Raw genomic sequence first — 72,089 nt, 5'->3', positions numbered from 1 at the left:
CATGGTGGATTAGAACAGCTTCAGCCATTCACATATTTCCAAGTTGTGTTCGTGAATGTGGAAACTGATTGCATATCACAAACAAAATATACTGTGTTACTGAAATTAAATATTTAGGGTACTTAGAAACAGAAATAATAATAATAATAATAATACACAGTGTAATATAAAATGCGAGGTTTCTTGTAATTGTTTTTGAGTGCCTTCTAACTTTTTCTCCTGCATCTACATTGGAAGAGTACACTCTCCTTTGTTACATTTATTCCGCAGTCAAAATAAGTCTTCCTTTTATGGTATTATTTATTTAGAAAATATCACTAATCCTGAAAGCAAAAATTAAATGTGTATTGTGAGCTTGCTTGATTTTTTTTTTTTTGTTTTGGTGACTAATTGTAAAGTGCTTTATAAATATCAGTGAGTGAATTGTGGGCATCTGTGCCTGCCAATTGGCATGCTTTGCAGAGTTTTTTCAACTTCTTAAAAGAATTAGAAATTTATTTTTTAAATTAATAAAATCTGCATAAAGCTGTGTCCTACAATTGAAAAGAAAACATAGAATTTTATTAAAGAAGTAGCATTAAGTTGCTTTAAACTATATGCTTTAAGCTGTATTCCTAAATATCCCATCTTGTTCTGAGGGATTGTCTGAACAAACAAAACAGATTTCAAAAGATATTTCCTGATTTGTTGGAGAGAGAATAGAACAGTACAGTTCAAAGAACTCAAGTAAGGGTTTTGCTGTATTTCTAAGTGTCATGACCAAGAGTCTAAAAAAATTGCTACTAATAAAAATTTATAGCATTCTAAACTGATTTGTAGTGTAGAACTCTTACAGTCTGGTTCCTGAAAATTTGGTGTGTGTTATTTCAGCTTGAAACACCAAAATCAATAATCAGTTTTAGAAACCATGACCATGCCTAAAATTAAGACAAAACCCAACAGACTTCAAGGTTCACAATACAGTTGGCGTTTAGGCAGAATTTTTTAGTGACTTGTATTGTGCTCAATTTAGTAATGCTTCTGAAATTTGGGATTAAATGTATATTCTAAATCAAAATGAGAACACTGTCTTAAAGTGTAAATAAATCCTTAATTTATTACAGCATTTTGGGTGCAGTTGAGTTTAAACATAGCTGAAGTTATTTACTAGCAATACTACTATTTTGAAGTATTTTAAAAGATGAATTTTTTAATTATTTTAAGAACCTAAAGAAACTGCAGACTGATACGGGGAATGTGATCACTTATATTTTGTTGTGTCATGTTTTTTTAACTTCTGCCATTAGAGCATGCTAATATGCAATAAATTGAGAAGACTGCATTTGGTATTTGGTGACCGTTTCTTCAGATTTAGGAGTAATGGGAGTCTTTAAGACCCTTAGCTAAGACACTGAGACTTTTTCTGCAATATTTCTCCATGTTTTTTTGATCTAAAGTAGAGAAAATACTAAAAAATAGGAAGCATTAGAAATACTGTACCACTTGGGTAATAAAAACACTTTTCTTCTGAAAAGTAAAGTTAAAAATGTACTGATGCGTCAGTATTGTGCTATCTAGGTTAAGATTCATCTCAGCTGCCTTTAGTCATTTAAAGCTTACAGATCTAACCTATGTTCTTCAATGGAAAGAGGCAGACACTTTTGAAAAGGCTATTTCTCTCCCCTTGAGAATCACACAAAAGAATTCCAAAGCCACTTATCATTTGATGTTGGAGCTGTTGTCAGGACCCCAAGTTCTCCCCCAGGGTCTAGGTGCTCCTGCCCACGTGCCCTGAGGTCCAGTAGCCAGACTCTGGCCAGCTCCGACATGGGTACAACTGCCCATGAGCTGGCACAGCTGGCTTGGGTTAGACAGTGTGAAAACGGCTGTGTTGTGAGACAGAGCTGTGAGCTCAGACCCTTGCCCTTGGTCTTTTCCTAAGGTATGTATGTTGTAGGAAGGACTGTGCGTAAGCATTTACTTTGCTGATCCTGACCTCACCTTGCTGACTTGAGGTTAGATGTGCCTCATCACTATGGACTTGTCTAGTGATCATAGGGCTGTGATTTTTACCCTGAATCCTTGCAATTTAGGATCACAATATACAAATGTCTATTTGATGAATATCTTCTTATCTACAGTTCTGTACCCGATTAATGGATAAGAAAATAGTTGGGTTTTATTCAAATTTAATTTGCCCTTCTGTCTTTATTACAAAGCTTTATGATTGTGCACTCTAACACTTTTTTTTTTAACACTAAAAGACTCATGTTAGTGTCAAGGTTAGTGTCAAAAAACTCCCTGGGATTTGCAACATACAGATCTTTAGTTCAAGTTCATCAGTATTTTTCAGGTTCTTAAAGGAACGAATGAATTGTAAAGTGCTTTCTGGAACCTAAGCACTGCCATACAACTTCTCTATGTAGCCATGGAAAGCTAGCAACCACAGATCCTTAATATCTTTTTTCCTTCAATGCAATTGTTCTCTCTTACACTGCAGGATAAAGGATGGATGTCTAGTATGGCTGTCTTCCCTTATGAGGGCGCTGTGTAGCAGGGTGCTTTCTTTTCTTTCTATTGTATATTTATCCAAGGGAGGAGGAGGCCCGTTCCTGTTAATTAGCAAGAACAGACAATACTTTATATATACTGTAACTTGAGAACAGAAAGAGTCCATTTCATGTGAATGCTTTCTTTTTTTTTTTTTTTTTTTTTAAAAAGTGTTTCAGCTACTGTCAGCTATGTCAGAGTCTCTGCCAAAGTTGCTATAGAGGAACAAGGCTTTGAAATGCTCTAAGAATTCTGGTACTGCTTTTAATAAATGAAAATAGCTATCAGTAATGCATTAGTGCATTATAGGACTTTCAAATCACTGCACCCAGACTGTGATGAATCACAGTATGAAGTGAGGATAAATGTGCTGAAAAACACAGTGAGAGTCTGTTTGCTCCTGCCACGTTTTAGAAACATAGAAGTTCTTACCTTAATTTTCCAGATATACTATTGAAAGGGGGTTGTAAGTCACCTAATCTAAAGCTTCATTGTAATGAGCAACCGTGTCCTCTGATACTGTTCATAAATTGATCAAATTCCCTTTATAGCTTTAATCCTGAAACCTTTGTACTATGTATACATGTTTAAAGTATCTTTCCAGCTGTAGATTAACTGTCTGTACTACATATCTTTGTGGTCACAATATAGCAACAAGTGCTAGGAATTAATTTCTGTAGGTTACAATAGCAATCAGCAAAGAGAGAAACTACGGAAGAGAGTGCTTCCCTCTTTGTGCTGGAATCCTATTACCTTTAAGTTAGTGGCAAACTCCATAGAAACAGAATTGTGATGTATTTTCTCCTTCATTCATCAGAAGAGATTTGACTGATGCTGATTTGCAGATATTGAAACAAGTTCTCATATGGACAGCACACTTTTATTTGGACACTTGCGAAAAAAACTTGCCTGCAGAACGCATTGCACACAAACCTTTACATGGAGCTGATTTTTCTGATATCCAAAGCCTGGTTAAATACTTCAAGTAGTAATTAAGTGTCATGATTGATAAATGACCAGTAGTTTTGCATCATCTATTGATATTGCATACTACAGTACAGAAAAATTCGTATTGATTTCACTGTGTCGTGTTAGTGACCAGACCCTAAAAAAATAATTGTTCTATCCACAATAAGTAATAAAAATTACAAATTCACAGTGGAATGTATTTCCTACATCGTTGAGTATAACCAATTGTCTTCCTATATCCCTGATTATTTAATAGAGGAAAGCCATTTACTGAATTTGCCGAAGTAATTTATTAAAAGCAGCCAAACTGCATTTTTGTTGGAATGCTGTCTCAATAATAATGTGGAGAGATCTGTATGAGCACTAGGACTATGTCGATGAAACAAAATATTCCACACTGAGCATATCAAACTGACTTGATCTTGTAGCTTAACTTGGACAAATTTTTTTATTTGGGGAACAATTCTTTCTAAACACAGAAAGTTAATATAATGAATTGTTTCCTGGGTGACATTAAAAGCAGCTCCATTGTTCTTGGCTTAATCATTACTGGTTATAAAAAAAGCAATGACAAGAAAGAAAAATAAAATCACTTTAGAAATCGTTGGACTTTAGATTATCAAAATTAATGATAACACAAACACATCCTTCTCAAATCAAAGAAAAAAAAAAAAAGAAGCTGGAGAGGAATTAAGAATATCAGACCATTGTAAGGAATATGAATGTTGTAGATTGACCTGGGTTTTACCACTCTATAAAACTGATTTTCATCTCCCTATCTGTAAGGATTTCAGAAAAAAAAAAAAATCCTGAAAAGACTCCTGAGTTGTTTCTTTACTCTGAAGAATATGAGAATCTCTTAGAATGGGGTAGTACCTTTTTTCCCAAAACCATACGTTACACTTCCATCAGAAAAGTTAGATATCTGGTGTGCAAAATGTTCTTTCCTACTTAACCTGCCAATGGTGGCCCATACTTGTAGAAACTACTTGATTATGATGTCAAAGCAAAAGCGCTTTGATATAAAGAGCATCCAATTTATGGTCTCCTTTTTCATTTTGCAAGATCTCCTGCCAGCTCTAAAAAAAATTTCCCTCTTTCAAAAAGATTTGCTAATACTAGAAATATGACATCTTGTAGCAACTCATTTTCTCTGTTAATGCAAATCAGATCTCTTCCCAGGATATTTACGGTGCCATTCTTAGCTAAACATCGGTCTGACCAAAAGTACGTGGGCTATTTTAGGTGCTGAAAGAGGGACTGAGGGCAGAGAGATTTATTGCAGGTTCAAAGGTAGAAGCCCAGGAAATGACTTCGGAATAGATGAAATATGTATTAAGTACAGCCAGTTCTCTTGTTTCAAACATCAATTAGAGATTTAATGTTTTCCCTAGAGATTGAAGTAGTTTCATTTCGGGTGCATTGATCTACTGCAACTGTATGCAATTAACTAATAGTTGATGAGTAAACAGTTAAATGTAGGTATCTTTTATAATTTGTTCTATCTTCAGCAAGTAAATAGGAAATGCAGGTAAACATGACCTGTTAATTTAATGTTTAGATTAATAAACATAACAGAAAAACTAACACAAAGTAATATTTAGGTTTGAATGTTTAATATTTAGATTTCTATTTTTTATCATTTATTCAAGGAGAAATAAATATGCTGGAACAAAAATAAATATACTGTAAATGTGGATTAAGAAGTCATTAAACTGCTTTTGAAAAATTACAGTAAATTTTCCTAATACTATAATTTTGAAGGTTATGATTGCCACAGAAAGTTAAGCTTCGTTACACAAAATCGTAATTTTTAACTAAGAATTTTTTATGGTTTGGAATTTCAGGTGAAAGCTTTGTAGTAGACATGTTGGATTTTTTCTTTAAAAATATTTTGTCACGATGTTAATACAATATTCATGGTTTACATTTGTTTTATATTTAACGTAAGTGAAGTTCTCTAATGAAATACACATATGAATGTTTGTACTCTCTGAGAACTAATATTTTTTTAAAAATATGAAGCAAATTACTGGCTTATTAGTCTGGCCTCTTAGATGCACATTGCTAAGAAGAAGGCGGCCATTAGCTCGTATCTAAGTTTCTTATCTATATGTTCATGCAGTTATAGTAAGCTCATCTGTGTAGCTGATGATTTAAATGATCCTAAATAGGAAATTATTGTATATAGATGAAAAAGTAAGATACAAGAAACATGCCTCCTCTTCTTATTAAATGTCTTCAAATGTTTCTTAAATAAATGTTAAGTAAGAATTTATTATTATGAACAACTGATTTTGGAAATAAAATGAAGTAAGAATATAATTTCATGTAGCTTAATTTTGTTTTAAATCAACACAATAATTTCAGTCTGAAATTTTCATCGTGCTATGACTATACCATTTTCTTTACATGGATTGATTTACTGTACAGCTTTTAATGCTCAAGCTGTACATTGACAAGAAAACTTAGACTTATCTTTTCATATGAAAGAGATGGTCTACAAAGCTTTTTTCCATAGCTCCTCCCAACAGTCTATTGTATTTTCACTTAGAAGTAGGGTGTTGAAGTAGTGGTTTTCTTCGACCAGTGTTTTGAAGATTTCTCTCCTGCAGAAACTAATTTGAACACTTGGTTGCTATAATGAGGAAGAGGGGAACTCAGGGCACTATACTGTTCAAGAAAATAGTTTATAGTAATGCTGTTTGCCTTGGTACAAAAAATGCCTAAAGGACATTAAAGTAATTTTTAAACAAATCTATTTTATATTTCCTTCAGTGCTCATCTTTGTAGTATTAAGGACTGAAAAAGTAAATTATCTCACTCTGTGGGATTTCATAGAACTTTGTTCTTCATTCAGCTTCTTGGAATCTTTATTTCTGTCCCACTGCTTTCTTTTTAATTGGAGAAGATACAGGGGGGGAAATATTTTTAAAAGGTAGTTAGGCAATCAGTGTTTGCATTGCTTAAAGTAAGATTCAGTTGTAATTATTTGTCTATAGCTCTTGCAGATCAGCTTTTCTTATTTTTGCATGGGTACTGTTAATGCCACTGTCACAGAGGACTGTGACTATGGTTACTAGTTATGGACAGAGGTTTGTGTTGTATGCCCTGCTGTACTGATAGCTCTAAAGGCTAAGGGATTAAAATCTAGAATAAGTGACAAGAAAAGATGTTATATTTTTCACACGAAAATATTCTATATGGCCTCAGTATCTATCTTGCTTATGTTTGTTCATTTCGAAATCTCATTTCATGTAAAGCATTTTACCCCTCCACCCCCACCAGAGGGGGTTTAGATTGGATATTAGGAAAAATTTTTCCACTGAAAGGGTTATCAAGCACTGGAACAGGCTGCCCAGGGAAGGGGTTGAGTCCCCATACCTGGGGGTATTTAAAAGACGTGTAGACGTGGCAGTTGGAGACATGCTTTAGTGGTGGACCTGGTAGTGTTAGCTTAACAGTTGGGATTGGATGATCTTAAGGGTCTTTTCTAACCTAAATAATTCTATGATTCTATGATTTAACTCCTGATTAAAATACAAGATCCCTCACTGGGAAGAAATTACTGTTGAAATCATAAAGCAATTAGACCAAAACCAGTCTGCAACAAATATCGCTGCCAGTATTTTACGAAATATACTGCACAAAAATTTATTCACAAACACAATGAGCCTTGGTTCTTTGAGAAGTATGTTCTGTGAGATAAGAGACTACAAGATACGTGCATGCTACTCATCTGTTGTAGTTGCACATTTCAGAAAACCAAAGAAGGCTGTAATGTGATTTGACAGAGAAACTTGCATAGTAAGAGGATTTTTTGGGGAAACAAATATTTTGCCTTTGGAAGACTATTCAGCAGACAGAAGTTGTAATTTGACAGCATGAAGTATCAATGAGCTTGAATACTTTGTGAGAAGTATTAGAAGTAGCATTGTGAGGTGGTATTCTGAACCACCTGAAATCTCGTTTTCTGGGGCATTCATTTCATGACTATTAACAGATGCAGGTAGGAAATGAGCATTTATTAAGGAGGACTTCTTTTTGGTATAAAGTCCTCATCTTTTTCAACTATAAATATGAATTTTCAATATGTGTGTGCATACCTGTATGTATAAAATATGTATATATGTTGGCAATGAGTCTTTTTGGTAACCAAATCACAACAAAGATATCAGAGATGCTTGAGAGAATGAATGCAGAGAGCAGATAATGCCAGCATCAGAGGCTGTTCCCTTCTCTCCCCAACTCTGTTTCGAGTGATTAAGTGCCAGCTTCTTAAGTACTCTTACATGGCTGAATAGTGACAGACAAAAAACAACCTTACTTCTTGCATTTGAAAACCTCATTGTGGTGAGAGGAAACTCCAGTATATTTACTCAAGAAACCACATGAGTAGAGTCAAAGCTATTTCAGGTCCACAAGCAGAAGAATCCATTTTAGTAGATGGTATATACATCCTGGCAAAACATGGATCTGTCCCTGCCTACCTTTTCTATTAATGTAGATTAATAGGATAGTTAGATATTACCTTTTTTTTTTTAAATAAATTATTTACTTAATCTGCAATTTACAGATTTATGGCTTTTTCCCATCAGTTGTTTTATACTATCAAAGAGTAAGACAAGGAAGGACTGATTCTGGTTTTGACACTTAATAACCTGACTGGAGTGATGATTGCTTATGTTTTGTGTTGAGAGTTACACCAGGTATGCATTATTTGGATGTCTTCTGGGTATCTTTGCTATAAAGTGTAAGGTTTCCATAAATGCAGTTTTGATGCCAAAACCAGTTATCAGAACTTCATGGTTGTCTCTTTTAAACTTTTAAGACTGGGTATTGTTATTATCCACACTAATGTCAAATTCTGTTGAATATTCTTTGCCTCTAAACTACCTGTGAGTTCTACAGATTAAATAAATAAACTTCTAATTCCTCCTTTCTGGACTCTTTCTAATGCTGGGGTATTTCAGTGGAGGTGATAAATATTGTGTAGCAGATTCCACAGAAGGTTGTATCCATGATGACTTTTTCTGTGCAATTTTTCATGTCATTCTTCATGCATTTTAATATGCTGGTTGCTTTCTTAATCATATTCAAATACAGGAAAATTAACAGAACAATCCATATTATTTCTCGGTTTCTAGTCAGTTATTTTAGATGCCTTTGAAGTATGTTAGCAGTCTAAACTTTTCCTCCATTAATTTTCAATAGACTTTGCATCAGTTTCTATGATTTTATCACAAAATATACCAAACTGACCCGATCAATTTGGAGGAAATTCCAAAATCGGCATGTTGGCTTCTCTGACCTGTGCATGCTGTGAAGCCGTATGTCATACTACAAGCATTTTAAATAATTTAAAAGGAAAGCAATATCCCAATAAAATAGAATAAGGTGAAGAAGTTATTTTTAAAAAAAGTACTCTGTTGGGTGCTGCCAAGTACATGCTTGTCTTTCATATCCTATGATAAAATCCACTTAGGTTTTTAAATTTTATAATTAATAACATCCCTATTTAAAAAGTATTGATATTCTTTCTCTGAATAATGAACCCATCTTGAGATCACTGTTGATAAAATAATATGGTACTAAATGTTCAGTGTTGCTTTTCATGTAGATTACCTACCTAAAACACACATAGCTGTTTCATCATTTGGAAATAATCACAACTATCTGACTTCTGTGGACCAATATATGACATGCTTTAAGATATTAATGCTAGGACACTTGGCATCCATGTTAATAAATACAGGTTTTTACATTTAGGTCTATTGGACTATTTCTTTTTCCGCCAGCAATGAAGGTTCAGTTTTCTGGTACTAAGTCTTTCTCTTTTTTTCCCCCCAAAGTATTCAAAGTTAACTGGCCTTCAAAAAGGGAATACTCTGAAAACAGTTTCTGCTGAAGTATTTCCACAATCAGTGTTCTTGTGGACTTCCTGTATACAAGCTAATTGATTCTCTAATGTAGAATTAATTGCACTTGGATACATCTCCTTCTTAGACAGTGAAAACATAAAAAGAAAAAAAACATACGAATAGAACTCTTAGTTATTTCATAGTGTTACTTGCAGATGAATTCAGTCTTATTGTGATTTCTATTTTCTTTCCAGTGCTTATGTACATGGTTTCCTCCTCAGATTAATGTAAAGTCAAGATTTTAATACAAAAAGTGTGAGCTTATGACTCAACAAACTATAACATTTTAGGCAAGAATGTAATACCATGAGTAAAGATAGGGATTTCCTTATAGTCTAAACACTAATTGCCAAAATATATTTATTTTTAATTTTAGATTGATTATGCTTACTCAAACTTTCCTTGTGGCTATACATAGCCCAGTGTACATATGTTCCCTGCAGAATCCTGATTAGGCAAGTATATTTTAACGGCAAAATTTACCTGTCCTTAAAGAAAACTCTACCTGTCATTGAGACAACCAATTTTGCAGCTAATGTAAAAACTTCATAGGGATAGATTATAAAAAGAACAAAGATTCTTGTGATGACAGAGCATTGCACTGATATATCACACCTGAAACTAATGATTAACTCCATACTTTGTTGGATAATTTTAATGAATTTTAGTATAGCTTCAAGACATAACACATACAGTCATTTTCAGATTTCTCATTTTTATAGCCATCAGCAGACTATATCCTAATGGCGTTTTGAAAAAGAATGATAAAGGAGTTATTAGAGTGGCTAAAATGGATTATAAGAGTGGCTAAAATGGATTTCCTCACCCACATACTGTGGTATATGTGACTCTGGAGTCTGAAGAATGTATAAAGTACAAAACAGCATAAGAGTCAAATGTCCATGCGTTAGTAATGCCCTACATGATATAAGAACTCCTATGATAAGACGGAGTGTTGCACAGATATATCAGTTTGGCTATATAATACAATTTAGCCTCAACAGGTTTTATTAGCTTAAACAGATTACTTTGAGTATTAAAACATGAGTAAAATTAAACAGGAGTATTTTTCTTTCACCTGTGGAGCTAACATGGGTGTTCAAAGCATGTGCACGTGACACCCACATTCCATTAACCAGCCTTTCTTGAGTTTTCGTCTTCTCACCATAGTATCTCCTAATCACAATCTTTTACATTTTCATCATCTGGTCTTTTCCTCTTATCACAGCACAATTCCAACTCTGAGCACAATGAATCGGGGTGGGGCGGTGTGGTGTGGTGGGTTTTTTTGTTTGTTTTTCCCAGCAATTGAATTAATTCTAGATGGGGGAAAATAATAGCTGTCACGTTCCTATTCTCACTGATAAAATATTATCCTTCTTATTTGTCACAATGACAAATTTTAGTTTGGTGCGTTTCAATTGTGTTTTGCCAAAGCTTTATATGGGTACACTGAGCTATTAACATTAAGATAAGTATCTAGAACAAATCGTCTAAAAACCACCAAAACACTGGTCTCATTCCCCAAAAGTATCTATGTTGATTTTTTTTAAGATAGATAAAACTTGGTAGGATGCGCATTTGAAGTAATGTTATTTATCACTCAGTAACATCAGATATATTCTCTCTCTGCTTCATTCTCTAGATTCAGTTTATGCAAGGGAGCTCAAGGAGGTTATGTCAATACAAACACAGCAGTGTATCTCTTTCGGCACTTGGCCAAAACTGTGTCTTTTGGTTTTAATAAAAACTTTCTTTCATACATCAGTAAAAAGAAGTGATATCAATGGAGAAGTATAACAATAATTAGAAGAAAATCTGTTAGATTATTATTGATGGATTCTTTGAAGCAGAATAGTCAAATCAGTGGGAAACAGTTCATGTAAAGTTCATGTTGTGAATGATAAAGTGTGATTGAATGAATCAATGCTGCATTTTAAATAGGATTGGGACAAAGGATTTTATATTCAGGTGGCTATAGACCCACCTATTTATATGTTATTCAAATGGTGGAAGGCTGCTAACTCATTTACTTCCTATCTTCCCCTCTAGTCTTACTAACCCCTTTTATAAAGAAAATGTGCCTGGGTTTCACTCGCCAACAGCTGCAGTAGTATTGAACCATTCTACCTTGTTTTAATGTACTGGTCCATAAAATCTCACATTTTTTAATTAAGCGCTGTGAAATGTCAGCTGGCATTGACAGCAACCTTGACTTGATTACATTCTAAGTTGGACAATGTTTAGGAAAATCCCCTTTAGTAGCGTGACTTATTTGTCCATCAAGGGAGTAGCCATCATCAGCTTCCTTAGAGCTGCTCTCAAAGATGGAAGGGTGAGAAGCAGAACTGTCCTCCTACCCCTATTAAAAATGTATGAATATAAAATTGGTAGGAACTGGTAACTGAACAGGGAATCTCTGTTCTCTTCCCAGACTGAGATCACCCTAACAGGCACAGGGACATGTTAAGACTTCTACAGTCTTTCCACAGCATGAGGAGGAGGTTATTCTTTTCTCCTGTTCTCATTAAAAAGAATAGAATGTCTTCACGAGTTGGATTCAGAAACTAACCATTGCTGCCAAAAAGAAGTTGAGAATAGGTATTTTGCCAGCCTTCATGAGACTACTTTTCTCAAAGAAATCAATTTTTCTTCTTAGTTCACAACTTTGACATTAGTGTAGAAATGAAATTGCACCAAAGTTTAGGAAAACTTAGGAAAACAATTGTTATTCTGAATTAGCATATGATTCATATGTTGCACATTACATTTATTAAAATTAGAAATTAGTTTAGTAATTGTCATTTACTTGGTATTAAGCTTGTGTTGATACAGAAAAAATGAAAAATGAATTTCAGAAGGATCTGATGATTCCAAGTGAATGTGTGATAAAATGGCTGTTGAAATAAAAAAAAAAATAATCAAAGACAATAATTCAATTGGGGGAAAAACAAGTATAATTTCTGATACATAATAAGGGGCTTTAAAGGTATCTTATAGTCTTCTTAGGAAGGTATCTTATAGTCTTTGTGAACAGAGTTCTGACAATAGTAATTTAATATTTAAGGTAGTTGTAGTTACGCAAATAAAAAGTTCTGACTCATGGATAAATGGAAAATATCATCAACTATGTATTCCAAGTATGGAAAAACATGTGCATTCCTGGTCACTCAATTCTAAAATGATATAAAAGAACTAAGGAAACTGCAGAGACTGTTCAATTGATTAAGGCTTAAGTAGCAAAAGAGCTAATGTAATGTCTTTCTATTTACCTAAACACAGTGATATCTGGTTATCTTTTACAAATGTAGAAAAGCTTCATTTGAGTTTGAACATCAGCTAAAAATTAAATATCAGTAAGGTGATGCTGGAGATAGAAGAGGCAAGTGGACAAGTCTTGTGTGGGGTAAAATAGTCTGGGAAAATGGGAATAAAGACAGAAACTCTGTGGAAACTTTATGTTATTTATGAAAGGTCATTTCCTTACAGTTTTGCAAAATTGACTTAAGCTTTTTCCTGTATGTACACTAACTCTGCTATGTGATCTTTGCTCTTCCATTTGTTTTTTTTTTTTTTTTTTTCAAATGCATGGATCCCAAAAGTTTGCTCAGTATGCTTATTTTGGTTATTTTTTTCTGAACAGTGACCTCCAATTTATTCTTGTTTGTCTCTGTTTCTGCTTCCTTAACTAACACAGACCTAGTACCTATTAAAACAAAATAAATAAATCAAACCTTTTTTACCTCTGATTTTCTGAATCTCATTCTAATTCTTTCTAGTTACTTTTTTAACTACTTAAGTATTTTTGTTAACTCATTAGTGATTCAGCTGTAAAATTGTATTTGCTCTGATGCAAGACTCCCCACTGTTCAAACAGTTTGATCAGAATATGCTAGTAAATGAACAGCAGATAGAAAGGTACAATGAGGTCTAGCCACACTATCCAAACTTGAGGCACCTATTTTAAGTGTCCTAAACTTAAATGTCTTTTAAAGGTGCCATCTCTCCCTTTCATGATATAGGGAATTTAGATTCTCAAGTTACACTCATTCATAGATTACTAATGGTGTTAATACATACATTAGAATACATGCACATTCCCTGCCCCATCTGTGTTTAACCACTTATTTAGGAGTTTTAGGCCTAACTTCAATTTTTGATCCACTCCCTTTTTGTTCTGTATGGGAATATTTTTTTGTTGCTGTTGTTTTTGTGAAGGCAGTTATTTCCATTCTGTATGGATACACTTCATCAGTGAAATAATTAACCCCATTTATTTTGCTGGGAGTTTATTTTTGTACTTGCTGGATTTCATTTATTGTGGCAGCAGTTATCATTGTCAGACTGAAAACCCTGTGTTTGGTGTGTACATGTGTATGCATGTGTGTGTATATATATCCCATTGCAAAGGTCACACTCCTGCCATATTTGACAAATTGTTCATAAAGAACTACATGACTTTAGCACATTATCCTTAAAAAGGCCTTTTTAAATTACCAGTTGTCTGTGCATGCCATAACTGCACCTTTACTAAAATGCTGTTGCGTAGCTTACAGTAGCTCTTTTTATAAAAACGTATTTTTTATGTAGGTTGAACTGTGGCTAACCAGACCTCTTGTAATCAATTACAACTAAATTGATGTTGTACTTTTATAAAGCCAACATCTGTCCAAATCTTATTATTAAGTTTTAACCAGGGATATGCAGTCAACCAGGATGAGCTATCTGTGAAGTATAGCTGAGCTATGAGTTCAGAGGGCCAGGAGAAAATCCTGCTGTATGTCTTCTCTGATGGACCACTGAAAGCAAACAGGTGTAGAACTTAAGTTACAATTCTGCTTTCTTCCTGTGGTCTTAGCACACTTGATGATCCAGATACCAACGAACCTGCCTCCCAGTTTGCACTCGATTCTGGGGTCCTGTTTCTGAGCAGCCTGAAGAATGAATACTCTCAGTGAGTCCACTGCTTGGCTAATTCTCAGTTTAGCCTGGAGAGAAAAAGCCGCCTTTAAACAAGGTTCTAAGAGAATATCCTTGCCATATCTTCAAATGACATTTGCCTACCTTTGAACTGCTCCTACCTAACTTGTGGTGCTGTTGGCTCAGACTTTATACCCATCTCTACACTCAGCAGTGCCTGAAATTTTGTAACCAATGTCCCACCGTATTTCCAACGGTGGCAATCTCTGCTGCCCTTTGATGCGTCTGCTGCTCTGTACGATTGCTAGACATGGCCACTGCTGTCCTGTCTGTCCTATGTATGCACGTCTGGATGTGCGCATGTGAGAGAGAAGGATGGTTATGGAAAGCAACTCTTGATTCAGCCTTAGCAATCTTGATCCTCAAGATACCAAAACTGTGTAAAAGGAGGATGTGGCTAATTTGCTGCAGCTACGCAGTAGGGAGTGCCTTGTCAAAGGCAACCCCAAAGGAAATATATGAGAAAGATCTGTGAAGATAAGTTAGTGACCCAAATGACCCTTCACGGTTACTTTCAATGCTCTACTCCTAATCTCTTACTTTGCCTATTCTGCCTACACGCTTCCATGCATCCTCCAAGAGTGTTCTTTGCTGCCAGTAGAAGCCAGTAATTTTTTAAATTTTGAGGTGTATTCAGATTAATGAAAGGGTAAAAGATATGAGTGTGAAAATCAGTTGCTTACCCTGTTTATTCATAAACCCTATAATGAAGGAATTAGTTGTTTTGAACTGTTTTGACCACTATATCTCTATCACTTACAGTATCAATTCTGTCGGCTGAAGGGCGAGAAGCATATGTTTTGTCCTTACGTCAAGCTTCATGCTTCTTACGTTCATGACAGAAACCTTTTCACAGCCTTCTATAATTTTATTGCATGGTACTTTTAATTTTTTTAAAATATATATATATATGCATTTAGGCCAAAAAATATAGTTCTGATCATCTCGATAACATAGGCTATAGAATCTTTCTGAGTTCTGTTTGAACTAAGGTGTTGATATTAACATTTAAACATGAACATTTAGGAAAACATTAAATCATAGACTCATAGAATATCTCAAGTTGGAAGGGACCCATAAGGATCATCAAGTCCAACTCCCCATCTTCATCTAAATCTTGATCTAAAAATTGCCAATACTGGATATACTGCCAGGTAGCTTTGTATGCACCTGTCACTGTCTCTATCACTGTTCTCATTTTTTCCTTACCCTATCTTGGATGCCATCCTCCCCCTTTTAAATGATCCAGTCCCTTTTTTCCTTGTTTGGAGTCATGTAATTATTTTGGTAATCCCTATTTTAGAATACTTATTTATTCTCCAGTCTAAGCTGCCACAATCTCTTCAACACACTTGAAAATGGTCTTTTAAAATTGTCAGTGTGCTTGTTTTATAAAGACGTTACACACATTTATTTTCCTTGCAAATAGTGTATAATAACAAAATTGAATAATATTTATTTTTCTTAGAAGTCCAAGCTGGTTCTATCTGGGAAAAAAACAAGCAGCAAGCAAGCAACCCCACCCCATGACATTCCTGTTGTTTCTGTTGTCTAAAGGGAGACTTTTTCTGTGTATCTCATTTTGTAACTTCAAAATGGGTACATTCAACTGATGGAAAAATATAATTACTGTCCTTAAGATAATTTATCACCAAACTACATTTGTGACATCAGTCATTATGAGGTCTAATGCATGTAATTGGCAAATGTGTTTGCATCTCATACTTTATTCTAATTGACATCTACCATATTGCTGCTGACAGCTTTTCAGCCCAGATGAATGCTGTTTGCCAAGAGCTATTACTACTTTGCTGAGGTAGTCATACATGGATACATTATAGTGAAGGTACAGAGTAAAAATTCACGGGTTTTTTTACTGCTCAGGTGTCTGGGTTCACTAGTTCTGAATAGCGAGGCTTTGACATGCATCAAGGAGATTCTTGACAGTTTGACGATACGTCACTTCTGAGGGTTTGTACAGTACACCAAAAGAGGACCATTGAAATACTGAAAGGTTACTATGTGCTTTGAAGCACTGGATATAATTCATGCAAGATGAAACTTCATAAATTAAATCTCTGAAGAAAAATGTTTTACTAAAGAAACTACCATTAGACATTTTCTCTCTTGTAATAAGACTACATTTTGTCATCAGTGCTCATGCAAAAGGACAATGAAAGTTAATTTTATGAGTTAGTGAAGGCCATGAGACTTTCTAGAGACATTAAATAGTCAGCATACCTACTGCAGTGACATCCTGTCAAATCATAAATAGTGGCCTGTCACTCTCAGTGGACTAAATCATGAGGTGCCGTTGCTTGTATGTAAAGGTCTTGGGTAATAAAGATAAAATAATTGTAGCTCTGGTGAGATCAGGATGTTTATATTTGGTATCTTGGCTATAATTAATTCACCCAAAAATCTTTAGAGGAAAAGAAAAGTTAGTGAAACACAGTATTACTGTATTAAAGTGGTTGCACAGTTCAGATATAATAAGTATATTGAAAGTGTAAATCACATTCAGTTGACACAATATAACACAATATAATGAACATTAAAACAGGAAAGCTACATGTTTAGCCAGTTTTTATAGACATTTGTACCTAAAAAAATAAATCTTTTCTTATCATCATTTGCAGTACTTCTTTTTTCCTATATATTAAGGCATATTTTCTCCTTCTGCCAGAGCCCCTTGAAATTTCTTGAATATTAAAGACTATACATGGTAAAAATCAGACCAAACTTGAAAGTTAGATTAAAGCAAAGTCTTATTTCATAATTTGAAGGTGCTATTAGATTCAAGTGTATTTTAAGTTGCTGTTTTCTGTGTTCTTCTTTGCAACTTCCAATAATCAAGAACTTAAAATTTCATTTTAATATACCTTACAGGTTCAGTAGCTGAAAGCCAGCTGAGAGCACCATACTTGAACTATGTTGTCCACAGTAGATGGACTATTCTGGGTTCATTCAGTCATACCCGGATTTTATTAAAAAAACTACAGTTTACAAGGGAAAGAAATTACTAGAAACTTTCCTCCTTGGTTCACAGAAGAAGAATTAATTTAGAGAAACATTTTTAGCTTTAGTAAGTTCTAAGTATTTACAAGTAAGTAGTGTTCAAACTTCTCTGGGTGTTGGGTAGCAAGCCTTTTTCGCACGTTCTTTTCTCATACCATGCTTATAATAAGATATTGATTAAATTGCTATTGCTCTAACTAGCTCTCCCTTCCTAGGCAGCATGAGTTGCATCATGAACTCTTTATGGCTTCATAACAACTTACAACATACGTATGGTTTCAAGAATTATCTATATAATATTTTCATAATATCCAAGTGCGAAGTATGTGGGCTTCCACAGATCACATATAACATTAATAATATAAATGTCAAATCTGGTGCAATTTATTTCTTCCTTTCGGCAATTTCAGAGTAAAGTTTTTAAACCTTCTTGCTATCAAAGCTACATTTTCAGAAAGTGTGACATTTAGTTATGCAGCTGTAAAGACTTATGATTAGATTCTTCATAAATAAAGTAGTTTGTTATTTTCCAACAGCAAGCTTACACACTACTTTTCATCTTAAGACGACCATTTTTTGCAGTTTCATGCTTCTTCAACAGTCATTTTCTCAGAGATCTTATTAGAAATGAGCTTCATATTTTTAAGATAGTAATTGGACATAATTTTTCTACAGAGGCCATGTTTTCTGTAATACACACTGTACAAGAGAGCTGTATTTATACTTGTAGAAAATGAAATCATATCTTCCATATTTTAAAAGGCAAAAAATGGTAGCAACAATAAATATGATAATCTCATTTATATAAAACTCTGCAAATGTGTTACTTACACTGTAAATGATGTATCCGTAACCAAACAAAATGCATCTGAAGGTTGCCTTTAATTATCTGCATGGAAAATAATTGAAAAAATTGTGAGAAACCATCGAAGTAGATATTTCTAAGAAATCTAAGCAATTTTTTTTTAGCATTGTGCTAGGCAATATATAGTGACCATTCTCAAACTTTAAATGACACAAAGTTTCTTATACTTTGCATCTGCTTTTTGCAAAACACCATTCATCCATACCCTGTATGTGTCTGTTTCAGATAGCAATACCTATTTGAAAAGGAATTTAGCTTTGCATATATTTAAAATATACGATAAATAGCCATATGCAAATAGTATAGTGTTATATCATTTATTTTTTAACGTTTTTCAAATTTTCAAAAACTCTCTCAATAAATACTATAATTTTAGGTTTTATCACAGAATTATTATTTAGGTCAGAACAGACATCCAGAGGCCATCTAGTCCAACATCCTACTCAAAACAGGTATAATGACATGAGGATGGTTGTGGCTGTGTCAGGTTGAGTCTTGAACATCCCCAGAATGGATTCCACCACCTCTCTGGGCAACCTGTTGCCGAATTTAACCACCATCATTCTAATTCCACCACTCCCCCGCCCCAACTATCTAATTGAAATTTCTCATGTTTCCATTTCTGTCTGTTACCTCTTGTCTTATCACTGTGCATCTCTTATAGGAGTCTGGCATCATCTTCTCTGTATCTTCCGATAAAATAGTTGTACATAGCAATAAGGTCTCCCCTTAGCTTTCTCTTCTCCAAGCTGAACAGGCCCTGTTATCTCAGTCTCTCCTTGTACACCATGCTTTCCAGTCCCCTGACCATCTTGTTGGCCTTCTGCTGGAGTCACTCAGTATGTTGATATCCTTCATGTACTAGGGAGGCCAAAACTGGGCATGGTACTCCAGATGTGCTCTTACAAGTGCCAAGCAGAGGGGAAGAATCACTTTTCTGGATATGCTGCCTACACTCTTAGTAATACATACCAGTATGCAGTTGGCCTACGCTGCACAGGCACAACTGCTGGCTCATGTTCAACTTGTCCACCAGGACCCCCAGGGCCTTCTTTGCAGAGCTGCTTGCCAGACACTTGGCCCCCAGCCTGCCCCCCACCCTTGCTGCATGGGACATTTCCATCCCAGATGCAAGGCCTTGCACTTGCTCTTGTTGCACGCCATGAGCTTCTGGTCAGCTCATTTCTCTGGCCTGTTCAGGTTTCTCTTACTAGCAGCCCTGCCGTCTAGTGTATTGACTGCCTCCTCCAATTCAGTGTCATCTGCAGGCTTGCTGGGAGTGCTCTCTGTCATCCAGGTTGTTAAAGAAGACATGAAACTACTGGCTGCCAGCTGGACTTTGCACCACTGATCACAGCTCTCTGAGCCTTGGCAGTCCAGCCAATTTTCCATCCACCTTTTAATCCACCTTGTTTCTCACCAGTTTGGTGATAAGGAGACTATGGGAGACTGTGCCAAAGGCCTAGCTAAAATGAAGATGCACAACATCCACTGCCTTCCCCATGTCCACAGGTGCCAGTCACCCCACAATAGAGATCAATGAGGCTGGTCAGGCATGATCTGCCTGTGCTTGCTGCTTGGGCAAGAAATGGCTTCTCGGCAGATCTGGTCCACAGCCTTTCCAGGGACTGAGTTAAGGGTGACCTGCCTGTAATTCCCTGGATCCCTGCTTTCTGCTTGTCTTGAAGAGGAGTGTGACAGCAGCTGCCTTCAAGTCATCACAAACATTTCAAAAAGGACATGCAGCAGCCTCACAGTGACATCCGCCAGCTCCATGAACGCCTCTGGGGATGCCTCCCACCTGGGCCCATGGACTTGTGTATGTCCAAGTGGGTTAAGTGATCCACTCCTTCTTCCTCTCCTGTGGGTGCTGTTTCATGGCCACAGACTCTCTTGGGTGGCTCAGGGACCCGGGAGGCTTGGGGAGAAGTCTTACCAGTGAAAACTGAGGGGAGGAAAGGCATGGAGTAACTCAGCTTTTTGCCCATCGCATGTCACTAGGCTCCCTGCCCTACAGAGCAGTGGCGACAACCTCCCCGTAACCGCCTCCTTGCTGCCGGTGTGCAGCTGCAGGCAGCCCGGCCGCCGCCGCCGCCACACTCCCGCGCACCTGTCGGCCGCTTCCTGCGTGCCTCAGCCTTCCGCGCCCGCGGCGGGACCCGCAGCCGCAGAGCCGACCTGCGCTGCGCTGCGCTGCGCTGCGCTGCCGCTTCTCGTGGGACCAGGAGCCCGCCAAAATATCAGGGGCCGGCGGGCCGCCCCGGCCGGGAGCGCAGCCGCTGTCTCCCTCCCAGCAGGTGGCGGGGTGGGAGGAGGATGCGGCGGCCCTGTGAGTCGTGTGAGGGAGTCTTGGGCCGGTTGCCTTGCACGCAGAGTTAATTTGTCACACAGTTGGTGCTGCTGAGGCTGGGCGTATCGACTGCTGTTTGTACGCATCATTTTTTTTTTTTTTTCTTGCTGAGGTGTCGGGCTCTCTCAAGAAGTAGGGATGTTTTCAGAAGCGTTTTGTAGGCGCTGGAACTGTACTTTTTGTCCTTTAAAGACATTTTTTTCAGCCTTAAACTGTGTAGTGTAAGAGGGGCAGCCTGTGGTTAGGCATAAATTGTGCATAAGGAGGGAGAAGTTTATGAGGGCCCGTGTGGAGCTGCTGTCGGTAGGAAGAGTAGTCAGGCTGGGGGAGGCTGTGGAGCAAAATTCAGCTGATGTGAGAGTTGAGTCGTCAGCTTTCTCACTGGGTTTTAGGAAATGGTAAAGGTTTCTAGGCAGGTTGCCATTTTGTCATGGAAAGAGAAATAAAGGAGATTTTTAAAAAGCCCAGCCTTGGAAAGGCCAAAGGGGTGGTTTTTTGGGGGGTAGGGGTTTTTTTGGGGGGTAGTTTTTTAGTTTTATTTATTTATTTTATTTATCTTTGAGCTTTGTAAAGGATGTTGGGTAGAAGCCCAGGCATATGCTGCCAGAAGATAAGAAAAATAAAGCAGAAAAAGGAGACTGGAATGAACAGATAATTTTCTGACACTATTTTGATAGATATTCCTTATCTGGGATGCTATTATCATAGAAGTAGTAGAATTACAGGGCTGAACTGCTTTTCTTAGGGTTGTTTTATATGTTAAGGGTGGGGTATTAAAGAGTAGAGAAGCCAAAGAAAGTCTTAAGAAAAAAATTAATCTAGTACTTGAAATGAGATACAGATGTTAACATAGTCATCTTGCCAGGGATAGCTGATATTTCTCATTGTTTTTATATGCCAAAGAGGCTACTATCCCAAGGTTTTGTTTAAGCAGAAGGCTGTGTGTGGGGCAGGGGGGAGGGCGGGGGAGAAGGTGGACTTCAGTGCATTTGCCTTAGACTTAACTTCTTGTGTTAAACTTGCCTTATGCAGTGAACTATAATTTTGTTCATAGTCCTACAGTAGAAGTATACAGCACATACTAAGGTTTGTGGAAAGTTGTAGTCCCTAATTTCCATCCTAATATTAAAGAAGGCAAATTAAGCTGGTAGACCAGAGAAGACCAAGTGTTGAGAGGAAAAAGAAGGGCAAAACTGAGCTAGGGTAGCAGAGAAGCTGAAAAAATACAGGCAACCAAGACATATAAAATAATTTGTTGCTATGAACATGCAGTTCATTAATTTATACGAGAGGCAGGCAGATCAATGCCCACATCCTTCACCAGTTTCTGTGACAGGGTAAAGGAACACTAAGCAACGTGACATTCACTGTTAAGCTCAGTTTGTTAGGAGGATCAGGTGAGGGATAGGCTGTGTCAGGGAGGTCTTTGTGCACACATGTGTGTACACATGTGGTTAACTGAGACCTGCCTCTGTTCTCTCCCCTGTGAGCTGGCACAGCTGAATCTGGGGAAATGAGACACTTGCTCCAAGTGGTCTTAGACTCATGTGGTTTTGTCTTCTGTGTTCTTTCCTTTAAGTAAAATACTTCCAGTAATCTGATGAATACACCTCTCTGTTTAATGTAGATGTCCCAAAACAGGAGCATCCAGTTTGAAAATCACTTGTATTTAAAACCATAACAGCCAGCAGTTTCTTTTTTAAACATCTTGAATGAAGAGGAAAACCCATTCTGTGCATGAAAATTACTGCAAGCTATACAACTAATGATATTGTTACTCAAAAGAAATCTTAACTGAAAGATCAGAGAAAGTGGTGGGACAAATCCATGTACAATTGCATAAAACCTTAAAAATGAAACATAAACAGCTAATTACCTATCTCATGTTCTGTTAGCCTCTTTGCGTGAGGTAAGTAGCGCATAGAAAGTGGTAGAAAATTCAGAGGCCAATATTGGAATCTCTGATGAACAATATGTTAGAATGCAATGACTTTAGCTATTAAAACAAATTAATTACACAGAAAGTCATGCCTTCTGTTAGAAAAATCAGTACAAATTATCTAACTGCAAGGCTATCTCAACTAGAAACAAAGAACTGTCTTTGTTCAGGTCTTGATTTTGTGCAGAGACTATTGTCTGATTTATAAAGCTGGAAGATATGCATGCATGGAAAAAAAAATCTTTGCACGATGTATAGTAACAACATATTTGAGAACTTAAGGATGGTGAGATTTCAAAAGCTCAGAAAGGGGCTGACATTAAGACCTGAAGAAATACCCAAAGAATTGTAGATAGTTCTCTTAAACTGAATTTCTGTGAAGGATCTTAAATTATCTAACTGTTTTTTCAAAGTGTCTATAAGAGATGGTAAGAATGAAGAACTAGCATAGATTTGTAAGGAACAAGTCAGACCTACCCTGTCTCTTTAAAAAATATTGCAGCAAGCCTTAAGGGGTAGAAGAGAGATGATATAGCTTGAATTTAGTAAACTGCAGTCTTGATAATCTCACATGACATTCTCTTCAGCAAGCTAGGGAACCGTGGTCTAGATAAGACTGGTCTAAAGTTAGTATACAATTTTTTGGGAAAAAAAAAGTTTTGTATTTATTCACAGCCACTCTTTTCATCAGTAACCGGAGGTGGGGGGGTGGAGTGTAATTCCATAAGAGTCTGTGCTGCGTCTTAGGTTATTCCATAACTTTGTTGGTAGTTTCGGTAATAGAGTAGACACTACTCTTGCTGCAGTCATGTTAGAAGATAGGACTCAAGTTCAAAATAATCACAATAAATTCCAGAAACAATAGAAAATAATAGACATACAGTTTGGTAAGAACAAGTACAGGCACTAGGTAGGAGTAATTAACTGCACAAATACAAGATGGGGAATCCCCTCTGTTGCTTCAGGAAAGAATACGGGGACAGACTATTCACCATGCCATACTGTTACATGTGTAGCTGGTTCCAGACTTCTTGCTTTCTTACACAAGTGTTTGCCCTCCCTTCATATCAGCAGTAGCAGAGCTCAAGAAGTGTTAAAATGCCTGGCAGATGTCCTTTGGCAAATCTGAAAACATTTCATGCTTCCATCAGCCTTTATGAATTTGAGGCATAGCATACTAATTTCTACCTACCCGTTTACTGGGTTGATAGTCTGTGGCAGAGGCAGAAGGGATAGGATCTGAAATTGCTAAAATAAGATCCACTAGAGCTCTTCCTCCACAGATTTTTAGGAGCATAATGTAAAAGCACTCAGTGAAACAATTTGTAGGCTCAAGTTGTTTAAGTTTTCAAAAAGGACAAACAATACAATGTACCTAGTTATTGATAGTTAATGACATTATTAAAGGCATTGAAAGAAAAGTTAGAACCAGGTTTATTTAACCTAGGAAATGAGAAGAATGAGGATAGGCATATATAAAATTGCTGCAAAAGGAGATCAGCATAAACTGTTTGCTATCTCCAGTTTAGATATGACAAGAAGTAGCAGGGTTTAATTTGCAGCAAAGCCTAGATGCAAGAGATAAGAAAAAGGTCTTTGAAAAGTAAGAATGGTTAACTCCCTGGAGTAGATTTTTTTATCTGGAGGGTAGTCGAACTTCAGAGAGAAATTGCACTGGCATTTGTCAGTACTGGTTTAGATGTGAAGCAAGATACAGCTGAACCCTACTTTGTATAAGAAATGCCAAGACATGTAAGCAGGCCCTCTTTATGCATTATTCCTATCACTTCCTAAGTCACTTTCTGTAGAATTCTGCCAAATATATAAATAGGAATGAGGAGAAGGAATAGAAGCTGCTGCTTCTGTTTCTGCTGAAAGACTAGATAAAAATTACGAATTAACTCTACTGTTAAAATAAACATGACTATTTATTTCATCTGTTCTATATACTACCATTGTTCTACATGCTGAATGAAAACCTGGTTGCGCTGTTTTGGAAGGCTGGACCAGTTCCCTCTGTGGTCGTTATGTTTCTCCTCTCAGGCCACCAGATGGCTGTTTAGGTGTGACGATAACAGCTGTTTTATTCTATTTGCTGGCCTTGAGATTGAAGAACTCTGGAATCACTTGGGTACTACAGGATTAAACAAAGACAAAATTTAAACTTTTGTCTTCTATAATGCGATAATTGCATATTGATGAATAATAGTATGGACTTTGCAGAAAATTATTGCTCAATGTATTCTTATTTTGTAATTTCTAATCATTTGGTTTATGTTATTTTCTATATTTATTTGTACTTATTCTCTACTGGTTATTTCCTAGGTGTATCTACAGAAAGACAGAAAATTAATCACAGGAACAGACCACACTCTGGATTTTCTTCCGATGTGCAGACTACACTGAAGTATTGAATCCACTTACAGCACCACCTTCCTGTAAGTAGGCTCAGTGTGAAACACATTGTATAAAATTTTGTTGGGTTCCTGGCTAATTCAGCGCTCTACCTGGAAAATCGCTAATTTAGTATTCTACCAGAGAAACACTGCCAAATATTTATATGCACACGTAAGAAAGAACAATGTAAAGGTTTAAAGCATCTTCTGACAGATGTTCCCCCACTGTCTTTTCTGAAATTCCCCCCACTGTCTTTTCTGAAATTCAGATTGAAAAAGGAAAATCAAGAGTCACAGACACTGTACACCAACACAGTCACACAGTAGCCAGTTTTCAGAAGTGGTAACTCTGTATGCTATGGGAGATGTAACAATGAAGTTATAAGGCAAGAAAAGCAAGAAGTAGAATTGCAACATGAAGGGGCTATAGGGATAGCTGCATTTACTTTGTTCTTATCACCTTCTCTTTATGTCACTAATACTAACAACCAATCATAATCTCTTCTGTCTTTTAAATTAGTATTATTAGATAGCACAGCTTTACAACATCAACACTAAGAGACATAGCATACACTTATTGTCCATGGTTACGTGCCTCCCAGTTAATATCAAGGGACACAGAATGATAATCCTGAGATGGTCAGAATGCCAGTCTAAGAACCTGTTGTGATTAGCAAATATTGAATATTTTTTTAAATTGGATTCTGTCACACTACTACAAGCTGAGATATAAACCTCCTTATTGTTATGGGAATGAATGGATATTTTGAGATATTTTGAATTCACAAAGTATCCAGGTGTATAAATTTGGGTCTTCAGTTATTTGTAACAGGTATTTGGGTTGGCATACTAGTTTTCTGGATTTGGTGTTCAATTTCACACAGAAAATAACACCATGGAGGTTTTGTGATTTATTAACCGGGGAAAAAAAAAAAAAAAAAGAGAATGTTGTACTGGGTTATTTGATAGGCTGTCATTTTATATGGTTGAAATGTGTAGACATGCAAATTCTCCTAGATGATAAAAATACAGTGTGTTGATTAGGGGATAATATACCTATATTCTTTAGAAGTTTGACTCCTTGAAATCATTGACATTCAGACATTGATGTTAACTGGAATATTCAGTACAAAGGAACTAAAAATATGGGTCCAAAGTTATGAAATGAGAATTTTTATTGTATTGAGCATTTAACACTGTCAGGGTCAAACATATCAGTGTAATTTCTGTACTTTATTTTCTGTCATATCATAATATATCTGCATCTACTGAAAAGGCTCTTAAATATGCAGTAGTATTGTAAGTTGTTTTGTATGATTTTTGGCTTAAAGTTGACTTTTTGCAGGGATCTAGGGATTGTAGCTTGCCATCTGTTGCTTAAATCTGTACATTTCTACTGCATTGAATGGGTAGTCTTTTTAGCCTGGCTTCATGATTTGGAAATAAGAAGTGATGCTTATGAGATCAGGTAGTGTAAAGTTATGTTAGTGCTCATTTGTTTATATCTGCACTCATTACATGTGAACCTTCTGGAAGGGGTGGCATTTTGAAAGAGGGAAAGGTCTCAATACTATGTTTCTAAAACTTACATGGAAATGAATGGCTGAGTAGAGGAGAGTCAGTCACGTACTGAGTGACTGTCTATAGTGTAAGTTCAAACTATATTGGACAGGGGAGTAAAAAGTTATAGTTAACTCTGTTATGGGAGAAACTTCAGACAGAGCTTAACACTTTCTTACATACTAAAAGTATTCAACTACAAGTTATAAATATGTCAGAAACAAATTATCATATGTTTTCTCATGCTTAGTGAAAATTCTTGCTTCCAATGGCTACGATGAGAACTATTTGCAAACCTTTTCAGCTTGGATAGTCAAAACCCGATGCCCCCAGCAGAATGCTGATATTATTTATAAACACATGGAGGTGTAGCTGGAGGAACTGAACTCTGTATAATGCCTGAGTGCAGTCAAGTGAATGAAGCATTTGCCTCTTGTTCTCAGCTTTCTGTTTGGTGGTTTAGGTATGTTTGTAATACTTCAGCATGCTTTTAATGGCAGAGCTGTTTTTCAGTGGTAGCCATTTGTGTATGAAATAATTGAAGTTCGTACAATAAAGCATAGTTCAATTTACTTGAACATGTAAATTGGCTCATTTATGAGTCACTTGTGCATGACTGGTACAGCAGTATTCCACATGATAAGTTAGGAAGTATACAGTAATTGATATATAATAATATTGAAACAGATTGTCCAATACATTTATTTCTTTGACAAAAACTGATCAATTTTAATTTGTCAAATTCTGTACTGCTCTCTGATTGAAGTGAAAGTATACTTATTAAAACAGCAGTGACTGTGAAGTCTAGTGTGTTAAAATTTTATAATTTCCTTTGTCAAAGAAACAAGTCATGAGATTAACTCAAGAGTCCTTGTTAAATTTAAAGTGCAAGGTAGTGGGAACACAAAAAATGCTTTATGATGAGTTTTTGTCAATCTGTATAATTTTTCAGTTAAGCAGTCATAAATCAAGGAATATTGTATTTTTTGAGGCTCATTAAAGAGACATTATACATTAGAATAGTCAGGCAGTCAGTATAATGAAATGATGAATGCCTATAACTATCTGTATGTAAATGATGTGAGACAGATTTGCTGGTGCTACAGAGGAGAATAACAATCTATTTGACAGTTCCCTGTAGGTGCTACTTCTGGATACAAGTGACAGATGTTAAATGTAAGCCTCTTCAACAGCAAGCACTTATTAGCACTCAGTGGGGAAAAAATGGCAATATAGAATAAGACAAATAGCAGATAATGCCATTTAAATAACTTTGTTCTTACAAAGCTTTATTGCCAATGTGTTAAAGTCTGGGAGGTGGGTTTTCTTGTTTGTTTTCCTTGACAAAGATTAGGTAGGTAAGAGAATGTTTTGGAATTTAGAAAATTGTAATTTGAAACATTTGAGAAAATTCACTCAATATTATGGGAACTCTTGATGGAAAATGTATGTATATGCCCTTTCATCAACAAACTTTTATGAAATGTTATTTGGTAAATATTTATCAAATCATTATTATCTGTGATAAATGTCAGTACTGTGTGTGTTTGCTGCCATTACTTGATTTACCAAATTAGTTTTAATTGTTGTTTCCATTTTTTTTCTTTTTTCCCATGATAGAATGGAAAACTGTGGTCTTTCAGAGCTGTAATTTTAATGGACAAAGGGCAGAAGTAGTTAATGAAACCAGGTTAGCAATAGTGAATACTTTTTAGGACATTTTATGATTTTATTTCTAGGCCATTTGTCTCAGTCCTAGCCTGAGATGCTACTCCTAGAAGTATAAAATATTAATCTGTGTGAGATTCACATTTCGATCATAATCCAACTCTTCAACAGAGATCAGCATTAAAGTAGTTCAGGAGACTATCAAAAATAGTTGATTTATTTCTTATCCTACTTTGTAATAGATTAGGGTAGGGATTTATATTTCTTTAAAGTATGAATCTAGGCACATGAATTGATTTTTTTAAATTGTCAAAGCTTACTTTAAAGCTTTTTCTTTTTTTGAGATCGCCTGTCCTTAATGAATTTTTTTTTCTGTCTGCCAGCCAAACTACTGCTTGAAAGGGTAGAGATTAAGCCAACGCTGAGTGATGCGATTCCGTATAGCCTTATGTCTTTCAGTATTATGAAATCTTTGACACCATTTGTGCTTTTTCTTTGTTATCTTTTGTCAACTGTTAAAGCTACCTTGTGTTGCTTGCACTAAATCTCTTCGGAACTTAGTGTTTCACTGCACCACTGCAGATCTGTAATCCCCTTTCATGGTGTTAAATTATCAGCCACATATGCACTGTATCTGACTTACCGGATATATTTATTGTTCACCTGGCTACTGTGCTTGGTAATTTGTTTCTTTATTGCTTTGCCTTTAGTTAGGGAATACTCACCCTCTGTCCCCTGAATTCTTAAAAGAATAGCTAAAGTTCATTCCTATGTACTTTTTGCTATTAGTTCTCACTGTTGCAATTCAAATCTGGATGATTTTCCTCACATAGAACCTGATCTATGTTCATGTAGAACAGCTGAGGTTCAAGAATGTAGAACGTGAATATCATCTCAGTGGGGAAAGGAGAGTAAAGACAGATTTTATGAGAGAATTTAAGCAGTAATCTTTGACTGTAACAGACTTCTCACATAGCCAGGCTTTGAGTGGAAGTAAGGAGGAGTTCATAAGTCCAGGAAATGTATTTTGATCCTATTAACATAGCCTCCTTAAATGATGACAGGGCATAAAACTATTGCTGAATTTCATCTGCTCTTTGCAACATAATAGAGTTGCAAACAAGAGGTACTCAGTTGCATTAGATAGAAGAGCTTCCTATGCATGTACTGGCTCAACATTTGCTCCCTTTCCTTTGCTTCCTCTTCTGTTCTCAGCTGTCCTATAATGTCTCTTCTATAAGATGCCACAAGTTTTTTTAAAAACTGCCTTGCCTGTCTGGTTGATCAGACCTCTGAAATGTTTTGAAGAAAGTGAAAACATCTAACATCTACCTTTCCATGACAAATCAACAAAATTGGGCCATGTGCTGTATCTTTAAAGAAAAAAAAAAAATCAGCAGTGTATGTTCTATAGAAGTCTCCTAAAATTATGTCTGTTTTGAACATTCTTTTACCCCCAAATGGAAGAAACAAACCAGCCTTTTTCTTTTAACCATTTAGAGCTTCCATGATGCCAAACACAGTAACTGAGATCAGACATTACTGCACCTGAAAATAAATTTTATCTGTCCCTCTGAGGTTGGTCCTGTATGATCCTGTATGTTCCTATATGATGCTGTGTAAATCACTAGAAACGAGTCTTTTACTGGTGCTTCTAGTGACTACATTTATTTGATGAGTCAATGGTTGTAAGTTATTCACCAGTTCTAAGTATATGCTTTATACACATATATAATTGTACACTGTATAGACTGTATAAATATAGTGCCTAAATATACACTAAGTATACACAGTATATGCATGCCTTTAAATATAGACTAAAAATACACTCTATAAGTAAATATTTAATACATTTTTATTTTTAGGAAAACAACTGCAGGTTAATAATTTACAATATAATGTAATTGCTTCCAGTACTTTGAAAAAATTGCTTTGAAATGACTCATCGAACTTTTTTGACTAGTCAGAAAGCATACTGAAACATGAATGTTTCATTGCCTCATTACCTCTGTTTAGTGTAAATAATAAACTTAAAAAAATGACATCTATGTAAACTGCCAAAGAATGATGCTTTTTTCCAAGTATTGTAAGTCAAATCACCAAGGAAAAACCATACTAAAGAAAACGAAAATGAAAATACATGTCTATGGTAGGTTGAGAGTTTTACTGCACTGTCATTGCATTTTAAAATCAAATTACTTTTCAGTTGTGTGAGAGTACTTGAGTAATTATTAACTAAGCTTAACATTAGATATCATCAGCATTATTTCTTTATGTATCAGTTAAATCTGACTGGTAATCTACAAATAGTTAAAGTTATAATTTCAAGTCTAATGCCTTTGTCAGTTATATTTGTCTGAATTTATGACTTTATTAATTGCAAAAAAATTGAAATCTCTTGGATATTTTTTCTTTTTTACTTAAAGAAATCCCTTTGCAGAACGTAATAAGGAAGTGCTATGATGCTTATCCAACTATCTCAGCTATTTATTTTTTTTTAAGAACTGGATAATACATTTAAATGATATTGAATGACAGTTGTATGAGCTGAGTTCTGCTGTGTAAATGTGCCAGGAGAGTACAAAATTAAAATATAAAACTATGATATACTAATGTTTCATTAATGCCTATTTCAAGTAATCAAATAGTTAAAGCAGTTGTAATTTGTGATTTATTCTAGTGGAAGTATTTTTACACAAATAATATTTTGGGTTAACCAAACTGCTACAAACAAAATGCTTGTGGATTTGTCAAACATAAAAATGAAAAAAAGTCTTATGAGCCCATTCTAGGAGGCTTGGCCTCTCTTCAGCTTTTACAGAAAACACAGAATTGTGCTCGTATAAGGGCATTCTGACTGAACCAAAAACTCAGTCTTCACAAGTGGTGTCAAAATAAAGAATAATAGTGCTCATCTGGGAAAAAGGGGAGGGAAAGCATGTATTTAGGCAACCTGTTAAACAGTTGTATTGGATAACTTTTGTTTATGTAATTATTTGTATTAAATATTACTACAATCCACAAATACGGATCTATGTATGGATCTGCTCATACATAGTGTTTGTGTTTTAAAATATAGTTTTCAGATCAAACTAAAAAAAAAAAAAATCATACATATTCAGCAAAAGATCCCAGTCATGCAGTGCTATCCAGCTGAAGGTGGCCTAAAATTTACACATAATCTAGAAGAGAGTTCCCCTTGAACAGAAACCTGAAAACTGTTCTCCAGTCCTTCCAACATACAAGCATAATTTTACAATAACAGTGAAAGGAAACTCGTAAGGATTGGTTGCTTCACTGATGCTTTCAAAATTTGATAGCCCAGCAGCAGGAGCCACTGTAAGTTGTCGTTCGCTCCCATTTGTCAGTCTGTGCTTTGTCTTTTTAATAAGCAGGACGCAGTTTTAGAACTTCATTGCCAAGAGATGAAAGTCAAGGCAAGACTATGGAAAATATGGATATGGAAATGAGTGATAGTTTTATCTTAAGACTTTTTGAGATTTCAAAAATACAGTATATGTTTAGCAGTTTCAAAACAGTCCTTTGTTTTTCCATTTTGAGATATAGAAGAATTTTTACCATAGTGGCTTTTTGTGAAGAGACAATAGAAAGACAAAAAGATTTATGACTGGTATTGAAAATGCTGTGGACTGAGCAATTGGATTGCAACATATTCTAGGTTTCCTCTTCAGCCATTGTAAAATTTTGACATTCAAAACTGAGGCTGAAGCAGGGGGGAAGACAAGAAGTAAAATTGTAACTAAATGCAAGAAAACAGTAGAAAAGAATAAACAATGGGGAAAATATGACTTTGGACACCATTGAAGAGGATGAGATGAAAGGATGCTTGAAGGGAGAAAGATAATAAGAGAGAACTTTTTTTTCCATCTTAATTTTAGAGACTGCCATAACCTGAGGCAAACTGTTTGACATTGCTAAGCAGAAGCAATTATCTCTTTTACTGAAGCGATTTCCACCTGAAAGGGATGGAAATTAGAAAATGAAAAGATGAAAAAACTGGCATAGGAATACTGTACTAGATAGTATGTATTTAAAGTCTAATAGATCCAGATGAGATGCATCATTTGGTAGCAATAGTAGCAAAACTACATAAATATTATTTTTTCTAAAAATGTCTTCAAATATGAATAGATGGATGTATATATTTTATGTCCTATATGTATCTGCATATACATCCATTTTTATAGATTGGTATGTAAGATTGGTATAGATTGGTTCAGTAAGTGAGTTTCACTACCTACATTAATTTTCTGGTCAACTTTCTCTGCCAAAACTTTATTAAAGTTTTTCTCTTCACAATTGCATTTTATCATTGTATTTCAGTGATAAACCTGTAATAGTCCCCTTGCAGCATAAGTGCTTGCGTAGTAGCCTAGAATACCTCACATTTTTCCCCTCTTATCTACTGCACCAGACAAAGCTAGGTTGAATAAATACATAGTCTTTTAGTTTTTTGAAATTAATTTGAGAGGTAGACAAGAAAGAAAAAATAGCTTAGGTTAAAATGAAAAATATAACCTTTTTATTGCTGAAATGAAGAAAATTAGCCTTTTTCTACTTGTTGCAACATGAAAGAGTTTGCACAAATTCTTTTAAGAAAAGTAGTTTTAGAATCACAAGATTCTGGAGTGGGTGTTTTACCTGATCTCCCTGATAGCCATTTTTTATTTTAGTAGATTTATTTCTATAGTAATTGACTGAAGAAATCAGGCTCCACTTCTCTCTTATGTCTGAGAGGATTTGATTCTACATTTTCCGCAAGAGTAACCATGAGGCTGCACTTTTTTCTGGAAAGGAGAAGGTAGTCGAAGTTATCCTAAATCCTGTATTCTTCTATTGTGTGTATAAAACTTAATTTTTTAATGGACTATAATCACTAATAAAATATTAATTCTACTATTAGTTAGTGTCCATGTAATACATATCTCTAATATTAGTATCTATCCATTTTTGAAAATGAAGACAAAAACCTGGGAATGAACAAGCTCTGACGTAACTTTCCTAGGTTTGCCATTGCTTTAAAATTGAACGTTCTTTCCTGACTCTTTCTGGATTGTATCCTACTGGGGACAGAAGACTTTATTGATTCTTTTCCCTCTGCTGTGAAAAGCAAAACGAAACAGAATGAAAAACACAATCAGCATCATAAATAACTAAAAAAAAAAAAAAAAAAAAGAATCTAGTTTCCTTTTAATTCTTTTAAGTTCTTGAAATATACCTTACAAGTGTGGTGATAGTCTTCCAAGGATGACAATAATCCTAGATAAAATTTCTCTCTGTCAGTGCAATTCTGGATCTTTATCAGATCACTGTTGTGTCATATTTTTATTGCTGAGCTGATAATATATAAGTATTTGAACAGGCTACTCAGACCTGCTGACTAGAAACTCAGAGCTGAATATTTCTAGCTATGACAAATGTTCCTTAGTTTCTTCTCTTCCGGTTTCCTTACAGACAGGTTGTAAGCATTATTACTTTTTCAATTTCATGAGTTCATGCGTAGAACTTGCTTTCTTAAACTTTCTTTTCATTCTAAATATATTTGCTTATAGGAAAACTAGTAGAAAATAGAGATTTCTACCTTATGGCCAAAGAAATCTTGGCTAAATGGTCGGTAGAGGTGTCTGTCAGAAACTGCTACTATCAAAAGTCTGCTATATAAAGATTCTAATGAAGAATTCAGTATAACAAAAGTGTATGACAGCTCTAATGATATCTGTCACCTGGGTTCCGGTAAAGACTTTACACCATTAAAAATCTGCAAGAGAGGAGGTAAAAGGCAGTTAATATGACTAATGTTTTCATAACAGATTTTAAGAACAAACTTATTTTTTAGCTGAGTTGGAAACATATTTTGTGTAAAAGAGGCAAGATCATAATAAGGAATAACTTGAAGTTTATAGAGTAAACAAACATACAAAAGCTGTTAGGACAGTGGAATTTTGTGGATGTTAGGGTTGAGAAGGCTGTAGTTTTTAACATGCTATAGGTTAAACGCTATCATAAACGCGAATTTCATACATGTATGTATGCACGTATGTGTGTCCATATAGATTTAAAATTGACTTCTGTCTGTTGAGACTTGTTTTGTGAGGAGGAAATAACATGATCATGCAAGAAAATATTGAGGTAGTGAGTTATATTACTGCTAACACAACAGACAAAACCAGGAATAAATTAACTCCACAAGCTTCTGTATTTGTTTTGATTACTTTAAGATAAAATTCAAAATTTTGAAAGTTAATTATTCAGAAACTCACATTAAAGAAAAAAACTGGTTGTTTGGTTTTTTTGTTTTTTGTTTTTTCTTTTTCTCTGTATGTGCTTGCCATCTTCATGAAAGACTTAGCTTCAGTCCCTCAATCATGTAGCGACATGGAAGCTATGAATATTTGTGATTTTGTTTTGGAATGTAGCTGACATGGTACCTCTTCTCAAGCATTTTTTTTTCAGTTGTTAGCAGCAAGATAGGAGCTCTCATCTTACGGTAAGCTATTTAATAAATAAGCTAAGTACTTTTTTTGCATAGTCCTGTATGTCTCACTAGAAGGATAATTATTGTTTTCATATTACTTTCTGGTGATCTCAGTAAGGATACATACATGCACGCACATATATATAGGTATACACACACTGAATCATGACTATGTATATGAACACACGTATATATAGACACTATTTCAGTTATGTTTTTCATTTAGAAGGTAAACAGGGCATGAACACAAAAATAATGTTACATCTCCAGCTAATAATGCCATAATTGGTGGAATTGGATTTTTTTCTTGTGTTCATTTTGTTTTGTTTGTATTTTACTGCATTTTTTACCACATCTATTTAAAATCTAATTCTGATTTCATTAGGACCTGTTGACTTGAAAGTGTAAATCACACTGATTTATATGTACCTGTTTACATAATATAGTATATACAATACAGTTTCTTAGAATTCAATAGGGCTGTTCTCTTGAAAATAATCAAATAACAGAGCTGTACAACATATATCACATATTGGCTTATTATGAGAGGTACTACTACAACTTCTCGCTACGCTTGCCCTAGCGCACCCATAAAGTTTTTATAAATTCTGTTAATTTACAATGGTGTGTTTTAAGAGTCAGATCTATGTCACTCTTATTGCTTTCCCTTGACTGTTACACTTGAAAAACTGGTCTTGGTGAAGTCGCTGCCAAAATTAACGATAGACAGTGGTTTCTTAGTTCTTCAAAAGTACTCCTTTTCTCCTCTCTTTCTCCTGTGCTTGAATTTCTGACATTTTCAATAGTTTTGAAGGATTTAAATTTCTCAAGCATTAAATTATTAAAATGCCTCTAAATTCTACATATTTGAAATTGTAACAGAAAACTTCAAACAAATGCAGAATCTGTGAACAGTTATCAAATTTATTTAAATATAAAAAATTCACTGCAGTTGGCACTGCAAAATTCTTCTTCTAGTGCTGCCCTACTGGGATGTAGTACATAGCTTTCTTTTCTGCTTGATGATTGTCTGGGCAGGAGAATGGACCAAATTAATTACTAAGATTCCCTCCAGACCTATTTTCTACGGTTCATTTTCATGGTCTTTTCAGGCAAGAATATAACCATTAAGTTTTAGATTTTTGCAACTAAGTGGTACTTTCTGACTATAAAAATGGTTGAATTTAATATAGATGGATCAAGCATTTGCATTTTATTAGGGAATAAATGCTGCCGTACTGAAATTTACTCTGTACGATCTATATTATTACACATATTATATTAGCCAAATCAAAAGTAAGAAGTATTTTAGGTCCTATTAGACCTCTTAAGAACAGGATAGAGATTTTTGTCGTAATCAATGATTTGGAAATGTCAGTAAACTGAAAGGTAATAACATTAGAATGTTTAAAGGGATAAGCAGGTGGTTAGATGGTACCGGCAGAAAATATTTTGGTGGTTTATCAACTGTATTCTAACAGCACTTACTCAAAAATTTGAAATTTTCAATAATTTCTTTCCCTTCAAGATTTAATTGTTTATTATAGTAACAAGTGTTATTATGTATTCAATTGTCAGCATTAATTATTAATCTGGCAACTTTTGAAAGTAAGAGATTGGAAGGGCTGTATATAACTTTAATTTACACATAATGTATTTCTACTCTTTTAATGTATTTGAGAGATTTCACACTTTTTTCTTCCTCATATTTTGTCAAAATAAGTCAACCAACCTCATCCACACTAAGAACTACTATATACAGAATGTTAGCAGAACAAATCTTAAAACTCAGTATCTGTGGCTGTAACACTTTAAAAATTTCAGGGCAAAAGGTGGTTATCAGCCGTTTACAGTGATTCCTTTTTGATGTATTTATAAATTAACTCTGTTTCAAAATGTGTTCATATAGTACAACGGCTGTATAATAAAAATAGTATAATAAAAAAACCCACAGTGTGTGTGGAATCAAGGTTTTAAAAATTAATCACTAGGTAGGATATTTTAGTATACAAAATCAAAAGCATGATAATGGTAGTTGTTGACCTACTGTTTTTTGTTTACTTGCAGATCATAAGAGTAAAATCACATTGTGTTGACCAGATATACATTTTTACTTTTTCATGAGCTGAAAGTTCATTTTCATTTTTAAGCACTTCAAATATTTCTTTCCTATTTTCTTCCTAAAATTAAATTTTCTTTGAATAAAGAGTTTAAATAAAAAAAATCCAAATGTCTCGCTTTAAATTTTGCAAATGAATATTTTATTACTAGAAATAAGATTTCAGATACTTTGGGAGAGAAGGACTAAATTAATCAGAATAAAAGTATTAACACAATTTCATAATTACATTAATATAAAATAAAATTTTTCTTTATGCTTCTGTAACATTAACCTTGATGACCCAGTGGGCTGCAATATGTTGTGCTCTCTAACCTGTCAGGATTAAACCATAGAGTCTACTTTTTGGAGCGAATTAGAAGTATCTCAAGAATTAAGCAGGAAAAAAAATTAAATGCTTGGTGTAGCCCAAGAAGTTTGTCCTTTTCAAGCACTTCCCCGTTGAGCATCTATATTGAAAATTTTGAATTTTTATATTTTTGCAAGCAACGTGCATTAGAATATTTATGTTTAGGATATTAGTCATTGCAGTGATGATGCAAGTTAGTTTGGTAGAATAAGCATTAGTTGGAAGAGGGAGGAGTTAAAATCAGTCTTACCTACGGCCATTTCATTACAAATAATCCACACATTTCTAATTTTAAAATTAGGATCATCACGATAATTTTGGACCTGCATGATGATGATATTGAAGTTGGCATTACCTACCACTTGCAGGAAAAGTTGTTAACAGCAATAGTATTTATAGACTTTCCTGCAACTGATATTTTATTTAACACATCAATGTATATGAATGTTGTGTGAGCAGGATGCAGAAATAACCCTAGAGGCACTGAGAAGACCAGACGTTTTCTCTAGTTAAATCCTATGGCATGGTATGAGTCAAGTTCTGGGGCCTATCCATGATGGCTCCCATTGCAGTAAATAAGTGGCAATAAAATAAAGTGCATTACCCTCCCTGAGAAATTCAACAGACCTCTTTAAACCCTGCCCATCGTCTAAAGGGAGCTCCTGTTCACTGATTGCTCAGACTTCATTTTCTAGTTGAAACGCATCACATATCTCTATGTGTGTGTATAAGATTAGGCGAATGACTCTTCAGGGAACTTCTTCCAGCACAATGGAGTCTTGTGGTCTTCTCAAAGCATGCCTGAGGAGGAAATGCAGGTTTAATGACAAGCGATTGCATCTTCAGGCTGTTCTTCATTCTTTGTCACTTCATATTAAATGATGACAGTTTAGGTGCAGTGCTGTTATTCTATTTCTGAAGGAGTTTCTTGGAGAGCATGTTTGATATTTGAATAATCAAAGAAATATACTGCAGCACCTTTTTTCTAAGAGATTGTGTGATTTTCATGTGTGATGACCCAGTATTTGATACTATGTTAGATCAAAATATGTCATTCTTTTGATCTTTAAGATGAAGAAAGGGAATCTTGTTTTGAACTTATTATGTATTTATCTAATATCTTAAGTAAACATTGATTATGCTTATTTACAAGCTGATAGTTCTGAGAAGAGAAATAAAATGTGAGATGTTTATTTTTATTTATACTGTTTGGGGTTAATTTAATGAGAGGCAAAAGAGCAGAATCTTAACACCTTAAAGCTGGTCCTACTGTTCTGTGTATGCCATTTTAATCATAGAAGGCACATCATCATATGATTTGTATGTATAATTGGATGTGCCTGCCTGGTTTTCACAGGCAGGTTTAGAAATACAATTTTAAAGTCTAGACACTGCTCCTTAAAAAGCAAAACTGTAGTTGACCTGACTATGTAACTAATCAGGACATTAGCTGGTAAAAGATCTTTCAGATATGGTGGCTGGCCTACATTCATTTTCACTTTACCTCTCTTCCTTGGCCAGAGGGGTCTAACTCTCCTCTTGTCTCTAAAGAAGTTGTGTATATGTTTCTTCTTGCAGCTGTAAGTTTTAGTGTAAATACAGGTTTTTGTGTGTATTTTAGTGGGATAATGCAGCTTTGTATCTTCCACCACTATGATTTTTTAATTTAAAATAAAATATAACTAAATGTAAGCTAATGTAACCTAATGCTGCATCATCATGCTATTGAATATGTAGCACATCTGGCTAAGATAGAACCAGATGTTACTCCGGTTGGAATCTAATTGGAATAATTGTTGTAATGTGGAGGCATAAGGAGTGAGAAGTTGAATTCCTGTTGTTGACCATCAGCCCTTACATGAGAAGGTACAAGGATCATATTAACTAGAGAAAATGTCTGGATCTTCTCAGTGCTTCTAGGGTTATTTCTGCATCCTGCTCACACAACATTCATACACATTGATATGTTAAATATCAATTTCATTTTTCTTATTTCAGTAACTATCAACACTTCAAGTATGGAAGGATTTAAAAAAATAAAATAAAAACATACAAATATAATACTCATACTGGTATCTTGAAAAAAACACCCTTCCAATCGCACTAACATGCTTAACTGTTAAAGGAATGAAATCTACTTCCAAGAGAAACAGGAATTCAAAACTGTAATAAGTTCTAGGCTGTGTAGCTGGCATGTATGTATTTGGTGTACTTCAGCACATTGTCATTTTTCATTTTATTTTTTTCTTATATCTTTTTATTTTGTCATATTTCATCATGACTTGTAGTTTTCAGTGAACATATGTCACTGTAGAAAACAACAGTTCTCTTGCAAGATTGACTCAACAGTTATTGACTAGCAAATAAAATAGGTATTTTTTTCTTTAACTGAGCCATCTTACAAATGAATGCAATAATTTAATAGTAGACTGATATCAGAATAATTATGAAAGTTTCTTTTGTCCTAGTAAGTTTTCTTAGTAATTGAAAAATTATCTTCTGCTTGACGTGGCCCACTTGTACAGAACAGTTATGGTGTAAGTGCATGAAAGAACTATGTATAGAATTTTAATCCTTTCATTTTAAGCAGGTAAAAATTGCAAGTTTTCCTCATAGTGTCATCTATACTACACCTTATATATTAATATATAGATACAGTGATCTATATATTCAAATACAGTTAGATATATTATTTTTTTATTTGTATTTCCAATTATGTAAGCTTTCCAACATTTTCTAGTATTCCAAAAAGCCCCACATCTGTCTCTGACTTAAAGCTATTGTAGGGAATACCTTCCCTTTATATTTAAAATTCTTTAATAATGTTGATGCATTTCCCATTTAAAAAAAAAAAAAAGGAGGAGGATTAGTGTCTTTTGTATATTAATGCTTAGCTCTTTTTTTGCTAATGAGTTCCTTCATATGTTCTAGTATCTATACTCAGAGTCATGCTTTGGGGCCCATATGCCATAAAAATTTCAGTGCATCTTCTGTAGGCAGAGAGGTTTGCTGACAGTGTTCAGGTTCTGGTTATACACCTGCTGCCAGTAGTATTTGCCTCTGAACATGGCAGTTTGCAATGTTGGTTATAGTATGACCAAGAGTTATGAGGTCTGAATAGTAACCACCCGCACTGACCATGTAGCTGTAGAGCTTTTCTGCTCATTCTCAGGAAGAATGTACACTCCCCCTGACGTTTAGAGGCAGGGTAGCATTTTATGTTTCATGGTTCAGCACATAGCAGTTACTCTTTGATTGTTTAGGCAACACCACATCTCTTGAGATTCACACTGCAATTCGATCCCTACTTTGTCAGTTGGAGAATGTGTTTCTAATGTACCCTTAGTTAGCCCAGTGAGCTATATCCAGAAGATATCTGGGTGAAATTCAAGAAACACAGAGAGGCCAGCAAAAATATCCACTACTGCAGTGCTATTTTAAGACAGTTTCTTAGCTGGTCATGAATTGTAGTGTCAGGAGAGTAAATTACCCTGATTATTTCTTGTGCCAGAAACTATACTGCTCACTGTATTCAAGTTTAAAGGTAGCTGAGATTTCTCCATACTACATATGAAGTATACAAATGTAACACATGCTATTTAGTTACCTGAAATAATTATAAAATAAAAGGGTTCATAATGCACTTTTACTGTAGTTCCATGAAAGTTGTTCAGAGATAATACTGTGCAAACCTTTAATAAACTGCAGTTTGGAGCAGAAAATATGGATACACTAAATGTGTGTATTCTGTACTTTGCTAGGATAACAATGCTGCATGGTGAACATTGCAGGATATTAAACCAACTGTTACTGCGACAATATAGAAATAGAAATGTTGTTGTTATTATTATTGTATATTTAACAGTTCCACAAAAAGAAGAGTTTTCTAGTACATTCGTATGTCTTAATACTAATTCAGAAACATCCAGAAGACAATCATAAATGCCAGAAAAAAATATAAATCATAAAAGGAGATAGAAAGGTCCTAAGACAGTTCACAGATTATAGCATATATAAGTTATGTACCTGTACAGCTTTATAATCCTGTACTGTTACAAATACAGATTATATTTTAAAAAAAATTGATTTACATACAAAGCAAACCTGAAATTTGCGTAATTGTTCAGGTTTTGCCTGTACTAAGTCCAATTCAGTCAAGAATTCCTTTTGCCCTTTTTTTTTTTTTACCAGAACTACACTGTATTTTGTGATGATTAATGAGGTTCTGATTTAAAAGCAATTTTAAAGAACAGACAAATCCTCTAGCTCCAAGGATAAACAGCAAACAATAATAATAATAATGACGTAATTCAAAGCCCAGCTGGATAATAACCTGTTGCCAGAAACTTTTAAAATATGTATCCATCATCCTCAAGTATTAATGTGAACCAATCTATTTGAAATAGCAGTGGATATTTATATTTGGTCTTAATTTTCTGGAGTTTGGTATATCTCACAATATTTTAGTAGTATTCTAGGGTATTTTTAGTTGGGCTGAGTAAAGTAATTAAACCAACATATCTGGTTATGTCATTCTATGTTTTTTTTCTAAATACCAAGTTCGAGCCAAATACTTGCTTTAGTCACATAGAAGTATGATACATTTAAGTATCATCTTTCTCAATTAGAAATACTTCCCTTGCTGAATCACAGAATCACAGCATGGTTGTGGTTAGAAGGGACCTCTGGAGGTCTTCTGGCCCAACCCCCCTGCTCAAGCAGAGCCCCCTTAGAGCCAGTTGCCCAGGGCTGTGTCCAGATGGCTTTTGAGTATCTCCAAGGATGGAGACTCCATAACCTCTCTGGGCATCCTGTGCCAGTGCTCAGTCATCTTCAGAGTGTAGAAGTGTTTCCTGATGTTCAGAGGGAACCTCGTGTGTTTTGGTTTGTGGCCATTGCCTCTTGTCCTGTCACTGAGCACCACTGAAAAGGGCCTGGCTCTGTCCTCTTTGTACCTTCCCTTCAGACATTTATATATGTTGAGTCTTCTGATCTTTCCTTTGCATTGTACAATGCAATGTGTTCTAGAATATACTGCCAAATTTCATAAAGAATTTTCTGGTAACAAAGAACATGGGAAAGCTGTATCTGTCTTTAATGTTGAATTGTTCTCAATTTTGTTACAAATGCTTTTTTGGCTTTTTTACATGTTTCAGATGTTTTTGCTCATGATATTAAAATGGGGGGTTATGCTCAAATAATTACAGACAAGTATTAATTTTCTACATATAATTAGTCATATCAGGCTTATAAGTCACACATATGCTGTTGAAAGACTTACTATGGCTTTCCTGGTTTTGCATACTTGCTAAAATATATAGGAAATGCATTTGAATTTAGAAGAAGTTTGGCTAATAATTCATTTCCAAATCTATTTTAAAGCTATCAAGGCAATTTAATTTTCTCATAACAATTCATTTAAATTTAGTCCATGAATCAGGTGTTATTTATGGTTCTATTATTCAGGCTTTTCATTACCTCTTTATCACAGTGGCTCAAGTATTTAGATGCTTCAGAGACTACTTAAAATTGTAACCTGGCTGCAGTCCTTTTAGACATATGTCAAGGTCAAAATTCCATCCAAGCCAAGGTGATTGATCAGGCTTCTATCCTTAATAAATAGCGTATGACAATGAAGTAACTGGTATCATAACCAGTTGAACTTGATTACACAGTCTTGATGACCATCCTCAATTTACAGCTGAGTGGAACAGCAACCATCAACAGGAGGCAAAGGTATAGCCTGAGCTCGTGATCTTTGAGTTATATCAAAAAGGCCAAACTTACCTGTTGTTATAACTCTTCAAAAAATATGTAACCCCAGAAATTTTAGCCTGGCTTTTAAGGAAGTAGGGCTTAATAAACACTTTTCCTATTCTATCTAGTAATTTTTGAACCTGTTCAACCACATGTCACAGTGAAACAGAAGTCTTAAAGTTGTTATATTCCTTTAGGTTTCAGAAAGTTAATGGCTGCGTAGAAAAATTGGCCAGACATCTGGATCTGACATCCACACTACCTACAGTCCAGTTTTACTTCAGACCAGCTTGGGCTGTGAATACCTGGTAGCACTTGGAATGCATTTAGTGCTCTTCTCAAGCACACTTTCTGGTTTAATTTAATCCTAAAGGATTTGCATGCACCAAGACTTTTCTGTAAAGGAAACCAAAGTGCAAGAAATAGCTGTGATCAGGAGATGAGCTTCAAAAATGCATTCCTGATCAAAATTAAAATGCCAGTGTGGATGCATGTTAAATACACTAGATACCTGTAAGGCAATTTATTTGTGTGCATGCGAAACTGAAGGCTCAGAGGACAGGGAGAGATGAGTCACAAGCAATAACTGATAGATTCTGGGGTAACAAGGAGATATGGAGGACCTCTGAGTATTTTGTGCACAATCTGAAGGAAAGAACAGAGTATTAAGATACAAGGGAAGCGTGCTTGGAACACAGGAGTTCATAGAGCAAGCTATAAATAGAGCAGTCTCCTTCTCCAAGAGTTTGTAGTGACATTTTCCTTTACCTTTTCAGTTTCAGACAACTTTCCTTAACTTATCTGTTTTCACTCAGTTTTTCCAAGCTTGTTTTTGCCCAGTTTGAGTCATGCTCACCTCCTGGTTTCCTAAATGTCCTTGGTTTTAATCTTTATACATGTTCATTCTGTCTGTCAGCATTTCGTCCGTTATAGTCAGACAGATTCTTCAATCTCCTTACTATTATGAAGAAGATGAAACTTGGATATGGTCTTTCTTTCTTGTCAGAGTTTACACACTGTGGCAACTGCACAGTACCGAAGAAGCAGCAGCTGTGAAAGTTCTTTCCTCATTTTAGTTATAGACAGTGTTGAAAAACTTGCACATTTTATTTTGAAAATACTGATGAAACTGAGCTGTAGGTATTGTTATTAATTCTGCCTGTAACGGATGATAAATCCAAGTTATCTTAGTTAAGACTGTGTAAGAAAGAAAGGAAAAAAATCTGCTTTTTAAAAATAAATAGATGTTTCCTGATGTTAATTTCTTGTGTATGTTCAAATTCTACTCATATTAATTGTATATTGCTTCAGTTGTCAGGCATTCCAAGGCAAAGCCAAACAGTAAAATTAGAAAAGTAGCAAAGTCATTATAATTTCCTTTAAGTCTGAAAATTGTAGTACTGTGACTCAATAATTTCTAAATCTTTTGACTTGTCTGTCGTGCTTTTGTTGACTAAATATGCAAAAGTGTCATGGCTTAAGAACTTTATCAGCTATTTATGTAGATTCATACGCATGTTTGTTTAGAAATAGAGATATAAATGAGTACATATACTATCAGTTTATGTGTAAGAAATAATTTCTAATACACCTTTTAAATTCTTCGGAGAAAGCCTGTGACTTTCTGAACCTACAGCTTTCTTGTCATTGTGTGTTTACTGATGACAAAATGGACGCATAACTTTGTTCATTTGTTGGTATCAGTGAATATTCCTACTGAGTTAAAGAACAAGTTTTAGGGTACATGAATACTAGGTGAATGCTTTGTTTTTTCCCAATATTTAATTATTGTCAAGATCCAATAATACAGTCATGTTCTTTTGCAGGCATGGTGACTTGTATATCTTATTGTATCACATCACAAGATTTTTTTTAAACGGATGCGATTCTCTTTCTTTTTTCTTTCCCATAAGTGTAGTGAGGAGTTTTTGAAATACATTCAATGCAGATTTTCCTGTTTATGTTATTCATGCAAGCATGTTTCCATGGAGACAACGCTGGGGTTCATTTCCATTGCAGTTCTAGACAGTCATTTATCTGTAGATCAACAACACAAATCAACTTTTCTGCATGTTGTGACAGTCCTAAGGCGATTAGTTCACAGGCTATATCTAAAGTTCATTTCCATGTTTCCATTTACACACAGAAACATAGTATGCTTCTCCTTGAAGAATAGCACCAAACCACCATTTACTTCATATGGATTTAGACATATGATTTGCGTACAGTTACAGATATATCAATATTAAGGAATGTTGGAGTATTTCTGGTGAATAACCCTGATCCCATGTTGACACAAAGACCCAGGGGCATACCATTTTCTTTCAATTCCCTGCTCCTTCCCTGACATCACAGCAAAAAGAAAACTGCAGCACTCTCAGCAGGTGCCATGCCGTGGACCGTTATTGTGAAATTTGCTACAGAGAGAACTTGACCTCTGGCTGTAAATACATTGCTTGAGATTTTCAGCACAGATAGTGACTCATGGCCCTCAGGCAAAATGGTGGAAGAGTGGCCCACACTGCTTAGGCTTCTCAAGAACATATTGACCATATCCAATTTTACTGTAGTTTATCAATATCGTGTTTTATAGCATGCTGGTGAGTATATGTATTACTTGACATAAGCCATGTCGAGGATGTCTGATGCTTGCTGAAGTTGTACTGTAGAGTGTTAGAAATGGGTGCCTACTGACCTCTTCAGTAAAATGATCTCACAGGCACCCTTGTATATCTTAGGTTAGGAACCTAAGATTCCTGTGTGTTCAGTATAGTTCTGTAAACTCCACAGAGGGATTTATGTCCCCTGTTTTGTCAGTATATTTGAATATAGTTACAATGTTTTGACTAAGTAATTTTTTGTAAATATTGACTATTCACAATTAAGCATACCTAATTTAATGGAACTGTGGCTGTAGTTTTGATTGAACTAGGAAAAAAAGGATATTTCAGTAAAATTAAAGATAAACATTAAAAGACCAAACACAGAATTGTAAAAGATCAAGGAACTTACCTGTTTGCAATTTCTTTCTTTCAAATTAGTTGAAATTCAGCAGAGATTAAAAAGTGATCTCTACCAAAAGCCAGGGAGATAGCCAGAGCAATCACACTCTCAAACTTCCCTAAGAAATATCAAGTCAAAAAAGACAAAACATTTTTACTAGACTTATTAACAAATATTTTGCAAAACGAAGACATTTACCAAAACAAGTATAATAGAAACCTAGATAGTAAATGAAACATCACAAAAAGAAAATGAAAGAATTAATAAGATGAATGCTGGTTATGAGATTATTTCTTACCAGTGTTACTGAATCTAAGTATATTCTAGTTGGCATTCTAGAATAACTCTTTGACGGTTAGATTTTAATGAAATTCCTGTATACTACTCAGGAACAATTAAAGCGTTGTTTGGGTTTTTTTTCTACTTCCGGGTTCTCTAACTTGCTGCTCCATGATTATTTTCAAGAATGTAGTCTCCAAGCACTCTGGAGGAGTGTGTTATACGTTATAGAAAATAAGCATAAAGTTCTAGGAAAAGTAATTTTATTAGCTTGCACTGATTGAAAATAAAATTTGTACATGTGTAGTAAATAAATAAGAAGCTGCAGAGCTGAAGTGATGTCTTTATGCTTACATTTTGTTTTCCTGATTTTCTGATTTCTGATTTTTTCTGATTTTTAATTACTTTGTGAAAGTTATGCTAATACTACCTTGTACCATGAATAAAATACTGTATTTTGATTTTCTTAAGCTGTCTCCAGTAAGCTTAGTTTGCAGATTTTGTCAGCTTCATCTGTTAGTTTTTAGGCGTTTTATAACTAACATGTCTTGGGTTATCTTTCTCTCCAATTTAAATGCTGAAAAGAAAGTAGAAGGGTTTTGCAATCCATCTGTCTGTATAATTATACTATGATTTAAATTGCTTGGTAATAGCAGTATTAGTAGTCTGCATTCCTTGAGGCACTGAGGTAAAGCATAACCTGTCTTAGTCATGTAAAATTGACCATATGTCATCATAATACATGTCATATTTTCCTTATAATCTTTGGGAAATTGTTTTGAAGAAAGTGGAGATACTTGTGTTGCTTATTTTGTAAGGTTTAAATGAATATTTGGTATAGAATACAAATCTTTTAATCCAGTTTCAGATAGTTACTGTTTCTCTTAAGTGTAATAATTAAATTCCATGCTTGATGGTTACAATCTTTCACTTTCTTTTCTTGTTAATTCTCGCTAGACTGACAATAATCTTTGCACTTGTTAAAATGGGACGTGAAATGTATTTTGGTACAAAATTAGAGGAACAAAACATTTTATTCATTAATGTATTTGAGTTTTGCACTATGTTACTGGAATTACTTTTTAGAGAAGTAATTGGACAGTCCTGAGCTATTCATAAAGGTGATTCCTACTTTACTTTAACTCTGTGATGAAGATGAAAAAGTCTTGCTGAAAAGTATGGTCCTTGTTCTGTCATTAAAGCCTGAGGATGGAAAATTATTAGGTTGTTCTAGACCAGTCTAGATGGGACAAAACCAGGCCACAGTTTGCTAAACACTGTGTCATGGGAGGCATAACTAGGAAAGATAATTGAGTAACGCTAAATTGAAAATATATTTGAATCGGGACTGTAAGCTTACACGGTATCATAGTTTTTTCCAACTCATGTGCATGATCTTAACAGAACTACAAAGAATTTACCGTCTTTATAAGAGTTCTAAATAATTATACAGCTTACACTAGAAGGCACTTACAAGCTTTGAGATTTTTTTAATTTGTTAGTATAATTTACAGAACAAATAACTGTTACATGGGTATCACTTTTGCTGAAAAAAACCCTTTTTTATTGGAATTAGTATACAAACATTGGTTCTTCCACTAAAAGTTGATAATTTTTTAGGCTTTATTGGAAGAAATGCATATGATGGCATAAGGGAAGAGTATTTCATATTTTGAAATATATGTATTTAAAATAAAAAGGAATTTGGGAAGTGAAATATGACACTGAAAGGCTATAGATCCAATGGATTCTTTCTAACTAGTTAGATCCCAAACATTCAGATTCCTACATTCAGTTTTGTGGAAAAAGACTGTGATACATCAAATATATTGTATACTTGGATATATCAAATCAGTCAAAAAATTGAGGCCAATTGATGAGATAAATTATAAATGGTTAATACTGTTAAGAATTTTCTTTCTTGGTATTCTTTTTCATGAGGGTCATAATGAAACTAAATAATTAAGCATTTTTTCATATTCATACAGTTAGACTGTATAGATTGTTGAAGTGTCTTAAAGGTAAATGCTACAGTATCAAAACATAGACTAGTATACGAGATTAAGGGAGCTGATGTGAGTGTTGTAAATGCTACGGCAGGTGACTAGGAGAAGGATCTAGTGGTCGACACTGTATTGTCCTCTTTTCATTTTCTGTGCCTTCTTCACATGAGCCAAAAGAGGAAGGTAAGATTTCACCGTCCCCAAGCCACACTGAGAATCTCTTCACTATTGAATTCCCTCTTACCATTTTGTTTTATATGTTTAAAAAAAAACCCAAACACAGTGATTTTTTTTCTTAAGGAAATATTTTTAGCTAGGGATATATATTTTTAGCAAGGTTTCTTTATAGATTGTCCTCAAGAGTTTTCCAGTTCTTGAAGAATATACTTACTAAAATTTGTGCACTAGTTTTCCTGTTTGATAGAGACAGGTCCACTTTTGTATTATTTTTTATTTTATTGGGAAGCATAAAACAGTTTTTTTCTAATTAAGTGCTTATAGGGGAAAAAAAAAACCCACACTTAACAGTGAAGACCTAGGCATAGTACTATCAAGAATTTCAGAATACAGTTTTAGGATACTGCGTTTTGCGCAATGGACTGCAAGACTAGAACAGATTGAACTCCTTATATGCATTCAAGACATTTCTTCAAGGATATTGAACATCGAGTAGGAGATCAAATGTATCTCAAAGTATCTCATTACAATTCTTAAACAGTTGTCTCGTTTAGTCTGGTCACTTTTAATGAGTGGATGTGGAAGTTTTCTAAAAAATTCCCTGCAGGGAGATTTCATGGATGCACTGTTATTACTGGATCAAGTGAGACAGAATTCCAAATTTGTTTGCTGGAAGTATGTCACATTTTTATCACAAAACCAAACACAAACTATGAAGATAATGCCTAATGACAGTTCATCTTGAAATTTCTTGCAGTTGTCAAAGAGGTGGAAGCTAGATAACTGGGGGAGAAGAGAGTAAAAATCAGTGATAAAGGTTTGTTGTTTTTTTTATCTGAGCTGTTGTGGTATCAGAGTGGGTGTTGTACCTGTGGCAACAAAGTGAATATTATAACCTGACATGTCATTGAAAAAAATTTAGTGAATCTCATTGAAAGTCATTTATTGACTCTCATTTGCTCTATGAATTTTGGAAATGCATATGTATCACAGAGGTACATATTGTATCAAAAGGTTAAAACAGGAAAAATGGTTGAGTTTTGGTGACTTATTTTGAAAAATTATTAATGTAGGTTTTTGGGGAAGTAGGGTAAGGTATTGTTTTGAGGTTAGGGGCAAACTCTTCATTTTTCTAATGGAGATGGTAAATTATTATTAACTGACTGAATGACAGAATTTCAGAGAACTCTATTATCTGCTTTTCTAGCTATCATGAATCTGTAGGACTGCTGCTCACCTGGGCCTTGAGAATAACAGAAAAGAATGGGTTCTCTGTATTATTGATGTTGTTAGTCAGCAGTATGGAACAATAATCACTGTTCAGTGCTGGGCTCCATGGAGCATTCCCTACACAAGGAGAATCCTTGAGTGGGAAGTCAAACCAGCCTCAGAATTGGCTTGCAAATTCAGAATGGTTTAAAACACCTAAACAAAGAGGTTTAATTGTACTTTCCATTTGTTATGTGCATGTCTAAGCAACAAGTTACTAGCACTACAGTGTTAGTGATGGCCATGCATGTGTTGCTGGCATGAGTGTATTAAATGGGATCAACTGATTGACCCAAGAAAGGGTTCAAGTCACATTTCTGCTGTATCTTGTAGCATACTGAAAATGGGTGGTTGCTCTGATAGTCTGAATCAAGCCTTCCCCTATCTGTGCCAGAAAATGTCTCCATGGAAAAGGTACTAATTCTATTCACTTTAATTGTGAAAGGGAAGACAAATTATCCAATTACTAAACACACACTTGCAGGCAATACAAAGTAACATGCTGATTAATCTAACTATGTAGGGAGAAATACTTTCTTTTTACTTCAAGAGATCTCCTGAAACAAGCAGCATGGAGATAAGCATAGAAGTGAGCTAAATGAGTAAGAAGGTATAAGTTGAGTACTGGGTGTGTGCATAACATAGATATTTTATTAGCTGAATTAAAAAGAGAAAGTCCCAAATCTACCAAATAAAATTCCTAAACATTTTTACTGTAGACATACTTCTCTGTGGTCATATTTCTTCTATTTGTTAATCTGGTTGTAAATCCCTGTTCAGATCCTCTTGGCCAAAGCCATGTTTTATCAGTATTCCTTTAATCAATACTCTTTAGTAAAACCACAAATTCAGACACCATTTTCCTACCACTTCTGTAATTAAGGGTTTGAGGGGGATTTCTTTCTTGTGGGTATTCTGAGAGAAGATGATTGAATACCAGTCTAAAACAGAGTTTTCTTAAGCTAGCAATAAAATAATAATGAAAAGAAAGTTATCTGCCATGAGCTCAACTAGCTAATACACATTCAGCTTTAATATAGTATAAAAAAAGAAAGCAACTCTTTTAAAAAACAATTTTTTAAAGCAGCTTTATTCTCATGTGTTTTGGGTACGCTTTTTTTTTAATCATCGTTATAAATGTAGCTTTTGATAACAGAAGGGGAAATATGTTGTGTAAAAATATATCAATATCTGTCACCAGAAGCTAATTTCGTAGTTTCAAGACCACACTATTGTTTTTGAAATTTCATGTTGCATGTGAAAAGTTCCCAGTGAATGGAAAAAGGCAAATATCATGCCCATCCTCATGACGGGCAGGAAGAAGTATTGGAGAGATACAAGCTGGTCAGCCTCACCTTGGTTCCCAGGAAGATCATGAAGGATTCCCAGGATGATCACAAATTCTCTTGGAAGACATTTCTAGATATGTCAAAGACAAGAAGGTGACTGGAAACAACCAGCAAATATTTAGCAAGGGCAAACTATGCTTCACCAATCTGACTGAATTTTGTGATTAGATGATTGGCTCAGTGGATGGGGAGGGAGCAATGGATGTCATTTGTCTTGACTTAAATAGGGCTTTTGGTGTGGTATCCCATAGCTGTGGTGTCCTTTCAATCAAATGGGAGAGAGATGGATTGGTTGGGTAGACTACACAAGGTGTTGCCACAAGGTGTGTGGCAACCAACAGGCTGTTTTCTAGTGGCATTGCTCAGAGCTCTCTACTGCAGCCAGTGTTATTGAACATCTTCATCAACAACCAAAAAGACAGGATGGACCAGAACCGGATCAGTGGTGACAGATACACCAAACTGTGAGGGGATCCCATTCAAAGCAATCTCATTAAGCTGGAGAAATGAGCTGCTAGAAACACTGTGAAGTCTGATAAGGACAAATGGGAAATCAGTTACATGGAATTAAATAACCTTATGCAACAGCACAGGCTGGGGTTGGACTGACAGGTTTGCAGAAACAGACCTGAGTATCCTGGTGGACAACAGATATGAGTCAGCAGTGCACCTTTGTGGTTAGCGGCATACTGGTCTGCTTTGGGAGAGTGTAGCCAACAGATCAAGGAAGTGATTTTTCTTATTGATTCTGCACTTGTGTGGCTGCATCTGGAGGAGTGTGCCCAGGTTTGGTCTCCCATGTGCCAAAACGTGAGTCCTAGTGCACTCAGACCAACCAGTGGGCGATATATGGCTTGGCATATATAATTTATTAAAAATTATAATAATTAAACCTTATAGTGTCAAAATGTAACAGATAGGTATATTACTGACACAACACTTTAAATAAAAACTCTTTCATCTTTGATACTTTTTTGATACATCTATGATTTAGAATCTAAATGCAGAAAGGTACACCTAGGTTTTTAAACAGTTACATGATTGTTCTCTCAATCTTGTGATAGATTCTTTTAGAAAAAGTTAGTTAGAATCAGTTAAGTAGAAATATATATATATATATAAATATAAATTTTTTTAACTAAAAACCTTAAAAAATCATTTTGGAATGCATTATAGTTCCTCTTTTAATGAACATTCAGTATATCCTATTTTAGTAATACAGGTGTCTCTCACTTTATATTAATATTGCATTGTTAAATGTACAGGTTTCAGATTTTACAAGTTCAAATAATTTAAAGGAATAATGTTATATTTGCTCCTGGAAAGTGCTCAAAGACTTTGCATGGAATGGATGGGAAGAGTAGCCTTTAAAGAAAAGAAAAATCTGTTGTTTTTTAATTAAATATCTATGGTGACTTAATATACAATCTCTGTATACTACAGCCACAGTTAAGAACATAAATTTCCCTGGCTGTTTTTCACATTTTTTTCAAAGAGCAGTATTTGTAGAATTGGTTGTATCTGTATACATCATCTACATCAGTCTGTGCTATGTCTCCACTACAGTAGTAGTTTCATATAGAGATTAACTCTGGGTAGGAGCTAGTGATGCAGGACTTCATTGTTTTGGAGAATGAAGAAAAATAATGCAAGAAAAAAATGCAACTATTTTCAGGGCATTTTTGCGCACGTTTGGGCTTTTTGAATGTGTATCAGAACACACATGACACAAGAATTTTCTGATAATCTGTTTGTATTCTCCAATAGATACCTGTTATGAGCATGGCCAGACAAATGTACCTAGAGTACGCAAGTAGGAGTACAGTTTGGGAGCTCTACTAAAATGAGAGCACATTTTTATGCGATTTTATCAGTGTACGTTATGGTAAATGCAAGGCTACTTATCCATCTTTAGAAATTATTTATAATGAGATTGCTATGTTTGATGGCTGTGGGCCGTGATTCCAAGTTTGTAATTTTTGTTCAGGGTCCAGTACTCAGTGTTATGTACTGCTTTTTCTTTGGGTGGGGAGGTGTTCTGAAGAAGGCATATGGACTAGATCCTAAAGTTACATAGCACCCAAAGTGGTGGAATGGACTTTGGGAGAGCTGCATAGCATGCCAAAGAAAAACCTAGAGACTGCTATCTGGATGCATACTTACCTCCAGTGAGGATGGGTCAAGCCTGCTGACTTAAATCAAATCCATAACTATATTATTTCTTAATGCCTTGTGGAGGCATCACGTGACTAGAACTGGGAACAGATTAGGTTTTTGGAAGGGTCTGGAATCAGGAATGCAAAGGACTCTGCCATTGCTAGGTGGCCTCAGCTCGAGAAATGGAGAGGAATGCCACAAGCAAGCAGAAGATATGGGTAGGAAGTATATTGCGTGTTAGCTTGTTCTTGGGCTAGTAGTCCTGAACTCAGCCCAGAGGTCCAAAGCTGTACAGAACACAAGAGTTCAGACTCAAGATGTAGTTGTGTCCATACTAATATGTAAGCTTGCAGTATGTCTGAAATTCAGTTATAATGTAGTGTTCTATATTTTAGTGCTAGAACCTCTTCTTTTAATGTCATTCTATTCCTTCTATAAATATTACTTAGTGTCAGGCGTCACAAATGCCTTTAATGTTCACAAAGAAACCAGACTTCTAATTTTTCAGGATTTCTAATTTTTCAGGTTTTTTTATTAAATCATATTTTGTTATCGTTATTCATTCACTCTTTGCAATTGTGATAGTGAGAAGATGGATGCTACAATTTGCTGTGTAGCTGGTAATCTCTATTCTCTCCTCAAAGATACCTCTGCTTATAGCACTTTATTAGAATAGATTCCAAAATATCCGTATAGTTTTCATGTTTTAAGGAACAAGGGACTAAACTATTTATTATGAAAAGACATTGTGGGAAACAGTCCAGAACTGGATGAACACACTTTAGACAGTGCACTCTGAATATATATTAGAAAAAATATAGAAAATATAGCAAAGAGAAGAACTACTCATGCGAAATATTACTTGTCATAGTAATAATTATCATACTAGTTATAATTTTAAGAATGCTATTTCAATCCAGGTTAGGATAATGATGACCTTTAGAATGATTTGATGATGAAGCAGCGTTTTTCAATATATATATGTGCACTAGGATATGTCACAAGAACATTAAATGCTTATTCATGCTGACTGGGATATTCAATCTGGGGATATTGTCTTTCTCTACTATTATTAGTGAGCTTTGGTGTGATGTTGCCACTTTGTTATCATTTCATCTTATTCCTGCTTTCAGTCACTGACAGTTGGCCTCTTTCCTTGTGCAGCATCAGCACATCCTTTGTATGACCTTTGGAAAAAGGGTTTGCAGCTCAGCTAGCTAAAATAATGTGAACTGCAAAGATAAACAGAAAAAATAGGAAATAATATTAAGTCACTCCTTAAACATATAGCCTTTATTATACTTCCTTTGGCTTGCTCCCTTGAAGTTACCAATAAATTCAAGAACCAAGGATTTGTACAAATTAGGTAGAAGTATTTTCAAGTGCACAATATATAATTTTAAGTGTTGACTCTTCTGTGATAATGCAACATACCACAAATACTTTTACAATTTTGTGTTAGTATCCAGAAAGAACACAAGCATTTTTATGCATGCATGTTAATATTTATATTTATAAAATAATTTATGAAATTCATGTAGATACAGTCAGTTTTATGCCTTGTACATTTAGATGTATTTACTCCCCTGTATGGAAGGTGTTATATGAAAGTTACCACTATGCAAAGCACAAAATTGCAGTGGAATTGAAGCGAATGGTGCCCTAGTTATCTAGGAAAATTATCTTTCTAAAATTTTACCCAGTTGAGAGCTTCGGCTCCACTGCCATAGAGAAGTGCATGCATAACATTTTTGTGCCATAAGCCTGTTATATTCCAGTGACTGATTAATGCTATGTTAGATTTTTGTTTGTAATTTTGAGTTTGTTGAGTGATTGTTCAAAATGACATGTCCTGTTTCACTTGAAAAGAAAAATACGTAGGCTAGTGTTTCTATAACATGAAAGTTTTAGAAATTGTTTCTTACTTAGAATTTTTGGGGGATTTGTTCCTTGTTTAACTGTTGAATGCCTAAAGCAAACTAAATGTTAGAAATTATTGAGGAAAGGAATAGAGAAGAAACCACATGTCTGTGACAAACAATGACACCACCAAATTCACTAGGCTGCAATTACTTTCTTGGTCTGTTAAACCTTTTCCTAGACTAAGTAGTTCAGACGTCTTTTGAGCATTGGTGCCTAACACTGCACTGTGTATATAGACAGCATAATAGTTATTCACTCCCTTCTAGGAAGTTTCAGATTGAAGGGGATCAGGAAGAGGCATCCTTGTGACTTCTGCGGTAACTGTCACTGAAGTAAGTACTGCTCAGGAGAGGATAAATGATCCTGTGACACCTTTAATGCTGAAAGTAATTTAAAGAGTAAAAAAATACACAGCAGCCTTAATAGTTTAGAGAAAATTATTGCTACTTAGCTAAGAAAAGAAAAAAACCCACACCCTGTAATGAATGATAATGGCCTCAGTTGGGTGCAAACAGTGGTGTGCTAAAGTCTGTCACTTTCATCAATCTATGAGGCAATTTATTTCCAAGAGCGTTAACTGTAGTATGTGTAAAGCATAACAAGCACTATAAACTTTTTCAGTGTATTCTAAGATTCCATTTCTTCAACACAACTGGGCCTTGAATAAGGTAGCACTCACTGAAGTGTCATTAGGTTACCTAATACGTAAGAGAAAAGCCAATGCAGAAGTCTTTTGCTGTAAACAGTTTCTTTATAAATTTTTTGTTAGAACTTAGAATTATTTCATGGAACATTTATTGAAATTGTAGTTTTGCTCCATGATCCCCTAACGATCTCAGCAAGATTCTGTTATTTTGAAAGAAATTGAATGAGTGTGGCAGGATCACATTGAGAAAGAACACCAAACAACACCTGTTTGTGCAACGTTGTTATGTGAAATTATTTATTATTATTATTTGAAATTAACGTTTCCGGTTCCATCTTTAAAATCATGCCACATTTCAAGCCAGTCTAAACTGTCTTCATTCACAAAATATTAAATATATTTACTAGAGGAAAAATCCTACTCTACTGAGAATACAAGTTTCATAAGTCCAGTTCTGAAAATTTTGAAGACATTACACAGTAGTGGATATTCTGTACTTGGTGAGGTATTTAGGTATACCATATTAATATATATGGAGAACCATGTGCTTCTGAAATTATATTCAGTAATAATTCTTACCAGTTCATATAAGCAAAGGATTACAACTTGGTGCTCTAGGAAGCTGAAAGTCTTTGTAGTCCTTTGGAATTGGACATACCAAGATTTTTCTTTCGTGCCATAGCAACCCCCTAGGAGAAAGTTCTGAGAGAAACTTGAAACTTTTTTATTCCTTTACATTGTTACTTAGAGGAATTATCAGCTTAATAGGAATATCAGAATTGGCAAACAAGATAAAGAATTGAGGAAAAAGAAGTCTTTTGCACAGCAAAGAATATTGTTCCCTATGGTCATATATGTTTCATGTATGTTTTTAGTTCATTCTGCATTTCACGCCAGAACAATCTGAAAGCAGTACACGTTACAAAACCAAAATATGGTCACTGTAGCAGAGGTTTTTGCCTTCTGTTGGATGCATACCAATATAGTTGGGCCATTCAAATAATCTGTAGTGCTCAAAGAGTTTAGAAAGGTTGTACAGCTAGGCAAGAAAAACAAGCTATGGAAGCAGCAGTGAAGATCCACAGCACAAATCCATAAGATGTCATAGCCCTGGGTGGTGTCTGGCAAAGAGCTGTATCCAGAATAGAGGACTTCATCTAGCCACCATTGTTACTGATCTGTATCAATTGTTTTGTGCACATATGTACTTCATACATTGATGCAAATCTTTAGTTAGATTTTGAGAATCTGCATAGATACTAATTATGGGGATTTTTTTTTTTAAATTCATCCTGTAACACTTCAAGACTAGGCTTTGTGTTTTAAATGTAAGTAACGTTATAAAATGAATATAAAATGAAATATATAAAAATGAAATATATAAAAGAGAATCAGAAGAGTAAAAGTGAGAAAACTTGTGGGTTGAGATAAAGACAGTTTAATAGGTAAGGCAAAAGCTGTGCACACAAGTAAAGCAAAACAAGGAATTCATTCACTACTTCCCATCGGCAGGCAGGTGTTCAGCCATCTTCAGGAAAGCAGGGCTCCATCACATGTAACGGTTACTTGGGAAGACAAACGCCATCACGCCAAACGTCCCCCTGCTTCCTTCTTCTTCCCCCAGCTTTATATGCTGAGCATGACATTATACGGTATGGAATAGCCCTTTGGACAGTTGGGGTCAGCTGTCCCAGCTGTGTCCCCTCCCAGCTTCTTGTGCACCCCCAGCCTACTCACTGGTGGGGTGGTGTGAGAAGCAGAAAAGGCCTTGACTCTGTGTGATCACTGCTCAGCAATAACAACAACATTCCTGTATTATGAACACCATTTTCAGCACAAATCCAAAACATAGCCCCATACTAGCTACCGTGAAGAACATTAACTCTATCCCAGCCAAAACCAGCACAATAATTTACTTTCATAATTTAAATAGAATTCTAGCTGTATATGCTTGTAATTAGACTAAGAAGTTTGGTAAAGGAAAGTAAGGATAAAATTTACCCCCTGCAATGCTACAGGCTAGGGGAGGAGTGGCTGGAGAGCTGCCTGGCTGAAAAGGACCTGGGGGTGTTGGTCGACAGCTGCCTAAACATGAGCCAGCAGTGTGCCCAGGTGGCCAAGAGGGCCGATGGCATCCTGGCTTGTATCAGGAATAGTGTGGCCAGCAGGACCAGGGAGCTGACAGTGCCCCTGTACTCGGCACTGGTGAGGGCGCACCTTGAGTCCTGTGTTCATTTTTGGGCCCCTCCCTACAAGAAGGACATTGAGGTACCAGAGTGTGTCCAGAGAAGGGCAACGAAGTTGGTGAAGGGTCTAGAGCACAAGTCTTACGAGGAGCGGCTGAGGGAGCTGGCGTTGTTTAGTCTGGAGAAGAGGAGGCTGAGGGGAGACCTTATTGCTCTCTACAACTACCTGAAAGGAGGCTGTAGTGAGGTGGGGGTTGGTCTCTTCTCCCTAGGAACAAGCGATAGGAGAAGAGGAAACGTCCTCAAGCTGTGCCAGGGGAAGTTTAGGTTGGATATTAGGAAAAACTTCTTCACCGAAAGGGTGGTCAAGCATTGGACCAAGCTGCCCAGGGAAGTGGTTGAGTCTCCATCCCTGGAGGTATTTAAAAGATGGGTAGATGTGGTACTCGAGGACATGGTATAGATGGACTTTGTAGTGCTAGGTTAACGGTTGGACTTGATGATCTTAAGGGTCTTTTCCAACCTTAACGATTCTATGATTCGATGATTCTGTGATATTAGAAAAAACTTCTTCACCGAAAGGGTAGTCAGGCATTGGACCAGGCTGCCCAGGGAAGTGGTTGAGTCTCCATCCCTGGAGGTATTTAAAAGAAGGGTAGACGTGGTGCTTGAGGACATGGTTTAGTGGCGGACTTGGCAGTGCTAGGTTAACGGTTGGACTCGATGATCTTAAGGGTTTTTTCCAACCTTAATGATTCTATGATTCTATTCTATGAAAATTGCTTAGTGTGCAACAGATAATCATCTTGTAATACAGAAGAGTTTTTAAATTGGGAAAAGAAGAAAACTCAGTTGTGATTTTGATAGACTGTCAGTGCTATTTCCTTTTAGCTTTTCTGTCCTTAGTGCCTAAGTTCATCATAGACGTTGCATCTCAGAGACTGGTAATTCAATGCAAAGTTTGCCTTTTACTCTCCCAGTTCAACTGACCTTCACTAACTGCTTGTATTGCACTTGCATGGTTCATATCATAGCATCAGCAGAATCCTTTGACTGAAATACAGACCTTAAATCAATTGAGGTCATCTATGATCTTGTATACTCATTTTCCTCTTTTTACTGCATATTATCAAGGCAAAATCAATATTAATTGCAAATAAAACAATCAGAATTCTCAAAAACTATTTTAGTCTCAACATCTGATGAGGTTTTTCCATCATCAACACAACTTCAAAATTTTTTTTTCTTAAATATCAGTAACGTTTCACACTCAAGTTTTTAAATAGCAAAACTCTATGAAGAACTTGATTGTTTAGGGCTTAATCCAAATTGCATTGTGGTAACACAGTTTGTTGATAGAAGAGTTGGTTGAGGAATTTGTAAACTAAATTAGATGAATAATGCTTTTCAATATTTTTCCACATGAAGAGTGTGTTTTCAGAATAGAAAAAAACATGTATCACCTGATAACTTTAAAATTTTAGCTCTTTAAAGTTTAAGCCAGTTCAACATCCTAAGCCAATCAAATATCAACTTACACTTTAGAGAACTGCAATGGGCATATTTAGGTAGCTAAATTAAAAAAAAAAACAACAAAAACCAAAAACAAAACCAAAAAGTTCCAACCCAAAACCCATGCTAAATTAATTTTGTACATATGTCACTATGAATTAAAACTTTGTATATAGGCTTTAGGTATCTGGTGAGGCTAAGATGGTTGACGTATCACATTTTCAAGTTTTGGTGTATGATATAATTACTTAAGGAAAAAAGTTATCTACTAATGTGCAGTTAAGTTGCTTAGCAGAGGACAGAATTGCAAATTGAAATGTGAAGATTTGATAGATGTGCTATGATATGGTATAAAAAGCAGGTATTAACTGTGATCTTTCTTACTGTATATTTCTCTATAATGATAATAATAAAAATAAAATCTGCATTAGCTGCAAATACAATTGCATGCATGTTTTATCTCCTTTTGTAAGTTTTTAGGGAAAATATTTGGCCACAGCGTTTGTATTTAGTTAGTACACTCTGTGCTGTTGAACTGAATGACCTTTTAAAAGCACAGGCAATTTAATATCCCTAACATACTTTCTTTAATGAAGAATGTGCCTATATCTTTTGGTTAGTTACTTAAGACACAGAGGACATCATGCAGCTTTTTTTATCATATATATGTTTTTTGCATTTTCTTGCATCAACAAAGGTGAAAGCTGCAGCTTTCCTTCTGTGCATCTTCAGGGTTCTCCCTCTACTTTGTGCATTTAATTTTCATTCCAGATGCTAATTCAGTGGTTTCCTTTTGTAATTTTCATAGAAACACATCTTGTGGCTGAAAGATTGTATTCAATTAGCTTTAGAACTACTATTCTCATGGGCATAGTTGAATATATAATATAAATAGGTATTTCTTCTTGATAAAGTAACTTTTACTATTATTATGCTGTATTAAAACACTGCTCAAAATTATAGCCGTATTGTTTTTTTTAGGCTGCTAAGCATATCTGATGATTTAACTACAAATCTGTTCCAGAAAATCTTACTTTTCTTCCTCCTATGGGGAAAAAATTAGTACGTATTCAGTTCTAGATGATAAGCAATTCAGCCTTGTACAGTGATCTCTTCTTTTCTAGAAGTTGACCATTGCACTGTGGTGATTCATGGTTTATTCTAAGTAGTTACAGGATATGATATTGCTTTATCTTGCATTCAAAGGACATGGAGTAGAATAGAATAATTCACCATATGTAAATGCAGAGGATGTGTAAAGTCTAGTATGACTATTGGAGCATGGATATATGATTTTACAGCCTTGAAAATTAAATTCCTTCTCTCTGTCAGTGCTCAAATTTTAGGAAGTCACGAATCTACTATCTTACATTCTCTTTCTTTACATGCTTCTCATTGGTTCTTTTTTATTTGTTTTCTGTTTTCTTTTACCCATATATTGTCTGCTTCTAAATTTTAGGGAGAAAACTAGTAGTACTTAAAGAATACTGTGGTTTTTCATCATTGTTTATTACTGTTAATTCCGTATTTCAACTTGCAGAATAAAGAATGTAGAATATTGTACAATCAACGCTGAAGTATATCTTCCAAGTACTGCAATACATCTGATTCCTTAAATGTTCCTCTCAGTTCCTCAGGAGATGAATGAAAATACAACTTTGGATTCGTCTGCTTGGATTGGAGTACTTTTGGAGTACAAAATCCCAGTCATAAAAGGAATTTGAAATTTACTGTTTCCTTTGCAGTTAATCTTCTCTTTTGCCAGTCGTGTGCTAGCTTGGTCTTTCATTTTCAAACATTTGTGGTAAAGCTGAAATTACATTAACCTTTTCGTAGTTTATCTCTTGATATCCATTCTGAAGTATCAAAGTATTTTCTTATACTAAAAGAATTCCAGGCAAAAAAGTAAAGTAAAAGAAAACTTTTCACTAAGCTGTAGTTAAGGCTGTTGGCATATATCAATAGGTTAGGGAAAATTATACTAAAGAGAAAATCCTCCTTTACCTTTGCAGCTAAGAAGCTCATCATGAACAGCAAAACTACTGCAATATTTCTGTTGAAGAAATGAATTGATTGTGTTCAAAACCTCTTTTTGGAGTAGGTCTCAAAGTACAGAGGATTTTGACACCACAAAGCACAGGGCACACATAGGAAAAGTGTGCTTTCAGGACTACTGCTCAGTATATGCACTATGTTATGCTTTTGTTCTTGTATCTTATTAATAGTATGTAACACTTTAATTTAAAATCAGATTTTCATTAAAATTTCTTTTATTTTAAAAGTAAGCCAGAATCTGTACTGAAAACAGACTTTTAAAACTTAGATGTGATGCATTTTTAAAATTTAATTTATGAGAAATATAAACAGCAAATAGCTTCATTTTCAGCATTGCAGAATATGTGCTTTGCTTGTATCACCTGAATGCAGACATATAAGACTTCTGTATTAAAAAATATGCTACAGAGCTACACAAAATTTGCTGACTTGAAAGCTTGCATGAAGGAAGAACAGTAATTAAATCTGTTATCCTCCAGAGAAAGTTAAGAGGTAAGATGTGCATAATCCTTCTATTGTATACGGAATGGAGAAACATGGGCTTAAAGGAGATTAGAGAGTGAATGATGGGTAAATGGAATAACTAAAAGCAACAAGTACTATATTATAAGCGATAGTTTCTGTGCAAAAATTCAAATACATTTGCGTTTTGAAGTTGAGCTAGAAATTCTTTTACATACAAGAACATTGCTTTTCTAAGCATTCAGATAGATGAAACTTTAAAAATTAAATGTTTATACTGCTTCTATGTAGAAAGGCATCTTTCCAATTTTTACCGTATTTATATACCTGTTACTTCATCATGATATTAATATTGTTATGAATTCAAGTCTTTTTTAACCATGAGGTTTTGAATCACAGGAAATGGAGGGTGATTTGTCTATTGATAAACATTTGTTATGCTCTTTTAAAACCAACTTGTAACTGCTGAAGGGAAAACCTTTTGGTTTTGTTTATAAACCAAAATAGCTTCTATAGCTGCATAGCTTCATATTATAACTATCCACCTTTTTATCTGAGCATGACTGAGGAGAGTAGTACTAGATTTGACAAGTAGTTCATATAGTGAAGAATATTGACAGCTAATTTTTTTCAGAAAATTTCAAAGTTAATGTATTACACTCCTTACAAATACTTTCTTGAGGTAAACTGTAGATGCTGACTTTTTTAAAATGTTAAGAAATGCTTTAAAGATATTTAAGCCTGTTCTACATGATTGTTACAGAAGTACAGTTAAAATGATTTAATAATTATTTTATGAAGGTCCTTTTATTAATTTCTGTAAAAATTGCTACACATTAGTTCTGCATGCCAGAGATTCAATGTAATCTGTGTTCTAAGAGATCAGATTTGTCATCACAGGGACATTGCAACTGATTAGTTACCTGAGGTTTCCCAAAAAGTGCATAAATACAGACAAGGTCAACGCTATTTCTACCCTGTGTGGCAGATGTTAAGATAATCCTGGCTTGGCAAGTTGAGACACTTTACTAGGGTCCTATAGTTTGCCCATGACCAGGCGAGGGAGACTTAAGTGTAAGAGATTTGAACCTCTAGCTGAATGAACCTCATTGAGGTTATTAAATGCATAGCACTAGTTAACATAGTTAAATGGGTCCTAGGCATACCAGAATTGCAGCACATGTGTAGACCATTAATGTAGCTTGTGTGCAGATCTGAAACATCTGACATGCATAGGAACTGTGCATAGGCTGTAATGCAAAGTAAAAATATATGAAATTGCACTAATTATGCTAAAACTACACTAGCACTCTTAAGAGAAGTGACTCACAAATTCCAAACAAATGTTCAAAATCTGCTAGGTATTGTCTTGCTTTGAATGGCTTTAGAACATGGTAAACAAAACATTTTTTCCTAGCAGTTTTTTTTAAATGCACTTTACCCTACTTTGCAGAAGAATAATATTTTTGGTTATAATGCATAATACACTGAAATGGCACTTGTAGATAAAGCTGATTTGATAGTGTTCTAAGTCTCTGCCTTCAAACACTCCAGAAAATCTTTCCTAACCAGTCGTCTTCTTTGAGATGATGTTGTATGGATGCAGAGATTAATTGCATAAAATATTTATTTTGACTTTTGGTTTAGTAGCATGTGTGCTTTATAGAAATATAAATATTAACTTTTAGTACTTATTTTTAATGCTGTATTTTTCCCCTTCATGGAAAGGATGTCCTCCTTATCCTAATTTTTTGGTGCAAATACAGTAAATGTTATTCTATATTGTAGCCAAAATACTGCTCTTCAAAATTTTTCTCCTTGAAGATTGTCTCCAATTGCATAGTTAATTGCACCATAATTTATATAATTTCCTATTTACCTGTGTAACATAATTGCATAAAGTGGTTTCCTTATTGCGCTTCATACAGATCTTTTCCGATGTTTAACTAATGCTTAATTATCGGTATTACCACTGGTTTCCATGGCACAAGTATTTTTGACACATTTTCTCCATCTCTTTGTGCCTTTTCTATATGCAGATATGCGATAATCTCTCTTTAATACATGTATGTCACATATGTCATTCTTTTTTTCCCCACTCTCTTTCAAATTAATTTTTTCGTTCCACACCTTCATTTTGGTTTTTGTACAAGATGAGTACTGCTGCTGAAACCTTCTGTTTGCACCTCAGGCATTCAGTATGCTCTGGTTAGTCTAGCATTTTTTTCTAGTGTTTGTCTATCAAAAGTAATTTTGTATTTCTTTGCATTTGGTCTCTTAAGGATGCATTCTTTAGCATGCACCCTTGTTGGCGAGTTACTCACCGTTTGTTATGCACACGTTCTCCACTTGTCGATAGCTAAATGAGCTCTTAGTTTTTTCTCACCAGAACTTTTTTTCATAAAGAAGTCTCATCTCTGAAAAAAACCAAACCAAAACAAAAAACCTAACCTGCAAGGAGACAACTTCTCCTATTTTTGATGTCAGAATTTTCTTTTCCAATAAGCTTGTTGCTAATATTCTTCAGAAAAGCCAGCTTGTTTCCAAATTGAAGATTATGTACATCATTCAGCTTAATCTAATTTTCTGCTCTTTTTATTCCAGAATCTATTGGCATTGTATTCCTTATATTTTTTTGCCCAAACACCACGTAGTTTATTTATCCTACTTGATATTACTTTGGGGTTGATTTCAGTTGTTTATGGAAACCAGGTTCCATATAAAACACAGTTGGTTAAACAGGTTTAGGTATTCAGACTTTCAAAATACACTTGATTCTCAGTAATTTGGCTCAATACACATACCTGAATATACTGAGAGAAATCAGCAAAGAAATTTATGTCCTTGAATTACTTCCAGTATCTCTATTAGAAAAACAGAGAACAAATTATCTAGTTGCATCATTTAGTGTAATGCAAAGCCTGACATGAACTCAAGCAACAGAATGACTGTGATTGTAAAGAAAGTCTTCTTAGAAGAGGATAGAGGGTAGGTTTTTTTTGCTTAAGCGAGTAATGTTCTTAGAAGGTGGTAACAAGAAATGGCATTCTAGCTTGCAGGTAACGTGTAAGATAGAGTGAGAGCATCTGGAAGGCAATGAACAACAACAACAAACAGTGTTATATTGCAAATGTATTAATAAGGGAGGGAGTGTCTAGCCAAAGTCAGAGTGTAGCAAAGAGACTAGGTAGAAATATGGACAGAAGTAAATAAGCTATCATCTTTAGATGCTGTAGGGGTCTGTGAATGCAATGAGTATTTTCTAAAAACAGTTTTCTTAATTTGTGTTCATTTGGTGTTATCCAAAACCTGCTGTTTTGAGAACCTTTAGAAAGCTTTGTTATTGTACATATAAATAAGCACTACTACAGAAATATTTTAACATAGGTTTATTTCATGAAGGGAAATAATATGTTAATGCATATTTTTAACCTTATTTGAAAATCTGGAGGTGCAGATTTGTGGTCTTTACTCAGAAAAAAGCTGAACTCAATGAATTTTAGAGTTATGTTGAAAAATAATTTTGGAATTCTCATTTTATTTGCATTGGAAGTTCTGCTGGCTGGCAAGTAAGTAGTAATTAGTTAACCTTAAAGTTTAAAAAACCCGCACACATTCATTTTTCAGTTTTCTGGTGATATGTAGCTAATTCACGTTCACATATTGATAAAGAAGATTTTTAAAAGGTTTTGAGTTGATTAAAGGTACAAGGTTTTTCATTTTAATTTTGAAACAGTGTATGTTTTGGTATGTTTGCAGTTTATCTTTCCTACAATACTTTATGTAGATAATAAGATTAGAATTTCAAATTTGGAGGAAAAGCATATAAAGGAATATTCTTTCATTCCTTTCTGATTCTAGATTTCTGATTTTTTTAATGTATTTAATTTACTTAAGTAAATAATTTTGTACTTCGGTGAATACATGTTTCTGTATACAAAAATCTATAATTTCAAGGATCTTGATAACTCAGTAGATTTGAAAAATCAAGTCTTCTGGAGAAATACTGCTGCAAAAATGTAATCCCACATAAAAGTATTTTATATTATGTAAGTCAGCTTGCTATAGGCATATAGGAATGCAGCTGAATTCTGTTTCTGTTGAAATAAAATCTGAATTCTACTGTGAAGGCAAGGTTAGATGTTTAACAATTTTTAATGTAAAACCTTGACATACCGTTAATATATATAGTGTATGTGAACAAATAAAGATTTTACAGAAACGATAGTACATAAATACAGTTTTCTATGAAAAAAAAGAATAAGCTTGTATTTTTTCTGCTATAGAGTTTGCATAACTTAAATATTCATGAAGCTCAATAGTTTCACAACAAATCAAATTTAATTAAATGATGCATTTTCACCACTTACAAAAGGTTTATTAAAGGTTTATTTGTTCATGCAAATTAAAGTGTTAGAGTAAAAATCCACATGAAACTTGGCACTAACAATTAAAAAAAAATATTGGAAGATTTCTTGCCTCACTGCAGTACCTTCCCATGTTTAAACTGCTCAGCTTGTCATTTAGAATCTTTAATGAAACCAGGGAGGAGGCTATTTATTTGCATAATAGGACATAATTTGCTGTGGTGAGATTTTAATTATTTATAGGCTGTCTAAAATATTTAAAATGGCATCACTAAGGAGCATGAAATGTTGGATAATGCCTTCATTTCAGGTTTCCTGCTGATTCCTTTATGGGTCAAGCATTTTATTTGTAATTAGCATATAAGCATAGTAGCTTTAGAAACACAAGGAAAACAAATTCGTTTCAGTATGTTTGCAACGCAAGCAATTCAAAACTGGCAAAGGTCACTGGGAGCAATCAAAGGTACAGAATGTGCCAGAGAGGTGCAGCCAGAAGGAAAAAAATTGATCAGATGTGCGAAATAGATCTAATGCATAGTTCTACTCAAGTACATCTTTATCACTACATGGTTACCTCCCCTCCTTTGTATATAATTTTTTACAGTATTTACCTGTATTTCCTCATAATTTAGGTACATTCTATTATTCCTGTAATGCATATAGCAAAGAAATATTTTTTGAAAAATAACAAGTTCTATATTGTTTCTATTTGTAGCTTGTTTTAAATCACTCCAAAATATTGATGTATTTTGAGGGATTTCACTCATATAGTGCAGAAAACTACCTGCTGTTGGAGTCTTCATTATAAAGTGTTGAAAGCAAGGACAAGAGGGAGGAATAGGAATTCTTGCTTTCAGGGAAATTAAATGATAGATTTGATTTTCCTTGTGGTTTGAACATTCATGCAGACATATATGAACTATCAGGTGAAATTTAATCCATTTAAAAAAAGTAACTGGGCATGTTTCTTCATCAGAGAAGTCTGAAGCCAGACTATGGGAAAAATTGCATGCCTCAGAATTCTTCAGGAGAATTCAGGAGAGTTCTGTCCTTGATGTATTTCATATGTTATGGTTGGCCCTTCCCTCTAACCTAGTTAGAACCCTCTGGATGGTAGCTTTAGCCTCAAGCATATTTGTTGCTACTCCAGTTTGGTGTTATCCTCAAGCTTTTTGAGCAGGCACTCCGTTGCCTCCTCCACTAATAAAGATGTGAAGCAGAACAGGTTCTACAATAACACCTGCAATATGCTACTTGTTACTGGCCTCCAAGTAAAGTATGACTCATGAAGCACCCTTTGAGCCTGATCATCCAACCAGTATTGTCACCACCTGGTTGTCCACCCATCCAGACTTTAATGTTGTAACCTGGATACAGGAATTAACTTAATCCTCCATAGTTTAACCCAACTGGACACATAGGGAATTCTCACTACAATTGAAACATTAATAATAGTTGCAAAAACATAAACTCTTTCTTCAGGGAGCTACTTCAGGAAAAATTACTCAATACTTGCAGTCTACTATATAGCAATATAAGATGACAAAACTGTGAGGAGAACAGATACACACTTATTTTATGGAACTACTGAGTATATGACATAATCCAAGAATAAAATTCAAATTTATGGAAGTATCATGCAAGTCAATTAATTAATTAGAGAAAATCTATTAGAACATTTATTTTCAAAACAATTGTCTTCCGTGTTTCCACCATTGTAGTCTCCAAGCATCTCCAAATTATAAAATCTGAAACAACCTGTTATGTGTTCTGCCTTTATCTCTTAAGCCTTGTAGTGTGGCTTCCTAAATATCACATTTGATCTTTTATTGTTCCACCTGAAAGCTATTTTTTTTCTCATTCTGGGTTACTTTCTCCAGTTCCTTAATGACTTAAATTAGATCAATGCAATATTCAGTAATTCAATCTGTTTTTTACTTTTTAGCTTCAAATAGAAGTCTTAAAACATTGTTTATATTTAAAATTTTTGTTTTCACCTATTATACAGTCCTGTCCAGTTAACAGATACCAGCTTCAAGCTATTTTCTGATGGTTTTCTGCAATCTTATTTATCAAAGCAGAAGCAGAAAAACATCCTTGATGTGTCAGTTAGCATAAATTTTATGTGAAGCTTTTTCAAGGTTCAGTTAAAGTTATTACATATTTAACAAATACCTCAGCAATTTTTGTAAGAGCTTCTGGGCTTTCTTGAATTACACACGTGTCCTCAAAATTCCAGTTGTTTTATAGTTTAAGGTACCTAAACTTTTGATATCGGATTACTCTAGGTATATGTCCTCTCCTCTGTAGAAAAACATCAGGTTATTTTCCTATGTTTTGTTTGTACACCATTGCCTCTTAAAAGTGAGGTTAATGTCAAAGTAACTTGGTCAAAGTCCATTTTCACCGTTTTTTGAGAGGTTGCCATCTGCTGAAGGAAGATGAGTTACTTCTATCATTTCAAGGAAATTTTGTTGTCTCTTCATCCACAACTTCTCAGGTTGCCCAGAGAAGTTGTGGATGCCCCATCATTAGAAGTGTTCAAGGTCAGGTTAGAAGGAGCTCTGAGCAACCTGATCTGGTGAAAGAGGTCCCTGCCCATGGCAGAGGGGTTGGACTAGACGATCTTTAAAGATCCCTTCCAACCCAAACCATTCTATGATTCTGAGTCTAGGACTCTTCTCTCTGGTGAGTTTCCTGGAAAAACATGTGAGCAATTCTATTAATTTTCGTTATAAAGCTATAAAATTCCATCTTAATCTCAAGCTTTTTAAAGGAATTTTGAGCCAGAGTTCAGAATCAGTGACCACAGATGTGCACCAAAAGTCAGATTTGGCAGTCTTGATTTCACAATTTTTTTTCCCTAGAGTAGCAAATTTTGCCCTGGGAAGGTCTAAAAATACAATAATTTCTATAATAATTCTGGCATATAAATAAATTGCTTAGTTTGGTACTAGTTTTTATCTTTTGGTTTGTTTTTTTTATTATTAGTTAGCCAAGAACAACTTGTCAGTTGTGCCAGATCATGGACAAAATACCTACAGTGGAAAACTAGCTATCTTACAGGAGACAAAAGAGACTATTTGTTGTAGCCAGGCAACTGACCCCAGCTTCCTAGCTCCAGATCCTCTCCAGTGGTCAAGAAATATTTCAGGGCCAATTTCATTCTTAGCTTAATGGCAACAATGGTTTTGGCTAATTAATTACACAAATTTAAGAAGAGAAAATGTACATCAGGCCATCAAGTTTATTGCTATGCCTTTTTATTCTCTTTAAGCATATATCTAGTGATACATACCCCAAATATTTTGAATGATTTTTTTTATCTCTAGTCATAATTAAGAAAGTTGTGATTACCCTGTTAAAAGAACAGAATTTTTAATTTCAGCTCTGACAACTTCTTTCTAATATTTACTCCTTGACAATGAATGTGATTATTCCAACAGACTTCTATGCAAACCGTTGTCGTTGTGTTTCCTGGCAGAGGAACTGCTCTGCTGCTTTGCTGTCTCTTCTTAGTATGTTCTTTGGCTCAGAGACCAACCTTTTTCACACTCTGGAGAAACTGGAATATATCTAAGGCAAACCTGGCATTACTCAAAAAAAAAAAAAAGGTGTCGTAGCATATTGGATATTAACAAAAAAAAGTTTGGAGGCAGGAAAAAATAAATTTAATATAAAAAATTCACACACTTTTTCATTGTTATAAGTTTATTAAAAATTGATATTGCTTTGTTTATCTGAAGCCACTATGAAAAAATGTAGACATTACTTAATAGAATTTGAAATTTTACCTTATTATTGAAGCTACAGTTTCTCTTGAAAACTGATCTTATTACTTTCCAAATGACCTTTTCTTTCTTTTACATTACTCTGCTTTGGGCTGTCCCATTTTTTTTAGTGTTTGCATTCCCATTCTAACTTCGAAATTACCCATATAGAATTCTAGAATCTGTAACATTAATATGTAAATTTATCTTTCCCTTTCCCTCTTTTCTCCTTGTCCAGTGAAGATATAAACACATTTTCTCCAGATCTGGTAGGGAAACAAAAGTATTCTTTTGAAATGAGAATCTCAGTGAATAACTGGTTTTGCCCGGATAGTTTTGCAAAAGGATGGAAAACCTTGTTGTAGTAATAATTCACTAATAATTTACAAATATGTTAAACAATGAAAGCATTCCTTAATGATAATTTTTTTTTACTTCTGTAGTTTGTCAAAGTATAAGTTTTACATTTCTCATAAAGGTTGTTAGTCTTGTGTCGTTTACTTTTTTTGGTTATCACTCAAAAATATTAAGTAGAATAGTTTTGACCAGCAGTATTATTGAATTTATGTAGTGTGAAATGGGTTGAATAGCTTACACCTTACAGGAATAACAGAGCTTTGCGCAATTTATTTTGCATTGCAGAAGTTGACAGTTGTTCCATATTTGAAAACGAGAATGCTAACCTGCACAGTTTAACTCTGTTGACACAATGGTGATAACTTGAAGAAAAATTGACCAGAACGGATACTTAAAAATACAAAAAATTCTAAGTTTAGTTCCAAAATTAGTTGACCTTACTTGACCAAAGACATCTTGTCAAGTTATATGGGAAATGGAGCAAGAATTTCAAATGTGCTGTCGTGCTATTTGCTTAACATTTAGGAGATCAGAGAGCCAGGATGCTAAACTGATATTCATTAACATATTCCGTGTGAATGTAGTGAACTTTTGCCTGCCTGGATTGTTGTGCCAGCATCGCTCATTTATATTCTTGGTTCATCCGATTTTTGTTTGTTCTTTACAGATTTAGAGATTTGTTATTACAAATTAAAGTGCCACCGTAATTACTATCTGATTAGGTGAATGTAAATGAGGCACCTATGGCAATTACAGTTATCCTAAACCTTGGAGTATATGCCAAAAACAAGATCATGAGGACACAAACTAATACTATGCCTGTTTAGAAAAGCTTTAAAATACCAGAACTAGATTGCTATAAAGTTATAATTAAGATAAATGTTAGGGTTTTATTACTGTTCAATTAAATGGAAGACACTATGAAGCTTTTAACTTCACAGGTTGATGTTCACAGGACTACAAGTCCAGTGCATCTTTTTTTGGGGGGGATACGTAGTTCAATTCTTATTCCAAAAATTCACTCCTATTTTCATTCTATTATCACTTTGATTGTTCAGAAGCACTATGTTACTTTCCATTTGAGCCTTTGCAATGAGCTTCATTGTATTCTCCTTCCATTAAGGTAGCTTCATTTATAGCAATTACTTCTGCTAAGTAAATGAAAAAATGCCATTGCATTCCTTTAGCTTTTCGGTTTATCCCAAAGATAAACTACTGCGCCTCCTTAAAACTTTGTCTGAAAAAAATCTTCCTTCAAATGCACTTGGATTTTCGTGAAAGCCTCAAAATTCTGTGTTAAAACTGTGTTTGTTTTGATCACATTCTAGGGTTGAAAAGCTTTGGCAATTGTAGGATTTTCTGTTTTATCTGAGCAAAACCATTAAAAAATCTGTTCTGTGTGAAGGTCCAGAAACAGGGATGAACTACATCCTGAATTGTTTTGTTTTGATGAATCATAATTTGCCGCGTGTGAGAGGATTATAGATTAAAGGCTTTCTCTGTCCCGAACTATTTCTGTCACTTGGTGAGGAAACAACATATAGAAACAAAACCAGTATGGTATTACTTTGCATTCATATCCTTACCGAACATTGCACAGTAGCATAGAAATATCCAGGATGAACTAATTTCTATCATATTTTATAAGCAAGCCGCCT

This window comes from Nipponia nippon, unplaced genomic scaffold, assembly GCF_047370975.1.
Source record: "Nipponia nippon isolate SJK-2023a ecotype South Korea unplaced genomic scaffold, ASM4737097v1 scaffold_6, whole genome shotgun sequence".
In the NCBI taxonomy this organism is placed as follows: domain Eukaryota; kingdom Metazoa; phylum Chordata; class Aves; order Pelecaniformes; family Threskiornithidae; genus Nipponia; species Nipponia nippon.
Note: the sequence above shows the minus strand (reverse complement) of the source record.